The sequence below is a fragment of the Molothrus aeneus genome, chromosome 3 (genome assembly GCF_037042795.1).
Source record: "Molothrus aeneus isolate 106 chromosome 3, BPBGC_Maene_1.0, whole genome shotgun sequence".
NCBI lineage: Eukaryota > Metazoa > Chordata > Aves > Passeriformes > Icteridae > Molothrus > Molothrus aeneus.
The window spans coordinates 64,676,526-64,737,473 of record NC_089648.1 but is presented as its reverse complement, the minus strand read 5'-3'; the positions used below and the strand labels follow the sequence as shown (position 1 = coordinate 64,737,473).

At 39.7% G+C, this 60,948-nt stretch overlaps 1 protein-coding gene across 1 annotated transcript; it reads left to right on the top strand.

Annotated features, from left to right (window-relative positions):
* The first annotated feature begins 1,329 nt into the window (after positions 1 to 1,329).
* On the top strand, positions 1,330 to 34,914 carry RFX6 (regulatory factor X6). Its single transcript, XM_066545791.1, has 19 exons — positions 1,330 to 1,498; positions 1,701 to 1,857; positions 3,406 to 3,529; positions 4,791 to 4,852; positions 11,617 to 11,694; positions 14,248 to 14,275; positions 17,770 to 17,877; positions 20,194 to 20,271; positions 20,355 to 20,468; positions 22,459 to 22,508; positions 22,928 to 23,087; positions 24,474 to 24,618; positions 25,859 to 25,968; positions 28,088 to 28,205; positions 29,294 to 29,416; positions 30,691 to 30,900; positions 31,422 to 31,931; positions 32,890 to 33,108; positions 33,857 to 34,914. The coding sequence occupies exons 1-19, from the start codon at positions 1,330 to 1,332 to the stop codon at positions 34,021 to 34,023; spliced, it is 2,730 nt and encodes a 909-aa protein (XP_066401888.1). The 3' UTR covers positions 34,024 to 34,914.
* The last annotated feature ends 26,034 nt before the right edge of the window (positions 34,915 to 60,948 follow it).

The following is a 60,948-nucleotide window of genomic DNA, read 5'->3' as shown; positions in this document are numbered from 1 at the left end:
AAGCAGAACAGCAGAAAGTTTGGGCTAAATGCCATTTTTGATTCTGGGACCCTCCCACGAGTCTGCCTTGGGTCTGAAGTCCATCATTTATTCTTGTGATGAGGTTTTTGTCCTTTCAGCAGATATGGGCACACCATATTTGTTAAATATGGATTTGATAGATGATAGCTGGTCTGACAATGCATCTCTGCAGGAGTGGAAGTGGTCATATTCTGCTGCTTTGTAGTGCTGGTGGTGTCAATGACTTGAGGTGCAACAGAAGACTGGAAGAGAGTAGAAAGGAAACAGCTGTTCACGAGCTTTGTGTTTGTGACAGCCCAGCAGTACTTGATGGCTCAAAGAATGCTTCACAATTCATCCAATATAACATTTCAGGGCTGCTTGCTACCACAAGTCATACTACAATTTCCCAGTCCTTATCTGCAACAGCACAACACCTAACGTTTTGTTTTAATGCGAATTTATTAAAACAGTAGATGTTGCAGAGATCAGACTAGATTTCCTCCTACTCACAATTTTGTTCTCTGGAAAAAGCAAAGACCACTTTCTGTGATTCTCTCCTGCCATCTCTCAGTCAGCATGCTGAAATGGAGCAAAGCAAAGCCACGTGTGCCAGATGAATGTACAAAATGAAGATGTTTTGCTCCATCACCCACAAAATTACACTGGGAATTAAGGAAATACGGACAGTGACAGATAGTGCCCAGAAGGGTCCCACCACTGGCCGTGCGGCTGTCAGAGGCAGCTGCGAAGCGCAGAGCGCCCGTCGGAGGGGAGAACAAGGAGAACCTTCTGCCCTGGTGGGACGAGGGGACCCGGCGGCCGCCCCCTGCCTCGGCCGCGGCGCGCCGGGAGCTGCTCCCGACACCGGCCGGAGCCACCGCCGCCGGGAGTTAATCATTAAATCCCGGCAGATCCGCTCCTGGCCGGCTCCCCCGAACCTCCTCGGCCTCCAGCCGTGCCCTGTCCCCTTCTGGCCTGACCGAGCGCGGCGGCGGGAGGGGAAGCGGAGGCAGGGACGGAGACACCTCCCCGCCGCCGCCGCCTGCGGGCCCGGTGCGAGGCGGAGCCCCGGGGCGGGCGGGCCGTCCCTGCCCGCTCGGAGCCGTGTCGCCTCCCTGGACGGCGCCCTAGGGCACACCTGTCCCCCGCCGCCGCCCCCGCATCGCCTCTCCTCCCCTTCACGGCGGCGCTTGGCCGACGCCGTCTACGGCCGCGGTGCAGAGCCCCGGCCCACGCCTCAGCCCCCGTCCGCCCGCTCCCGTCCCCTCCCGCCGCCCATGGGCGCCGCCCGCGCCGCGCCGGGGCAGAGCCGGCGCCACTGAGAGCATGGCCAAGGGACCCGAGCAGGGCGACGCCTTCCTGCGCCTCCCGGCCGCGCAGGCGGCGCCCGCCGAGGCGCAGGAGGAGCGCTACGCGGGGCTGCTGGGGCCAAGCTTGCTGCCCTGCGCCCGGGAGGCGCTGCCCGAGCCGCCGCTGCCCGCCGGCATCAAGGCAGGTAAAGGCGGGGAGCCGGCACCGCGCCCTGCTCGGCCCGGCCGCGGCGGGCAGCGGCAGCGCTGCTCGGGCTCCGGCGGGGACGCGGCTGTCGGGTCCATCCCTCAGCCCGCGGCGGGCAGGGCGGCGGGCGGGAGGGGGCGGCTTGTGGCGGGACCGTAACGATGCCCTTGGGCCTCTCTTCTTGTCCCCGCGGCGCTCAGAAACACGCCTCGACAGCGAAACCCTCTCCTCGGAAGAAGAGGATGCGGATGCTCGCGACGGCACGCTGACAGCCGCCGACCAAAGCCCGTGTTCGAAAAGGAGCATCACGCAGATCATGAAGGACAAGAAGAAGCAGACGCAGCTCACCCTGCAATGGTAGGACTCCAGAGAGACCCCGTTGCCCGCCCTGGGGGCTCCAGGACCGAGCCGGCGTGGCCGTCACACTCAGAGGGACCCTTCTCTAACAGCTGAGCCGGCGAGGAGGGCGACATCTCTTTTAGAGAGAATTTGGGTTTTTTTCTGTTTTTGTTTTGCGGGTTTCTTTTGGATGAGCCTCATCTACAAATAAGGACACTCATCCCCAAATTTCTGAGTTTTGAAATTATCAAAGGTTTGTCACTTAAGTCTTAGTCAGATTCTCACACTGCGTGGCTATCAATGAAATGCATCATCAAAATGTAGAAAGGAAACATTATTTAAGAATTGCATTTGTGAATGACTGCCTTAATTATCCTTTAAGGTTGTCACAGTTAGATTTTCACTGTCTTATAATGCATTTCTTTTACATTACGTTCTCCCACCCATTTAGGCTGTAACTTTGGTTTATTTTATCTGGGGAAAAAAGTTAACCAAATAAGAGGTCAAATTCTGCAGACATTAATTGATAAACATTTATATTAAAATACACTTGAAATTAGGGAGGAGGTCTGTTGAATTAAATGGGAACTTAATTACGAAATGCAGCCTGTCAATAGAGATATTTTTTCCTTCTAACTGAAAAATGAGACTAATCCAAATTATTCAGTTTCTTATTCTAGTTTACTTCTGAGTGTAAATAGTTAAGGATTTAAGTCTGGGAAGTCAGTGCAAAATTATTCAATATGCAGCATTTACTACACAGTATTTTCTTACAAATTTGTGTAATTTGAGAAACAAATTTATTGCACATCATCCAAGGAGTAGTGAACAATGTAAAATGATTAAAAAAAAAAAACAAACCAACAGGACAGAAGAATACCCAGCTCTTACCAAGGGTTCTCTTCAAGTGAAAACAGTCAGGTTTTTGCTTCAGTTGTAAAAATTTTACTTTAATGACCATCACTCAGCACTTGTATTCTGCAAACTGATTGGGAAGCTACACAGAAATTCACCTTCTTTAAAAAACACTTTTTTTTGGTTTTCCCACTGTGATCTGAAGCATTTCAAGGTCCAAAGTGGAAATTAAAAAGCAAAACAATGAAGAAAAGAGACATTAGCTCAGGTGTTGAGGATACAGAAGATGGGACAGAAGATGCAAGTCCAGGTCCCTGGTCTTAAATCCTTTCAAAGGACTGACTTAAACCCAGGTCTTTCATGTCTAGTTAGGGCTCTTCTTTTCAAACTAAGGCTGGCTTGTAGGTGATGATAATTTAGTAATTTAAATGAAGCAAAATTTGTCTTAATGAGTCTTGAAAAAGACTCATTAAGAACAGGAATCTGGCTCCAGGTTTTCCATATTCTGCATCTAGCCTAAGCATCAAGTGTGGAGTCAGTCTGTAGTGCCTGTCATGTTCAGGAGAAACTCATCTGTGTGCTCTGATGGAACTCTTCAGTAAAATTAAAAAAAGAAGAACAACCAAAAAAAAACCAGAGCAAAAACTGGAAAATGCAATCAGGAGAAATGGCATGCTTCTTCTTACTCTGGCAGTTTCTTTCTCTACACAGGCTGGAAGAAAACTACATTGTATGTGAAGGAGTTTGTTTACCAAGATGCATCCTTTATGCACATTATTTAGACTTCTGCAGAAAAGAGAAGCTGGAACCTGCCTGTGCTGCTACTTTTGGGAAGGTAATAAGCAAATGCCTTAATAATTTGTTAGATGAGTTGTTTGGAAGAGTCACAGTTTAGTACACCTGTGTAAGAATTCTTCTGAAATTCACATGCTTTCTACTGCTAATGTACATGGAATCAGACTAACTATAACTACACTGTCTCCTATGAAGGCATTTCTTAACATCACCTTTAGGAGATTGAAGCTGAAATTCCCTTTGATTTATTGTTGGTTTTTTTTTTTTAAAAAAAAAGGCATTTTCTCTGAGTACTTCTTTTCTTTCCCTTTTTGTTCATGACATTAATAGGTTCTTTCCACCAGATCTGACATGGAGGACACTTAATAATTATACTAAAGGCAGTGTAAGGTGAGATGTGACACAGGCAATACTACTAGAAGGGAAAAAGAAATTAATAACACAAAGGGCTTTCAAATGAAAAATTGTTGATTCATCCTCTTTTCTACCCTTCTCTACAATTAATCCTGAAGTAATTTAATGTAAGAGAGATGTGAACTCTCCAAATTAAATCCTGAGTATTTAGTGAAACAGGAAACCAAAAATGCTTCAAGGATCATCTTTTTTTAAGCACTACTGATCTAGTAATTGTTTATACATAGCAAAATGCATCAATTTAATTAAATAATGGATTTAATGGATTTTCTGGTTCATAAAATGTTAATTTCCTATTTTATTCCTCTTGAACTGGATATACAAAAAAAGTGGATATCTAATTTTCATATACAGTTTCAGTATAAATGAGAAAGACAATACGTTCCATTTAAACATTATTTTGACAGTGATCTGTCTATTAGATATATCTATTAGATCTACCTCTATTACTGAGTTAATTTTTCAGATCACACTTTCAAATAAAAAAAAATAAATTTCATTCTAGTTGTTTGTCTTTGAAAACAGAATAGCTAGAGGGCTGAGTTTCCCCTGATTTTGTTTAAATCTCTGAAGCAAAAAATACAGTTGTACTTAAGGAACTTGAACATAATAGGATTCTGGTGAAGACAACTAGATTTTAAAATGTAATAGTGAAAACAGACAGGGAAAACAGGTGGGAAGACTGGAAATAGACAGCAAGATGGACAAGGATGGAAGAAAGCCTACAGTGTGAAACATGGCCTAATCGTTTATGTTGTGCCATAAGTGTCAAAAATGCTAATTCATGAACTACCTTAGACCATATATTTACACTACGATTTTTCTGTGAACAGATTGCTAAGAAAGCTTGCTAGTATTAGAAACTAATGCAGTTATTTTCTCTTTAGACCATTCGCCAGAAATTCCCTCTCCTGACCACAAGGCGGCTCGGAACAAGGGGCCATTCAAAGTAAGGCACGATTACCTGTGTATCTGCTTGTAGAACACATTTTAGGATTCAGCTGTATTTCCATGTCTCCTTAATATGTACTAATTGGCAGAGGAGTTTATTCAGATGGTACACTGCAAGTGATAACTTTCATGTACATGTTGAAACTGATACTCAAACTCAAGCTTTTAAGTTTGAAAATACTGCTGCATAATTTTTAAAATTAAACTGATTAAGCTTCTAAATCTTGTCATTGCATTTATAGACCCATACATATGTTGCAAATATATGTCAAAATATTAGATATAAAAATCATTTATAATACATGTCTTTTTATAGCTTCTCATCTTTCCATAAATAGTGATTTTATTTCTCCTTTGCAAGCCTAACGACTTTCATTGTGATCTCTATGTAACAATAAGGGTTCACCTAAATAGACCACCAGAAACAGCATTGTTTTAAATTGAAGTTAAGGTATACTTCTGCTCTTTGTTGTGGGTATTTTATAAAACTTTGAAAAGTACACCATCTATAGTGCAGTCGTTTCATAAATAATGTATCCTATTAATTTGTATATTTGATCTGTAGAATATTAGATTGTAGGAATAGATCATAGACAACTCTATATCATCTGGTGCTAAAATTTTTATTAGTTCTGGTTCTGGAATTATGCTTTTGGCCATGAATAATTTAGTGTAAAACTGTTGTGAAGAGTTGTAATACACATTCCCTCACATCCATTTTGCTAATGAATAAAATAGAAAACCAGAATAATGATAGAAATAGGAGAAACTCAAAACATTCTGTTTGTTTGGGAAAACTCTTTATTTTAAGCTACTTAGCCCTGAAAGACAAAGTTGCTGTTGTCTTTCACTAGTTTATAAGCAAAAAAAAGGAGACTGAAAAGAAAAAAATCTACAAGTCTCATTTTCCTAAGTGCTTTGCAATATACTAGAAATGTCTGAAAGATGATTTTTTTATTTTCATAGTTTTGGGAGGTTATTAAATGTTGTTATACTTGGTTTTCTTCCTGCCTTAGAAATGCAAGAAAGAGCTAGTTATCTCACCTTAGTTTAGCTGAAGAATGAGATGTCATTTGTGAATTTTAGGTTTTGTTGCAGAAAAAATGAAGGTGGGGAAGAATTTCAATTCCAAATTTTTGCAAAGACACTCTATTTTTTGAGCATGTCTCAAGCATTTTAAATAACCACTAATAAAAAATAAAACCCAAAGGAAATAAAGTCTTCATAGAACATTATTCTTTTTTGTTTGGTTGGTTTTTTTTTGTTTTAACCGAGGATAGTTCTTGCATAGTGTCTCTCACCATCTTAAAAATTTGTAATCCATTCACCTCTTTTAGGAGACAGTACACAGTCTGCAATGTATAGAGGAAAACTGGACCTGATGTTCATATCTCTTTTTGTAGGTGATGCTGAGTAGAGGTGTTTTTAGGAGACCAACTATTAGAAAGGTTATTTATTAGGGAAAAGAGGGATTTTATGTATTGCCTGGTGTGGTGAACTTAGGCTGTGGTTACAGGCATAAGATGATGTAGACATAGCTTTGCTGCTGGTGTTCTGTTTAAGGTTTTAAGAGATCTGGCATTCACAATCTGTGCAGGAATATTTGACAATGTTCTAATTCATCAGTGCTGTGGTGAATTCTTAGTCAGGTACATAACCCAGCATATTTGGTGAACTACTTATTTACAATGAATGAGATAATGCAAGGGAGAAGTCTCCCTCATGCTCATTATATACTTGTTCTGACATAACTAACAGATTTGATAGACAGGATCCAATGAGGATCCAAACTTCCAAACATGTCCTGTGTCTGCATGATTTAAGCACAATAAGTCAACCTTTATTAAGTAAATGAGTATGTTCCAAATGTGTATATAGCTACAAAAGTGATTGTATTGGAACATGTGTCACTGTAGTCCCCTTTTCTCAAAGACATGAAACAATATTAATATAGAAATAATGCATGCCCAACATTTCTTTGGCAGATTCCATATCCCTGTTGACCTTGTTGATATTATGTGCCATATTTTCATATGGATTAACTGTTCTTGAACAATTTCCTCAAAGAACTGAGGCATCATCAGGTTTTGTTTGAACATCTGGCACTTGTTCTGTATTTTTTCATCAGTTTTCCTCAGAGGCTTTTCCTATTCAATTCTCGTTTCTGCTACAATGCACTTACCTTGATCTTGCTGTGCTAAAAAGGACCTCACAAAAGGCACAATTGACAGTATTTCCAGTTCAGAGACCAAATATAGCAGCAAGTAGTCATATAGAAGTGTAAGTATAATAGAATTGTAGAGGCATAGAATGATAGAATGGTTGGGGTTGGAAGGGGCCTTAAAGATCATCTAGTGTAACCCCTGTGCCACAGACAGGGGCACTTTCAACTCAGCCAAGTTTCTCAAAGCCCCATCCAATCCAGTCTTGAACACTTCCAGGGATGGGAGATCCACAGTTGCTCTGAGCAACATTTGCCAGCGCCTCAAGACCCCCACTGGAAAGAATTCTTTCTTAATATCTAATATTAAGATATTCTATCTTAATATCTAATCCAAATCTACCCTTTTTCCGTTAAATGATCTCTGATAATCAATTTTGCTATCTGTGGTGTTGTGGGCCAAGTCCCCCTCAGAACTACAAATTCACAGAGGAGTAAATGAATTTCTGATTTCACCAGGTAGCAGTTAGTCACACAAATGTTATTTACAGAAGTATTTCCATTAAATAAAGTTAAGGGACTGTTCATCAGTTTCAATAAATTACTATTCTTCTCTTTTTAGAAGAGAAGCATGGACTCTATCTAGCATGGTCTCTAAATGTTACAAACTATTTCTGAGTCACTGGGACTAGTAGGAGAGTTGTTACTAGCAATTAAGTCATATTTTTTAAAGCACAGTAGTGTAATGACATGATATTATTTCTGTCACTGCTATCTTTATTACCACATAATGCTAGCAGGAGCAGTATTAGCACTCACTATTCCTAGCAGTGATGTTTTATACAGCAATATTGCCCTGGAGCTCTGATCATTGTCCAGGACTCCAGATGCTGCAAAATCATAATAAGGAAGAAGACAATTCTTCTCCAATGGAATAATTGTTCTTAAATTTAGAGAAAAGTTAACACCCTGGGGAAAACAGTGCCTTCCTGGATGCTGCGAGCATACACAGTAATCTATTGGTAGGGCCTGTCTGTGATCAGAAGAAAGCAAAGAAAATAATTTCCTTTTCCCATCGTCTTCAAGGTGGTGGAAATTGTTTTTCTCCCACTCTGAAACAAGCTCTTTCTGACATCCTCATGAGCATGAATGGAATTTGAAGAAAAGCTCCTGCACTAACATAAGGAATACAGTTGCTGTTGTAAGGCGTGAGATACACAAATGTTAGTTTTTCCTCTGTTCCCAAAGAGCATTTGTCATCTCTAGTTCAGGGCAAAGGATAAACTTAAAACTGAGTCTGATGATCCCTAGCATTCAAGTCAGAATCTCTCTTTCTCTGTGTTTGCATCCAACAACCCATTAGTGCAAAAGTACTTAAATTCATTTAAACATTTGGCCAAGAAGGTCCAACACATTGGACACAATTTTGTTAACAAGATATGTTAGTCTCTCATGCCCATGCTAATCACTCTACATAGCTGAAAGTAAGGGAAATTTTTTGTTTTCACTCTGCTGAGCGAAAGAAGATGCAGCACTATAAATACTGCAAGCTGCTCTCTTAGATTAGTGTTTCATAAGAAACAGTTCTCTGTTCTGAAGCCACCTTTTTGCATTTTGAACATACCATGGTCAATGCTAGAACTCAGCTGTAACTTTCATAGTACACAAATCACCTGAAGCAGCAATTTGGGAAAATGTAGAAACTGCTCAGTCCAAACACACAGTAGGACTATTCGAGATCAAGTTACAATTTAATTTCATTGTAGACTTTGATCAATGATGAATCTTAGCTTTTATCCATCATGTCTGAAAACTATTATCTTATTTATTAGGAGTGATTTAGTGGGTTAATAAAACTGATATGGCAGCTGGCCCTGTGATAAGAAGTTATTGCAATTCCCTGAACAGCTTAAGCCTATCATTTCCTTATCAGCTATCATTTGTGTCAGTGTATGCTAAAATCAGAGCTACAAGTTGTGTAGGAACATATGTTACGACAAACCGCTGAAATTAAAAGAGGAAAGTAGTTCAGCTTGTTTCATAAAATGTTTGTTTCAAAAATTGAGAGTAAATTCCTTGTAGTAATTGATTACATTTTGTTAATTACACAATAGAAATAATAAATAGTAAAATACAAATATACTGAACATACACATAAAAATATGCACATAAAGAGATGGAAGGCATTTGAAGATGTATGTTAAAGATGTTGTCAATGTGTCTGGTATGGGTATACTACTCTCAACAGGGAGTCCAAAATAAGCTATTCAACTAACAGCTTGTAAGAGAATAATAATCTTTATACCCTATTACTCTATGGAGGGTGCCAAACAGAGCTTGAAAAGTAAAATAATATTATTTTTAATAGTTTCTCTGTTGTGAATGGAAAGCTCTGGTTTTTAGCAGTAAAAGTTCAACTACACATTAGTGAAGAAAAACAGAATGATTCCTGCTGTGCTTTTAATACACATGGAATATGTACTGAAAATATCTATTCTCTACATAACAAGCTGTCTCAGTGAACAATTCTGATAGCCTGGGACGTTCCAGCAGGAACAAGTATGTTGCATACCACTGGTTACTTGAGAATCTAAATCATACGACAGTTCCTGTTCCTTGCCCAAATATATTAATATTGAAATAGATGTGAAATATTCTAGATATTGAATCATAACTTTGTAAAGAAGTAATGCTTTTCCTTGCCTCTGGCCCACTCCAGCCTTAACTGGAGGGAATGCCAAATTTATGGTGAAAGTGTAAAGGTCTTTATTTTAGAATTTTAAAAATGGCATGTGATTGAAGCTAGGAGATTTAAACTGTTGGAATGAGACGTGGGCAGCTGCTTGCTCAAATGGCCAATGACAAATGGACAGATAACATTGTTAAAGAAGCAGTCACAACTCTATTCTGTTTTTCGTCCTGTTCAATGGACACCCTTTGCCATATGAAGAGTAAGTAAATGCTCTCATTTCAAAGAATCCGTACCTGTTTTTTTCAATACCTCTTGTGTCACTGTAAGGAAACAGGGGAGACACTTTTAGCTTTCCTAGGGGTTGACAGGTGCCACAGTGATCTAGCAGTGTTATGTAGACTCACCAGCTTCAGGAAAGCAGTAAAAGCAATGGTGCCATATTCTGTCATGTTTCTTGGCTATAAAATCCTGAATGCACACAACATACTGTCCAGAAACAGAAAAATTATTTCAGCTGAGATTGTTGCAGCTATTTAGGCTAGGCAAATATATCATCTTAATGAACATTTTCTTGGGCATAATTTGTATTTAATGCCTTTAACCAGCTTTGTAAATAAAAAGCACGTGAGGATTTTGTTCTTACCTGTGATAGTTCCATACAAGAACAAACAAATATTGTGGGTTTTTTTTTAATCGTCATCACCCGGAAGAGCAGATATGAGATGAGATTAACAGTTATGTTGATATGTTCTATGAACTATTTGCTGGGGCTTTGTGTCTTAAGAATGCATTTATTCAAGCTTTTGGGGAGTTTGAAAGAAATTGGTGCAATGTGTTGCAAAGTGGTACTTTGAAGCAGCTCAGTTAAACCAGCTGCCATGGTACTTTCAAGCTAATAATAGTAAAAAGCAAATGAACCTTTGTATTCTATCCATAACATTCTTAGACAAATTTGGTTTAACATAATCAGTTTTTAAATCTATTGAGTGGAATTTATAAGATAGGGCCTATCAACTTTGATAGATGAACTCAAGCAAACTTTGCTATGACTGGTAAGGAAAGAGCTGCCCCCAGCTTGCTCTCCTGCCCTTCTCTCAGAGGTCACTTATTTTGTAGCAAAATCTGTGGAAAGCAATAAGTAGCTACTGCACAGCCAGTTTTCTTAGCATCAACACAACATTTTTTGCATCTTTGGTGTCTTTGGTTAAGGTGTTGGGTGTGAGCACTGCAAAGCCTGAGCAATCGGCATGTTTCCTTTTTCAGTCTCTATTGGGGAGCAGTAATCTCCAGGAGAGCAACAAGGGAGACAAATGTGGATGCAAAGTGCCTAAATGGCTTAATAATCTAGAGTTAGTCAGCCTACGACCTGACAGAAGAATGAATGAATGACATATTATCATTATTAGTCATAGGTGACTGAACGCTAAGTTATAAGGTGCACTGGCAAGCTATTTTCAACTAAGAAAGGCTCTGAGGGACTGTAAATGTAACGGTGGCAAGCGAGATAAAATGAACCTGATAGATCAAACCCAGCACCCTTTCAAACAAATGAAGTAAAGTGTAACAGAAGGCAGGTTAGGGAAAAGAAATGTAACATGTTTCTGGGTTTTCTGTTCTAGCTACATTCTTCTCGTAAGAGAGAAAGTATATTAATTTTAACCCTTGAATTTGGATCAAATCATGACAGTACTCTTTTCTATGAGACTAGATTTTGTTCTGTGTCTATGAAAGGAATTGTTAGACCCTGTTTAGAAAAGTTTTCAGAAAGCGTTTAAAATCAGTCTGACAGCTTCCTTTACTTTCAATTTGGCAGCTTGGTTTACTTGACATGTCACTCATAAATGCTCCTCTTTTCTTTTTTTCTCTCTTTTTTTTTTTCTTTTTTTTTTTTTTTTTTTTTTTTCTGCAGATATCACTATTATGGAATTGGCATTAAAGAAAGCAGTGCATATTACCACTCTGTGTATTCTGGAAAGGGCTTAACCAGGTAAAATAACTTCTGAGACTTAATCAGTGAAGGTATAGCTATAATCTTCCCTTAGGAAGGTATATGTAGGACTCTAATTTTTGTTTCTACCAGAACTAGAATTGCTGGTTATCTCAGTGTTTAAAAGGTTGATCTCTATATTTTGATAGAGTCTTCCAGTTTGACCCCACCACGGTCTTTGTAGATCTGTCAGCTTTTAACAGCAGAACATTTGTTCAAGTCTATATGAGGGAGCAAAATCCCATTTCCAGAACACTTGTCTAATTTTGTTTGCCAGTGTGTCACCCTGTGAGTTCTTTCCCCAGGACAGCTTTCCATTGTGAAACGTTTAGGGAATGGTGTGAAGCTGGCACCTGTGGGGCAGGAGGGAGGGGTCAGTGTAGATTAATATTTACAGGTCCTTTAACTGGCTAATATCAGTTTAAACCTAACCCAGGAAGCTCTAATTATATTTATTTAAGGGACAGCTAGCAGGATCAATACGTTACGATAGCTGCCTGTTGGTTTGCCAAAGATTAATAGTTCGTAAAACAAATGTTTCTGTTCACATATGGCTTGAATGATGGCTTTCATTGTCTGTGGCAGTATACCTGGATAAGTGAGACTCTGAGAAAGGAAAGGAATAAATGAGTTTATAATCACACATAGAAAATTCGACTGGTGGCAGATTTAGCTCATATCCAAAGACACCTTTTCTAGGCAATAAGACAAGTGTACAAATTGAGGGTAATAATGCCAATAATGCTTAAAAAGGGAGGGTTCACTCCACAGCAGTACTTAGGGTGAAATAGATTAGAATATTCTATTTATTTGTCTGATATGTTTCCAGAGCTGTGGAGGTGTTGCTGGTACACAGTGTATTTTTCTTTCATAATACAGAATTATCTTAAACAAATTGTTCATTTTGTTGACTAAAAGACAGTTATTTTCATTTAAAAGGATATAATAATTCTTACTCCTCAGCTTTATGTCAGGCAGGTACAATCTAGTAGCAATGAGTGCAAAGAAAGTGGAGGATCTGCAAAATTCCCCACAGCCAGGTTTCTGAAGGAATACACTCACATGAAGATGGCATATATACTCTCTAAGATTTTCAGAACTACTCACTAGATTCACTAATTAGGAACCTTTTATTTCTGTTAGGACCTGTATGAGATGTGGAATTTTCAGGGTCCAGCAGTTCAGCTGCCTCCCTATCTGAATTAAAGCAGAAGATCAGATGCTCATTTTCTGGCCCATCACAGTAGCTGGGTTTTTCTGTGTGAAGAGAATGGTGCAGTTGCATGGGGTTAAGAACAAGCCTCTGATAATGAAAGAATCAGGCAGTGTAGGGATTCAAACTCCCAATTCCTAGCTGCTGCATATAGTGATCCATAAATCTGTCCTTTACGTCTCTTCTAGTCCTTGAGGCTCTGGAAGAGCAGTGCTAGCAGATGATGCCTCTCATTTTTGCTGTACATGCAGTACATTTTGCTGAACATGTGGAAATCCAGAGTCCAAAACAAATACATCTAGCCTTGAAGTTAATTAGATCCACATTGTAATCAGCTGAGTGATGCCTTCATTTATACTTAACTCTCAACGCAAGGGAACTGTCTAGGTAACATATGCTGGATTGTCATGTGGTGGGAACTGTCAGGCACCTGTGCCAGGCCTGGGCAGGAAGAATTCCACAACTGCTCAGCCTCTGGATTTTGAGAGCATCTCAGAGAGCAGGAAACAGCCAGGGAGCATCTCAACAGCAGGAAACAATGATATTGCCACTAATAATTATGAGACTTCATATTGCCCACAGTATCTTATCAGTTGGCAGCTAGTGGTACGGGAAATAACAATAATCAAACAACATTTATCATTATACTGATCCATTAGAATCGCTATTATTGCGCATTCTCTACTTTAATAGTTATAATTTAAAATGTTCTTTCTGGTTTCTGAAACAAAGGGTTGTCTGATAGTCCAATGACTTCATTGGCAATCTCTCAATTGGACTCCTAGCAGGACATTCACTATACAGCAACATATGTTTGCCAGTTAAGGAATCTTTTATCTCAGAAATGTATGTCATTAGATCAAAATAGTACTGTAGTGAAAAAGAATAGGAAATCATGATTTCTTAATTTTTCCAAGAAATGTAAATTTTTTATATATATATATATTTATATATACTTTTTCTACTCTGAATTTATTAAATTCTATTAAAAACTGCATGTATTTCTTTATAAAGGCGTTATGGACTTGCACCTATGCTACCCTTTTGCTGTTTGTGAAGTGGCAAAGATCCAAAAAACCCCATGAAACTGGATTTTATACCTTAGTGTTTAGTCAGTGGTCTTAACCTTCATGTTTTATAAGACATCAGTAGGTTTCCTGTTATTCCTAGTCATTTGAAAATCAGTGGAAGAAGTTAAGGAAAAAAAAAATTAAAAACCCATAAAAAACTGTAATTGAAGTTAGAAAAATGTGATAATTTTCTAATAGATCATACATCTATATAATCTCTACAAATGTTCTGCCTAGGAAAAAAATAATCAAATGTGTTTACTTTCAAAGGTTTTCTGGAAGCAAGCTAAAGAATGAGGTAAGTGCTGTAATCTGTTTCCTTTTACTTCTGTTACAATACAAGTATTATGTGACCTGTGGTTTCCTTCACATTTCTTTCTTTGAAAATTGCAACATTATTTTTCATTAAATTTTATACTGCATAACCTTTTTTAACAAAGCTGAGTATTTTTTCCCTCTAAATATTCAAAGAAAAATAAGATTGGAAAACACCTTTTAGGGCTCCCGTTGCAATCCAGTTACCCATAACTGTATTAAAGCAAAGGATCAAGCTCCAGCTTTATTTGTTTTACATGCTACTTTTGCAGGAGGGCTTTTTCAGAATCTTGTATGTCTGATTGGAAGCTGAAAAGATTTTTTTTTTTAATGAACAGAGATTTGTGTCTCCTAGTCAGTATTGCCTTCTTCTATTTTTTGCTCTTCATGACATTTTGTTCTTATGTCTTTTTGCTGCTTTTGCTTGCTGGATGGGACAAATAGCAGCTTTGAATAACTTCTTATCAGCCTTATAGCCTTCCACTGTACTTGTTCTGATTTTAATATCTTTAGAGTAAAATAAATCATAAAGTCTTGTTTGCAATTGCTATTGGAAATATCCCTTCTGATGAACCCTAGAAAGGGATCTGCTTTGTTGGTTCTTGTTCTCCAGCCCCCCTCAAGTAGTCTACATTTTTATTACTGTATACTATGATATAGTCACTGTCATTCTGGTCATATTAATAGTAGAAAATTATGGATTATTGTACATTAAAGGTCAAGGGTTGCTCACAGTATTTTTATTTGGGGCTGAGTTCAACTGGCATGGAATATCCTGCATCCATATTATTATCTCCTGAATCTGCATAAGGACATAGGGACATCTCTGCTACATTGCCACAAAGAAATGTCTCTAATGTGAGGTACATGTTGAAATATGACTGGAGGTGTTTGGGATACTGCTAATTGGCACAGGCCAAAAGAATGCCAGAGGCCATTCTGAGTGATACACTTCCAGTATTGCCTGGGAATGTTTCCTGACACCATTTAATTTACTAGACTAAATATACCTTCTGTGATCAACTGATACACAGCAAGCCTTTCACCTTTTTAATTTCCAGATAAGCAACTCCTAGCTGATAGCAGACATTTTTATTTGCCCCTGAGAGTGTAGTTTTGCTCTATTGATTTTCATCCCCCTTATTACCATTATCTCAAAGCCATCCATGTCTTTCTACATGACCTCTTGGTCTTTCTCTGTTGATGATTTCATTAGCTCATGTCAACCAATTTGATCTATGAAATGTTCAGTCAGATCAGCCCCAAGTCTGATCTTTGGGAATTTTCACTTCAATCCCTTTTCAACCCAGTAGTTTCCTTGTCAACAGAACTTGTTAGCATTTCAGCCAGAGTCAGTTTCTTAAATATTTTTTCATTCTTTTAACTAATCGCCACTCTCACCAGCATAACTGATCATTTCCCATGGTGACACCATGTCAAGTATTTCAGTGAGGTTCAGATAGATTAGATCTGTTGCATTTTCCCTGTTCAGATAATTGGCTATCTTATCAAAAAAAGATAGTGCTATGCCATGGGATATCCCCAACATACTCATGAAACTACTGAAGCATTCATTCGTTCAGGGTTTTGAGATGGAATATATTGGGTTCCTTTGGCATAAATGAATGCATATTTTCTTCCATCTCTGATATGGCATTGGCAGTCTGCCTTGGAATTGACAATCCCACAAATCTGTCTTGTAATCTGTCTTGTTTCTGACCCAGAGTTCCTCTGTTCTCCCAGAAAAAAAATGTTCACAGATAAGTTGGTGGAAATAAATGAGAAAGGGCACATCATTGTGAGTTCTTGATTGTCTAGCTTGATATCGTCTGAAATTATTCAGGCAGGTCTTAAGAGAAAAAAAGTCTTTAATGGTCAAAACTGAATTATAATAATCTCAATGCACTGAAATTTTGGCATTATATTTTCATTAGTGTGAACAGGTGATAGATACGTCCTTTTTCATTTGCTTGAAAGTACATGCAATTAGGGATTCCAAAAAGATTTACAACAATTGCATAAGGTGTAATTCTCAGTGGGAACTTAAAGACATTGAAAAGATGTTAAAGCACTGATTGTCTAAATATACTGAGTAAATGGCATTTGAATGAACACTTATTGAGTGCCAGGGACACTGTTTACTTCTGGTATGTTTTATCACATTTTCTAGTATTCTCTCTGTAGGGGGAGATATCAGCAAATTCTTTTATCTAAACCAGTTAGTGCACCATTAGAGTCTGTATGGTTAATTAGGCAGATAATATTACTGTCATTATCTTAATGTTAAATGGCCATTAGAAACAGATGGCATTAAATTGAAAGGGCAAGTGGCAGCAGGTTAAAATATTAAGCCTAGAACTGAGGCACAGTTAAACAAGTCCATTAGCAAGTTAAAAAACATTGCCAATTAGCTTCTCTTAAACCTCCCACCACAATCACTGCCTTTTTTTAAAATGAACAAATCCCTTTTAATCAGAGCTTTTAATATATTTCATGGGTAATTGCATAATAAAATCATTAGAATTACTCCTGTTAAAAATACCCTCCTTATTGCATGATAGGCAATTATAACACTATAGAAGTATTGACATGAAGAAGTACTAATGTTTCTAAATTTCTGCAATTTCTTTTACTTAGAGCTTTATGTGTGTTTGAATAGTAGATAGCACAGGCAAAATTAGTTTACATGATGTATGCTTTTGGTTTTTTGCTGTATGTTTTGTCAGACATATCACCCTATAAAAATAGGGCTATATTTATGTTGCATCAGTCAGTTACAGGTATGGTTTTCTGAATTTAGTATTTGAGAGAATTTCACTTGGAAATGGCCTCCAATTTATAAGTCAACATTTACAGAAAAATAGTCACATTTGCACACTTTTACACTATATGTTGCACTATATACCTACCATTCCCACTTCAGTGAAATCTACCTGTAGGTAAAGAGGCAGGAAAAGGTCACTTCAAGTTCCATTCAAATGCCTTATGCAAGATCATAAATTTCATGCATTAGTACAGAAGGAGTTTGCACAAAAGTAGTAAGATTTTTCACAGGACTTTCCACATTGACTTTACATAAGGACTGGTCAGGCTAAAATAGAACAAAGGGTTTAAGCCAAATCGTCTTTTGATTTGAATGCAGTCCTATGAGAACAACTACAATTCAGCCAGTAAGGGCAGAACCATAAGACAGATTGTATTTTCTTCTCTTGAGGGTGAGGGTTTCACCTTAATCATGGCATTTGAGACCTTAAGAGTGTTCTGTGGAGTTTAGATATAGACACACATTTAATAACCTTCCTGAGCTGGGGTCCAGATCTGGATAAGCATCAATATTTTTGAAGACTTAAATGAAGGCAAGTATTGTGGAACCTTGAAAGACTCATGAAGTAATATACAAGTTTAGCATGAATTTTTGGTTTCAGATGTAACAGTATTAGCTATTTCAATGTTCCTGTTTATTCCCTTCCATTTCAGGGTGGTTTTACTCGTAAATATTCTCTGAGTTCCAAAACTGGAACACTCCTCCCAGAGTTTCCAAGTGCTCAACACCTTTTGCTTCAAGGGTGCATTTCTAAAGACAAGGTAAAAAGTGAGCTCCTTCTCTTCTGTCTAAGAGATCAAAAATTTGCCACAGAATGTTTCTTCATATCTTAGCCTTTGAGGTATTGACTTGAAAGAGCCAGAAATGTCCATAATCAAACAGAGGTGACTGATTTATAGAGGGGGCAAACCTTTACTAACACCGATTAACCAGCTTTCCAATGGAAAGGTGGTTGAATTATTTACCTATTAACTGACCCAGTATTTTACAAACTGATGGTATGTAAGACAGGGAGAGCAAAACAAACAAATAACTGAGAGTTGTATTCTTTAAAAATGCCTTTGGATTTAAGGTAAATTTTGTTCTGATTAGAACAGAACAAATAATTCACAACAAATAGATGAATTTTACTGTCTTTCATTAATTACTTGAAAAGCAGCTGAAAATCTGAACATGTTTGGGGTTTTTTAAAATTACTTAAATCATTCCTCAAATCAATACTTGGTATTACTTACCCTAAGGATAACTCTTCAGTTGGAAATACCTCTCATGTTTTAGGTCTTTGACTCTTTTACTGTGTGTTACGTCTGTGTTGTTTCTTGTCCCCTTACAAGCTGCTACATTGTGCTAGAAATCCTCTGACAGACATTTTGAACTTTTCAATTTAGTCTTCAGTGCCGGTGATAATGGTGACTGGTTTGAGACATGTTATTTTGAGACCCCCTCCTCCTAAGCTTGTTCTGAGAAAGTAGTGAAGCCTAGCATTCCTGTAGGGAGAAGCTAAACAAAAGGAGCCATCTTAGCTAGAAACCTTACCATTCATAAAGAAAGCCCAAGAACTGGTATACTTAGCAGTGTGCACCACCTGCTGCTATAGTCTCCATCAGTGAAGTGACATCTCTCATATAGACAGCATTCTCATTGAATTTAAATCTGACAAATGTTTGAGGTTCCTTGGAGACCCAACACAGCAGTATAAACAAACTCATTTTTACTGCTCCAACAATGGAGAAAAACTGGCAATTCATTCTCCCTTCATTTTTGGCTCAGCAGCATTGTGCATGATTGCCTGGGGGCAGACTTGCTGAGTTATGAGGAGACTGTGGGAAAGATGAATTTCTGTGTATCCTGAATTCTCTTTCCTTGCTGCTCTTTTCTCATTTCTTGTTTTCTTATTTCCTGTTTTCTTTTCATACTGCCTTTTCCCTCCTTCAGCTTATCTGACCAAAGGTTATTGAAACTAAGATATTTAGGTACTCTTGTTGAAGACAGCCCATACATGAAGTTTGAGTCCTGCATTAAACTCTTAAGGAGTTGCTTGCAACTCAGATGTCTGGAGAGCCCATAAATACAGCAGTCTGCACTAAAATAGATGGATAATTCCTGCATTTAATATTTCTGGAGAGAACTTACCCAACCTTTATACTTCCATCAACTCCTTTCAAAAACAATTCTTTAAAATGTTCTTGAATCTCACACTTTGCTATTGCTTTTCAAAGATACATAATTAAAGAAGCTTCTGAAAGTCAGAAAGGTCTGGTTTCAAAGAAATCTGCATCCTGAACCTATTGCAATAAGATGCAACCCGGTTCATTTGAAATCTGATAGTGGTTTGCTGGAGAAGTTAATAAACTGTAACAAACCTTCTGTGACTCAGGACCAAAGAATGGTTTTGCCAGCCCTTTTCCTTCCTTAAATGAGTTTGCATATTTCTTGTCTTATAATTTGCTACAATTTTTAAAAATTGCTACTTTTTTTTTTAAAATAAGGAAACACTCCATTCAGATAAAGTAGCTTGATGAGATGAAAGGGAGTTCTGCTTTTAAAAGCTGAGTTCATGTGAGGCAGTGATTAAACTTTGACCAAATGACTGGCAGCTATTTTCTCATTTGTCCAGCTAGATGATGTTTCCGAACACTCATAGACGCCTATAGTAGCCTAATGATTAACTTGCACTGCTCTTTGGGATTAATCTTAGCTTCAGAAAGCTGAATTTACTTTACCATCTGACTGACTAATCTGGCTATTCCCTTACTTTATTATCCACATTTTCACAGTTTATACAGGTTCAGATGCTACATGTCTGACCACAGCATCAGTGCTTGACTTAAATAATGACCTAAATAATGCTTGAATAATAATGATATAAAGCTGTTGATAAAGCTATAGATGAGTGATGTCCTCATCACTTCTGGATATAGAGGCTGTCTATTTGTAAATATGCATTGCAATACAGTTTATATTATGTGTTTAAATACTAGCTACACAAAGCAGAAATTTAGATCACCGTAGCAGTAAAGATTTAAGAAACTCTGTTAAAGAAACTCTCTGTTTAATATTTCTTTCTTCCAAAACAGGTAGATACTCTTATCATGATGTACAAAACACACTGTCAGTGTGTCCTTGACAATGCAATTAATGGGAACTTTGAAGAGGTAAGGTTGTTTGAACACACACTCTTGGTACATATGCATGGGAAGCCAAGAAAGCATGATGAACCTGGTTCCTATTCCTTTAGATCCAGCATTTCCTATTACATTTTTGGCAAGGAATGCCTGACCATCTTCTTCCTCTGCTTGAAAATCCCATCATCATTGACATTTTCTGTGTCTGTGACTCAATACTGTATAAGGTAAGTTAATCATTTAGCTACATGAATAATCTCACCCACAGCACAGCTTCTGCATCTGTAAAAAGATAGATAGTGACAGGGTGACATGGCTGCTTTCTGCTGTAAATCAGCAAGGAAATAATTGAAATCAAGAAATAAAATGGGCACCTGTAAGAGCTGAACTCCAGTCTCAGCTCAGCTGAACACCTGGTGTGTGACCAAGGGCAGCACAGCAACAGTGAAACCTTGACATACTTGCTTGAGTGTAGCTAAAAGAAATGCTCATGTGCTCACTGACAAGGCTGACTAAGGTAATCCTGGATGAAAACTGAAGCCTTGTTGTCACTGAAAAGAATATTGCAATTTCTACCAGAAAAGAGAGTCTGTGGCACATCTGTAGGGTGATTCCACATGCCAGTCTGCTGCTCACAGGTTATGTCAGGCCATGGTTTCATGCTACCAAGCTGGAACAATGCATTCTTGCCCCTCCTGCCAGCTGCCTTTCATTTCTGTTCTCTTGCTGCAACATGTACCAGCAAAACTGCTACACTCTAAAGTGCTCTGGGTTTAAATAAAAAAAATCAAGGAATACTTGTTTTGTGGAGCTTTTGTACCATATGAATTCTTTGATCTAACTCATGGCATGACCACATAAAAAGTTGAAACTAAGTGACCCTTAGGAGTGTTGCAAAGTCAGGAGTAAGTTATAGAGTGCTGGGGAAAAAAAATTATTTATGCCACCAAAGTTTCCTGAGTTTTTCATTTGGAAAGTCGTATCAGATGATTATTTAGTAGATGTAAAGAACTTTATGTTTCTTTGATAGGGCATGCCATAGAAATAGGAAAGGATTCTCATGTAAGTGTCTTTCTAACAGATCTTATATCACATATTGATGAGAAGAAATAACTATTGGTTTAATAGTAAACACCAGCCAGTCAAAGCAAAAGACTTGAAGCTTTTTAGCTCTGATGTCTTATTGTAATCTTTCTTTACTGTACAAAAATATGGGGGGAAGATCCAGAAAAGATGAAAATATGTATTTCTTAGAAGCATAAAAAGCTGTAAAGTAAGAAGTGTTTTAGTTAGCATAGTAAAGCAAAGGTAATTAGCAGTAAGAATCATAATTACTACCCAGGAGATGGGTCATTAAGCCTCATTTACTTGTAGAGTTTATAATGTACCTTGAGTTTATGAGGTTTTTCCTGCTCTAAATGTGTTGTCTCAGTAGATTCAATATTAACTTTATTTATGATAGATTTAATGTGACAGAAGAAGAAATACTAGAGGAGCATTAAATTATAAATTGACTAAGACCGAATTTCTCTGAAGTTCATAAATTTACTATTTGCCTCTTCTTTGTCTCTCATTATTTCTTATCTATAATCATGTTAGATATTCTTGACATCTGACAGAAGGAATAAGGAATTACATTGGATTGTTATCAAACTATTTACATTAACAGAGAAAGGAGATTTCTGAAATTTTGTCTAACAACTTTGTCCTCCACAGTAATATTTCCTAGGGGGTATGCCAGATGTTTTTTTGCCAGAAGTGTTCCACACCACACTTAGCTACAGAGAACTCTATGGCTAAACTCTGAATGCCTGCAGTGCCATGTCCAGTTTGGTAGAAAGGAGAGTCAACAGCAGTCAAAGACTTGGGAGATCTTTGAGTATCTGCTTTACAGAGACGTGGTGATGCTAGAAAAGACAAAGTGGTTATGATCTCACTTCTGCTGGTTTCCCTTTAAGACATGGGGGATAGCATGTCTTGTTTGATTTCTTTCTCATTTTACTGCTATGAAGATACACAATAAGTATGTGAATGTCTCATATGTTCCTGTCTAAGAGTGATTGGAAAAATCCAGGCATATAAATATCTAGACAGTAGGTTGAATGGCTTTATTCTGTGTAAATTTTCTGCAATCTAAGTAGACAAGACAGACATGAATGAATGAATAAATGAATGGCCAGTAGAAGCATGATGTCATTTTCTGTTAACTTTTTGAAGGTTCTTACAGATGTACTCATCCCTGCAACAATGCAAGAAATGCCAGAAAGGTAGGTATTTGAAAATAATCACGGTACATTCTGATTTTTAGGCATATTCCAGATAAATACCAGTAATTCTATATTCTAGAGAAATTTTCTCACTGTATTTATGCTCATTTTTAGAGCACTAGAGTATGTATGGCAAAATATGTCAGCTCTGAGGGCAGCTATAGAGCAGCTTCAAATACTGGATAGCATTTTGTTGTCCCAATTGGCCCACAGTTTTTCCCAGAGGAGGTATGTATCAATATATAGTCAATATATAGATCAGTAATTGATCATTTCCTGTTTCTTTTGGTAACACCTCAGGAGGAATTTCCAGATATGTTCAGAAGTCTGTTAGCCCTAGATTGAAACCCAATTATTTAAGCTAATGACACACAATTTTTATAGGTGAGTCTCTAAATCACTTTTTGTTTCCCTTATAGTTTACTGGCAGATATAAGAAGTTTTGCAAAAAACTGGGAACAGTGGGTTGCTTCCTCTTTGGAAAATCTACCAGAAAGCCTGATAGATAAGAAATTGCCTATTGCACGAAGATTTGTTTCCTCCCTGAAACGACAGACGTCATTCCTACACCTAGCACAGGTAAACAGAAAAAGATTATACATTCAAAAATGTGTCAGTTGTAGTCATTGTACCTTTCTGGCTATGAGATACAATACATTATTTTTTCAAGGTTGACCTTCAGCCATGGAAGACTTAAATCTTGTAGTTTTAACCATGAAATTAGAAAGTGACCATAAATAGATCTGACCAGAACTTCAAACTTTTGTACCAGAAAAGAGAGCAAGGAGCATGGTTATAATGAACTGCCACCACGGGAACTATTTTCAATAAAACAATCAAGTGGAATATTTTTGTATTTTGTTTAGTACCTAATTGGAAAAATACTGGATGATCCTTCTTGCTTAGCAAAGATTCGCTGCCTTGTCCATGGCTATTTCTATTTGAGTTTTGAGTGGAAAGAAGAAATGGGAGTGACAGGTAGTTGGAGACTCCAAGGCTTTGTTGTCAGAATACAGGTATCTGCAATTAGGAGTCACCTCCATGTGATGGTTTTGTAGATTATCCAAAAGGATACAATGCCTTTCAAGAAACTTCCTTCCGTGCTGGCATCTTGGGCTTTGAGGTGGGAGTCCTCATGAATAACAGTAGGCACACCAGAGATTCATCTTGATCTGTTTTTCTCTTTCATAAATACAAAAGCAGTATATAGGTGATCTTGTGAAGATAATCTGATAGGAAGGCACATTAGAAGAGCATCAGGAGTCTAATGAAAGGGAAACATCTCATCTGACTTGTTATGATCCTGCCCAGCCATAACAATAAAATTAAACATAATACGATTCTTCTCTGAGCAGTTTTTTGGGTGCTCCCCAGGTTTTGGCTGGGATAGAGTTAATTTTGTTCATCATAGTATGGGTCTATATTTTGGATTTGTACTAGAAACTATTGATAATTCAGGGCTATTTTAGTTACTGTTGAGCAGTGTTTACACACAGCCAAGGTCTTTTCTGCTTCTTACACCACATTGCGAGCAGGTAAGTTGCAAGTAAGCTAGTAAGTTGGAGGTGCACAAGAATCTAGCAGGCGACATAGCTGGGACAAGGACAAGGATATTCCTTACCACAAATCAACAATAAAACTGGGGAGAAATTTGATAGGGGATCACTGCTCAGGGACCTGGCTGGGCATTGGTCAGTTGGTAGTGAGAAATTGTTTTAATTGTTGTTTTTTAGTGTTTCTTTTAAACTTTTCAATTATTATTGCTGTTGTTATTTTTATTATTTCTTTAAAAAAATATCAAACTGGTTTTAACATTACCAAAAAGTTTTCTTACTTTTATTCTTTAATTCTCTCCCCCATCCCTTGGCAGGGTATGGAGTGAGTGAGTGGCTGTGTGGTGCTGAGCTGCCAGCTGGGGCAAAACTACAGCAAGGTCTCAGCATTTTACCTTGCTTTCTCTTGCAGATTGCTCGGCCAGCTCTATTTGATCAGCACGTGGTGAATTCCATGGTGTCGGATATTGAAAAAGTTGATTTGAATAGTATTGGTTCTCAGGCCCTCCTTGCAGTTTCAGGGAGCACAGACTCTGATGGGGAAGTTTACAGTGAATGTAAGTCCATGGTGGTGTATTTTTACCATTAAAAGTACCTTCTTTCATTCCATGCCACACCAGTCTACTTGGGCTGACTGAGACAGGGCACTCATAGACTCTGCTTTCTCGAATCTAGTTCACCATAAACTTCAGTAGGTTAAGAAAACCAATTAGTTGCCCTAGCATGTCCTACAAGAACAGAAGCTTGTGCTGGAAAGTTATCTCAGCTAGATGACTTTGGGTGGTTGATGAAAAATTCATTTACATGTCAGTTGCAAACCTCTTTTGAAACTTGGCCCTATCCTATGTGGGGGTATTGAACAGATCAGTTATTGAAAGGTTTGTCTGAAATTCCATTTCATTTTGGCCTAATGTAATGGATATTTGAACTAGTTTACTTTTTTTTTATTTAATCATATTTTCTTCTGAAAGTTGAGCTTGAAAAATATAGTTAATTTTCTATTTAGTGTAGCAGCTATTTTCATACACAAAATAGAGAGAAGTATAAATTTTGAGGTAGTAATTTTTCATATACATTGTTGAAAAATAGATATAGTCATTTTCTCTGTTAAAAAGAGAACTTTGTCATAGGAGTCATGTTGATCAGGGCTTCAAGAGCTGAAAGGAATAGCAATGTGTTGTCCTGTAACTATTATTACTTTGATTATGAAAGGTTGTTCTCTTTAATGATTCACAATCCTATTCATATTTTCATTTGAGTTGCCCCTATCCCATGTTTTGTGTAGTTATTTTTTATTTTATTCTTTGTCTTCTTTCACATTGGTTAAAAAAGAAAATAAGAAGAGAAATAGCTGGTCGTTCAGGCACTTTTTTGAAAATGGGAATTTAGGAAAATAACTTTATATCCTATTGTGAGAAACTTGTAAAATATGAAAGAAACATAAAACACTGCAGATCTGTAATATTACAGAGAAAGCTTTATGCAAGTGTAGTACTAGAAAGGTTTGCAAGATTGAATCTTCAAAGGAATGAAAAATACAATAATCTTCTTTTGCTTTTATTTTCTTATAAAACCATATTGTCTTACAACCTGTATCATTGTAATGCTTAAGTAATTAAAATGCATATGTGTGATGGATGTATGTGTGCTTGCTTTGCTGGGGAATTACTTATTTCTTTACTGCTCTAATTCTTTGATTTTCCTTTCCATGCTACAATATTGTCATATGGCTGGTGAGTGGCTTTTTCTCATGTTCAGAATAGAGTGCAATGATATGTTCTCCTTTTTACATGGTAGATGACTCTATTACAGTGTTCCAAGAACTGAAGGACCTCCTAAAGAAGAATGCCACTGTGGAATCATTTATTGAATGGTTGGATACTGTGGTTGAGCAAAGGGTTATCAAGGTACCTTTCAAATGTTCTGCCTGACTCCAGACCAAATCTTACTCCCCTAACTCCTTATGCAGTCCCATTGATTTTCCACAAGGAATTTTCATCTTTGCTCCTATCTCCTTTACTGTGACAGGGAAGTTTGTAATTTGGTGTCAAAGGTTCCTGTGATATTAGTCCAAATTAATCATGCTGAGCAGTCTTACATGTGTGACAAACTAGGAGGTATTGTAGCTAAGACACTAAAGTCAGCCCTTTCACAAACTGTACATGACAGAAACCCTGTGACCTTATGTGTGCCTGCAGAGTCGCAGGGGGATTGCTCTGAGTAAGGTGAGCAAAACTTGTTTCTTAGAGAAGCAATTCTCTCTCCCATGGCATTTAAGTGGTTACTGCAGCAGGTGGATTCAGAAGTAGCTAGCCTCCTGAAGGATTTCTACATTTCAGGATGGAAGATACAGTTTTGTAGCTTTGTAAGGAGCTTAACTCAGTAATTGATGGTTTTTATGGGATTCCCCTTCCCATCTCCAATTACCAAGATGCATTTTCATCACAAGTATTTTAAATATATGTAGTTGTGTAGGGATTAATAAACTACAGCTCAGAACAAAAGAAAGGATTTTTTCTTATAGCTAAGTAAAATAAATTTACCCAATTTGTGTCTCTAATTACTGTAAACTAGTAGAATAAGGTGTTACATATTGTTGGCTAATAGCTGAACACTGGTCTTCTCATCAGACTTTTTTAAACTGAAAATGCAATAACTTATTCATCATTTTAGGTAGGATCTTGATATGGATGGGTGCAAAAGGATGAGATTATACAGTTAGCATCAACTGGCTGGCAGAAGAGAGACTGCCACTTACAGGAAAACCATAGGCATGCCCTTTTTCCTTTCTTTGCCTGTTTTCCCAAATTTCAGTGGAGGCAGTGATAATTTCTTTCTTTTTAAAGTACGCTGAGTTTCCTAACAATTGCTGACACATGAGCAGCACAGTGAGGAGCTTTGGATTACTCAGGGCAGCAGAGCCAAAGTCCTCACACAGAGAAATCTCCCCAGGCAAAAAAAATCCCATTGAAGCTGAGTAATCCCAATAATTTTAGACTGGAGTCTAAATTTCATTCCACAATTTAGAAGACAATTTCTGATAAGCAAAGCAGGCAGAAAAGGTGAAGCAATTTTCCATTCAGCATCTACTATGTGATACCATATTATTAAAGCTAATGATTATGCTTCCTAGCATTGCTTTCATGTACTTAAGGGAAGAAGTACCAACAAGTTTTGATATGAAGCTAGGTCAACTTGAGCAGAAGCTAATAATTTACAGAACACATAATCCTTCCACTGCTGTTTGCCTTCTGTTCATGCTAAAGTGTGGCTACTGTCAAACTCACACAACAGCTTCTTTCTGCCTGCTGTGTGAGAAAGTAACAGGACATTCATGTTGCCACACAAATCACTGCCAAAGCAAAGTATGAAATGAGCAGTATTAAAAGCATCACTTTGATCATCATGATGGTATCATACCATTCTGTAAGAGAAATTCTGACCAGTATTACACAGATTAAATTAGAGTTCAAAGACTAATTTCTATTCCCCTTTATTATGGAATAACAGTCCCAGAGGGTGGGACCTTCCTTCCTTCCTTCCTTCCTTCCTTCCTTCCTTCCTTCCTTCCTTCCTTCCTTCCTTCCTTCCTTCCTTCCTTCCTTCCTTCCTTCCTTCCTTCCTTCCTTCCTTCCTTCCTTCCTTCCTTCCTTCCTTCCTTCCTTCCTTCCTTCCTCCCTCCCTCCCTCCCTCCCTCCCTCACCTGCATAGTTACAGAACAACTTGGCACCTTTAGTACTAGACTATGGAGTAATTTATGTCCCATCAGGGCCCAAGCAGTAAGCAGTTTCCTTCATCTGACATTGACAGACAACATTCTGTGATTGCACTGGAAGGAGAGAATGGTGCTGTTTTACCAAGTTAGGTCACAGAGCAGGGAGATAATTTGAATCAGGCAGCTTGATTCACTCTGCCACATCAGCCTGAGTTAAGGAGTCCTTGATCTCTCAAGGATATTCAATTCTTCTCTCCTGTTGGCAGAAAGCAAGTGAGCATACCTAACAGTATTTTACTGTTCTCTTTCAGGCAAGCAAGCAAAATGGGAGGTCTTTAAAGAAGAGAGCTCAGGACTTCCTTCTGAAATGGAGCTTTTTTGGTGCTCGAGTCATGCATAACCTAACTCTAAACAATGCATCAAGTTTTGGTACCTGAGCTTTATAAAAACACTCATATTTTGTACATCTATTTTAAGCACTTACCAGCTTTCCACTGTTTCCTCTTCTGAGGAACACATCCTAATCTAAAAATTCTTTGATCAAAGCCACAAATACTGTTTGATGTATTTTTCAAACTAATATTTCACAGTAAATGCTAGCAATATTTTTTGCTGGCAACCTGTGTCATAAGGTTGTTTGTAAATGGTATTTTTCTTTTGACTTGCTGTTTTGATACTGCTTTGATACTTAAGTGCTAGAAGCTTTGTTTGTTTTAATATGACAATGATTGCATATCTCATTATAAGAGACAAAAGATTTAAATTATTGGTTTTTCCTGTGGATAAGTTTGGTAAAACAAATACTGTTGTATATAAGTTCTTGTGCATGATATGTTTTAATAAAAGCAAAAGAAATTTGGCAGTCACCACACACTTAATTCTGGAATCAGCAGATGATTGATTTAATAGTTTGTGGCTTTTAAAAATTAAGGGTCACATATGCATCTTTAGGAATGTTTACATTTTTGGGAACACTCAGAAACAACCTTATATAAGAGAGAAGATGGCAGAGCAAGTGAAACAAACTCTAGTACATAATGTCATATGTTTAGTCATAGGTACATTTTTATCTAAAATTCAGAGGGTATTTGAAATGACTGGATGGACACATACATTTTTTAATGTGATATATCCTTGCAATAAGGTCAAAGACTTTACCAGTTATTGTGTGATTATTTAACACAAGGCAAACAGAAATAGAGCAGAGGCATTCTAGCAGACTTCAGCCTTATCTAGTTCCACTGTGTGCTCTCTTCAAGTATAAAGCATGTCTCACTTTCATCAGTATTTTTCTTTGATGTAATTAGTGGTCAAATAGCCTACAGGACAGTAAACAATTGAGCTAGGTGGGCCAGTGCAAAGAGAGATTAGAGCTAGAAGTTAGGCACTATTCCTTGTTGGTCTTACCAGGTCATTTAAAGTCCACAATTATTTGTTTGTTTCACTGGCTTCTTGTGGAGTGGTGAGAGATGGTCACAAAGATAACTCAGCTACTCTCTCTCTTTCTCCTCCAAAAGGTTCTTTTCATTTGATCCGCATGTTACTGGATGAGTACATCCTGCTTGCCATGGAGACACAGTTCAATAATGACAAAGAACAAGAACTCCAGAATCTACTGGACAAATACATGAAGAATTTAGGTAACTAGAGCTTGCTTCTTTTGCATGTACTCTGGTATGTTTAGAAATTGATGTATTTGTTCAAGCAGAAGCAAGTTTACTGTGTTCTCCTGAAGGTGTGGTTATGTGCAACATTGTCAAATTCACCTGAAAAGTTTGTGATCATTCACTCAGCAATTCATTCCCACCTTCCTACCACAGTTCACTTAATAACATTCTGTTGGAATGTCAATACTAAGGATCACTGAAGTTATCTTGGATACAGCAAAGACTTACATTTGAAGGGCCATGAACTGAAGTGTGAAAAGAAGTATAAGTAGCAGAAAGGGCAGGAATTCCTAGTTCAGTTTTTCCCCAAAGCTTAAATATGTAATTACAACTTGAACCAGGGATCTATTAAATGTTACCAGAGTGCAAATATACTTTCAAAGTTGGAACACAAGTTTGGAGCCCTATTTACCATGTAGTTGAACTATTACTATATGGAAGAGAAATAAAATTATTTGAAAACAGTATCCTTAGCATTTTCCATCTACCAGGCTTCTTCAAAGTTAGGCACTTTGAAATTATATGTTCCAGGTCCTTTGCTATAAAAAGAATGAAGATTGATTTGAATCAAGTTTTGGTCCATTAATCATAATCCACCAATCAACTTTGGTCAAGTTAATCATTAAAAATCCAGTGAAACTTCAGAAACTTGCAGAATTATTTTTTATTGGCATTAGCACTGGCAGTCAATCCTTAACTTTTTGGTTGTTGATACTCTAAATCTGCACTTTGCTGCAGGAAACATGCATAGAATTTGTCTGACAGTAAGTGCTGCACTTCTTTCAATTCAGCCTCCAGAAGAAAAACTTGGCCTGTGTGACAGTTGCCTTATCCTTGTGTGTTTAGGTGAAGTACTTGAAACCATAAGGTAAAATCATGGTTTCCTCTGAAGAACAGCAAAACTGACTTTATCAATTGTCTGCAAAAAACTGAAGAACTCTTGAGTATAACAATTACTTTTCTCTAGATATCAATATGAAAAGAGAGTTCAGGCATTCTAAAGTTGCCATTGTTCATTCTTTAGGAAGAAATGCCGATCCTGATTCACCCTTAATGCACTTTATTTGACTTCATTGTTGACATTTACTTCAAGGGAATAAATCTGATTCATACTTTCAATATAATGGCTTCAGTAAGGAGCTGAAACTGTGTGATGTAGATCTGTGGTCAGGGAAAATGATACAAACGTAACTTGTGTGCAGTGAGGAAACATAACAGCCAACAAGGGTTTTCATTTACCCTTCTAGATGCAAGCAAAGCCACCTTCACTGCATCACCAAGCTCTTGCTTCCTAGCAAATCGCAACAAAGCCGCTCCTCTGCCCAGTGACACTTCAGTCAAAAATGAGTGCCTAGGAGAGCAAACCTACGTGTCCTTGTCAGCTGGCCAGCCCAGCAGTGCACCTTCTGGCCTCAACCCCTTCACCACAGGAGATGGGGAGAGTATGCAGCTGACAGGTGTGTATCAACTCTTCCAGCTTCTCCTTCCCTAATTTGATTGTTAGTCTTTCAGTTAGTGGTAACATGTTGCTGTAGGAGGAACAGTGACCACATGCATTTATGAAGACCTCCAGTAAACAACATTTCATGAACTCATCTTGTGTGGTGATTTACAGAAGTCAGCAATTGTAATTACCCTGCCAGTAATAGTTCCTCTTGGAAAAATGGTAAAACTATCTTAGAACTCTTGGCTTGGTGAGGTTCTTGTGAATAGAGAATGAACAGTAAACCTGGAGAACATAAGGAATGTAACTATTGGGAATTCCCACTGAATGTGACACCTCAAAGCTGGAAAATGAAAGGGAGAAGTTTTATACCCTGAAGCCATGAAATAAAAGCTGTGAATTATATAGGTGGGGGGCAGTGCATATCTTTTGTAAAGGTTTCAAATGATAATCTGCACTTCATGAGATGGTTTGTGTCTTAACAGCAGTACTGAGGTATGGACACTAATCACAGTTAATGTTTATTTATTCCAGATCAAATGGAGCTGTCTCAAAGCACTGGTCACCTCATGACTCCACCCATTTCACCAGCCATGGCCAGCCGAGGAAGTGTTATCAACCAGGGGCCAATGGCTGTGAGACCTCCCAGTGTAGATCCCATGTTATCGACACATTCACAGTGCTCTTCCTACTCAGAACCCCTTTATCAGACTCTGTCACAGACTAATCAGAATTACTATGGAAACAATTCCAATTACCAGGCTATGTTCAGGACACAGGCCCATTCCACTTCAGGAGTTTACGACCACAGAGCAGAGCCCAGCCGATTCAATGCCTTGAGTGAACAGCAGTTCTCCAGAGACTACTTCAGCAACAGTTGTGCTGTGTCTCCCTACAATGCCAGATCCCCTTCCAGCTATTGTCCCTCCAACATGTCTCAGGACACACACAATATGCAGTTTCTGAATAGCGGGAGTTTCAATTTCTTGAACAACTCAGTGTCTACATGTCCAGGAGCAGCTTATCCTGCTAACGCTTCCAATGGTATTAATACATATTTTCTTTTTCCTTTTGTTTTTCTTTCATTGATGAAGTAAAACACTTTTTCTCTGCCTTTTTTTTCTGTGGAAGATGCATTTCAGCTTTTATTTTTACATTCCTGTTTTCCACTTCTCTGATAACACACAGATATTGTAAAGCATCTTAATAAGCTACTTAAGGGTTTATTTTCCTCTGGTGAATCCTCAGTTGACCTCAAATGCATCTGCTGCCCTATGTAATCTTCCTTTGGTATCATCACCAAATCTTGCACAAAGGAAGCAAAACCAGGATGATCTTATGGTTTAACAATCTCTTGAAAAGCCCCCAAAACATTTGCTGTGAAACAGAGCAGACACAAGATAGCTTACCTCAGGGATCAGCATAATGGATCGTTTGAGTTGCAGGGTGGAAAGAAGTATAAAAATGTGCACTAGCAATAGTTTGGGACTTTGTCCCTCTCATTTCTCATACTTCAAATGTAAAATTACTGCTTCAGAGGTATAGTCAGCAAAACACCTCCCTCTTCTGGAGGAAAGGCACAGTGGAAATGTTACTTTCATATGGATTTGTCTATGCAGGGAGTACATATTACCCTGCAGATTTTCTTTCCATGTGTGCTTTCCTTCATCATAAGCTTCAGAAGGAATCACTGAACTGTGCTTATGACTCCCCGTGGTGTCTCTTAAGGCCAATGATTGCAAGCTATGTTTGATTCTGAACTTAGAAGGAAAGAAACTGAAGACATGACTGAACCCTTATCATATTTTGGTTTCCTTGTTACCACCTCTCTTTTGGGTCATCTTTACATATGCTGCTTATTTTCCTGAGCTGTGTGTGTATATAAATAATCTTATTGTGAAGAGCTTCATCCAGTAACAAGTACTGTTTTTCCAAGGTTATCACAGGCTCATACACTACCCAGTCATTCCATTCATCTTCTTTTTTTTTAATCTTCAATTAGGATATTATGGAAACAGCATAAACTATTCAGAATCTCACAGACTTGGAACAATGGTGGACCAACACGTTTCTGTAATCAGCAGTGTCAGCAGCATTCGGCCACTGCCATCCTACAGTGATGTACATGATCCACTGAATATCTTGGATGACAGCAGAAGAAAACAAACAGGCTCCTGCTACTCAGAGTCTTCACCTTCAATTGTCTGCCGGACCCCTATGCGTAAGTACAGCCAACAACTGAGGAGCAGATGTGACCTTTTAGTATCCTATCAAATGCTGAGTGTTTAATTGTAGCTCACATACACAATATATGAAATGCAACATAGAGATGAAGCAGCTAAGTACCAACTTAGGATGAGTTTTCCTTAAAACTGAGTTTAATAAATTTGCTTTGAGGTCTATAATCTGTTGTCCAGGAGCAGTGGAATGATTGGCCTGAGTTGCATAAAAATGTGTATTAGGAAGCACTTTCTGATTATTAAGTTAACTAATAATAGACTGGGTTTTCTAGGGTCTCTTGGAGATGCTCACTGTCAAATAGATCAAATGAATCCTGGGTCAGGGGTGTCTCAGTATATACTTCCTGTGCTCTGGTCCCCCATTCTATGCTTTAACAACTGTGTAATAGGCAAAGCTCCCAATGACAGTGAATTTTAGGCAGAAATACCCAATCCCGAAGGGTTTATTTTGGTATATGTCTTAAACAAATAGCAGCCAAGTTTGGTCTCACATTCCAAAACGGGTTGCATGGAAGACATGAACTATAGCATTTTATTTCTAGACAAGATTACATCTACCTACTGCTTACCTGTTAATCCTGCACAGAACATCAGATATTTTTGTCTGTCAGGTGATGTACCTCGTAGATAGGCATTTCCATCAAACGAAATTGGATTGTGATGATTGTGATTTCTGTTGAATTCAATAAATTGAAAACTTGCAGTGATGGTAACCTTTTCTCCTCACAGCTTCAAACTTGCAAACCACATCTTCATCACAGTGTATGTATGGAACATCTGGTCAGTTCCCTTCCCAGGAAAATCTGGAGGTCCATGCCCCACCAAGCAGAGATATGGTGCCATCTTTACCACCAATCAACACTGTCTTCATGGGAGCAGCTGCTGGAGGAACCTAACTGAGAGAGACATGTCTGTGCCCTAAGCTTTCTTTCCAATCCCAGACATTAAGGCTATGATGATAATCCCCATCCAAGTTGGTGGAAGATAAAAGTAGTACATATAGTGTTAAAGAAGCCATTTTAGCAATGTTATCAGCCCTGCACACACAAAAAATAGCGATATTTAGATTGGGTCCTGCTTATGAATCTCTCAGGATTATTCTCACCACTACAGCTTTTCAGTCAGAAATTCAGGGTAAGCAGAAAGAGACAGTGATTCTTGCATGCAAGAATAAGTTGTAAAGAAATTATTACATCTATTCCTAATTTATTAAAAATGCTATTTTAGTCTTTCACTTATATCTTTTTTTATATATATAAAATGTTTATTTAATGTCTGTGTTGCTCATTATTTATTAGGACCACAGAGTAACTGTTTACTTTCTCATATTTGACAGATTGTCAAATGTATGTATCCTACCTCCTATGGAAATGTTTACAAGGTCAGTTTTACTGTTTTAAATGAAACTAAGCCAAACTCTAAAGTTTTTTTACTGTTGTGCTCTGGAAAGTCAATTTCAAATGTTTAGTGCCTACTTGTGTAAGTGAAAGTCCTCAGGAAATAAATAAAACATATTATGGAGATTTTATTTCTTTTCCTCTTAAAATAAAACCAACAAAACATGCAAATATCATAAGTTAAGTAACTGCAGTAGCCTGCTACTGTAGCTGGATAACTGAAGGAAATGAAACTATGCCACTAAATGTCATGAGATTTCAGAATTACCTCTGGTACGAGCCCAGATGTTTTTCTGATGGAAATCCATAAAAATAGGTTCATCAGCTTTCACTGATTTAGGGAAACTGTGTAAACTGAGACTGAAAGTAATAAAGATTATTAAAAAATTTTTCAACCCTTCAATAGCTATTTTAATTTTTAGAAGTGTTTTACAGATGCCATGATAATCCGTGCACAAACACACATTTGTTTATGGTTCTGGAGAAGCCGAGAATATTCTCTAGTGGTGTTAGAGAGGACAGAGAAGAGAACACACAAAACAAACTTCTTGCTATGCATTCATGAAATAGCAGGTGTTATTTTATACTCAGATTATCCCAACACCAGATTCGGGTTTGGATTTAAATCCATGACCCATTCAGTCCATTAAATATATGCTGAATATTGTGGAATTGAAGAAAAGTGCATTTTTGGTGAAGGAAAATGGATGATACCAGGATGCAGTTTTTCTTTCTAATTCTGTAAAACTTCCTTCAGTATCTCTCTATCATGAGAAATCTGCAGAAAAGCAATCAAAAACATTGACTGGACTAGGTTGTGAATAATTCTGGATATGAAACACTTTATGTAGAAAAAAGACACCATAGTTCAGTAATTGAGAAGTGGAAGACTTCAGCTCAATTGCTTCCTAATTCAGGATGAAGACTTAGGCTGTGACCAAAAGTACCATAACAGTGCAAGAAAAAAATCATGATGAGATGTAATGGTAACACATATTGTTCAATATTTACTGGACAAAGCTTTGTAGCAAATGAAGTACTGCAAAAGAGTTCTTTCTTCATGACTGTTTGGGATGTATTTTGTCCTAAAATTAGTCCTGTAAAAGTCAGGTTCCCTCCCTATGTATGCAGGTGACCTCCATAGTCAGTGACAGGAGAGGAGATACCTCCTGTTCCAAGGAGTTAAGATGGGGAGTACAAAGGTAAGGGATATGCCACTAAAGCAAGGGATATGCCACTATCCTGAGGTCCTTGGCTCCCTCAGCTAACCAGTGACATGGCACAAATAAGTAATTTAAGGTCAAAACTTCCAGGCTGTTGAATGTATGTGAGGGGAATATGTAGAATTTAGAGAAAGTAGGCAATCACTAGCAAACAGGGTCTTAGTCCATTAGGCTCTACATAAAAAGAACTCTGTGTACATAATTTCTCAAATGGGGTATGGAATTTATATGCATAATTTCCAGTAATTTTCTTGTTGTTATGTGAACCATTTTGCACTGGCATTTGTTGGATTTTTTTGGGCTCCCCCCCAATAAATTACTGTGTCTGCACATCATCTGAGATAAGATATGATCATATGTCATTACATGTGCAGATTCTCCAGAAGTCTGTAGAACACAAAGTTGCATAAAGTATCACACTGTTGGAAATTGCAGTTCATTGTCAAGAGCAAAGAGCAATAAAAATATTGTAATATTCAAATATCCAGTTGAGAGAATTCTCTCAGTGCTGCAGAACAAAACAAACCCATCATAATTGTAACTAGCAAAACCAAATGAGAAATTTCTATTTTATGACCCATTAGTTCAATCAAATAAATGGTTTGATGAATTCAGTACATTTGTCTGTATAAAATAAAATAACTCATAGCTTTGTGTATAGCCCATGGGAAGATTTTTATCTTTTGTGTTGTAACAGCATTACAGTAAATTATATGAAGAATTAATGGAGTCACTGTTCAGTGGTTTCGTATTAGTAAGTTCAGTTGCATTTCTGTGGATCGATTAATACATTGGTTTTAATATATACATGCCTGGAAATCTCTGTTAAAGATTTTACTTATTGAGTACAATCAGTGTCAAATGAATCTTGCCTAAAGGAAAAAACAAAACCTTTTTTTTTTTTTTTGAGAAAGAAACATGACAAATCCTTTTGATCTATTTGTCGGTATCAATTACTCTGAACTAGTGCTAGGAAAGGCAAAAGAGGTGGGTGAGCAAGTCAATTTTGCTTCCACTTCTAAAGTAAAAGTAATTTGTAATAGAAATTACAAATTACAATTTGTATTTTTAGAAATTGTAATTACAATTGTATCAAATTGTATTACAAATTGTGTCAACCAAATGAAGCAATATTGGAGATGAACTAATTGTCTTGTGTGCCATGAGCCCATGCCCTCATTGTGCAGAATTTGTGCTGGAAGAGGGGTGCAGTTCTTTGACCCTGAAGGTAATTAGGACCATGGGAATATTGCTCCAAACTCAGAATTAGCGAGAAAGTTGGCTTTTACCTTTAAATGTGCAGTGAAAGCACTGTGAAATAACTTGCAAAAGGTGAACCTGTGTATTGTTCTGTCATACCACACGCCAAATCACTGGTCAGATCAGCATCCTGTCTCCATCTTGTATGTAAGTGATTGTTGGTCACTGGGAGGAGGGGAGTCTTTGGTGCAGAGCCATTTAGCAGAACCTCATGCCTGCTGCACACTATTGGAAGGGGTAGGAACAGATGTTTTGTATGATGCAGCGCAGTATTTTTTCCCTCAGTATGGGGTCAGGACTGAGGGAACTTTAGGCTTATGGATCAATAAACAGTGGCACAAACAAATCCCCACTCTTAGATCACTTGGAGAAAACCTGTAGAGATGTTATCAGTCTTAGAAAAGCAGATATTTGACACTAAAGAAACAATACAGGTTATTAATGCCATACCTGTAGACAGTACATATTGTAGTGCTACAGGCAGGGCATTCCATACCACCAGCATTACTATGCTATAAGTAAAACTGGCCATCAAGCAAAACATAAAAGGGTTGAGGCTGCATGCTAGTGATTAGATCAGCATAGTTCAGGAGGCTGAACCTGCTTTTAAAAACTGAGGGTAGATTAGAATATGTTTTCAGTTCAATATGCTCCAGGTTATAAGTAACAGGCTTTTGTACGAATAGTTTTGGGCTATGGTTTAACTGAAATCACTAACCTAACTTTAAAGTTTGGATTAAATTCTATATTAGCCAAGGAATGTAGTCTGGGCAAGGATGGGCTTGTTGATATGGGCCTTAGGACTGCTGCAAATAAGGGCTGGTAAAGCTTTGGTAAATTGCCTGTCTGAAACAGGTTGTAGGTTTAGTTTTTATTATGAACTCTGTAGGATTTGGGAATATCTATGACTGGGTTTATGGATTTGGATTCAGGCTACCATGTTGGATGAGCCTGCATAATGTCTGAACTTGGATTGTGTCTTTTACCATAAAGGTTTGCATGGTGTGTTTAACTTAATATAGTTAATTCTTGAACATTTGATGCTTTCTTCCTAGTGATGTACTCAGGACAGAGCTTAAATCTGATTTATCTTTGCCATAAAGGTTAACTTCAGAGGGTCAACATGAAGCTGAGACCACAAATTATTGTTGGATTTAGTAGTGTCCATCAAGCTTGACTTAATGCTGCTGCTTAGAGGGACCCACAAGTTATGCTTAGTTCTATAAAAAAACCCAGAATTTAGAGACAACAAATAGACAACTTTCATCATGATTGACTTAGATCAGGCAAAAGTGAGGTGTTTCTGCACGTTTCTGCATTTTTAGCAGGGGTCTTTGAGCTTAAACAAAGCTTACTGTCAGACCAGATATCTAGTTATAATTTCTTCAAGGTCTAGCCTTAAGACTAGACTTAGAACTGATTTGAAATTTACATATGGAAGTGAAAGAAGATTGGCTATTTAGGATAAAGCCAGATCTAGAAGAAACAAGTGAGACTAATTTGGAGTTTTAGTTGATGGAGATCACATTATCAATCATATTTCTGAGACTGGCATAGTGAAATCTGAAGTTATGGCTGGGGTTCAAGCCAACATGAAGCAATGAATCTGAACTAATTATGGGTTTAAAACCTTCAAGGGTTTATGGTCATTATTGACATTAATAACAGTCTTTAGTTCCAGATAAAAGTTGAAGTAAAATCTAGAACTAGGTCAGTAACTGTGTAATGTAGGATCAATGCATGTCTAAGTAGTCATGAGCTGAAACTTCTTTGATGGAAATGAGATGCATCTTCCACAGCCTAAGATGAGAATGATTTCTTTAATGGAAGGACTGTAGGACCTGCAGCCTCAAGAGAGATTCTGCAACATTACTAATGGTTAGACCTCAAGTAACCAACACTACTGGAATCTCAGAGGTCAGCAAAGCAGGAGATCTTATTGCAAACTATGCTGCTTCCATAGTCACCAGACATTTACAACTACAAGTCTCAGCAGAATTCCCTCCTTCAAGGACCTGAGGCCTTATGCCAATGAAGGCATAAGCAGGCAAAACAGGAGGAAAGCAGGGCTGGGATCTGAAATATCATGCACATTGCAAAATGAGAGTGACATCAAATACCATTTCTCTACATTTGGATTCTTTGCTATTTGCACAGTTTTTTCCATTTAACAATGGCTGCATGTTACAATGCTGCACGGAGCAGCGGTTACACAACTGGGAACACGTAAAAGATTATATTAGCAACTGAACTAGGAAAATCTGCTTCCCTTCCTTTTGACTTAGTTGATTATTATCCCTGATCAAATAAAGGACCACATGTTCCTACTGCCCTTGTGCCCTGGTTGCTGCAGTAAAAAGAGACATACAGTGAAATTTATAGTACTATATGCCGTTTTGATTTCTGTCAAGTTTTCCCATACAATTCAGTTTTGTACAGACTTCATTGTTTAGTCACCTGCTTTGAATCAAAATACGTAGAGATCACTCTAAGTTTAACTAAAATGACATGTTTTTGAAAATCTCCATTACAGTAAAGATACCAACAGTGCGTAATACAGTAACAGGCCTTCCTCTCTTTCTATTATGGTTTATACCAAGCTTCATCTTCAAAGTATGATCAGCCTTCAAACACTAAGCCAAATGTGTATAATCCTCTAACAGCATCATTCCCTTGTCTCTAAATGTTTTTTCCTATGTACCAATGACTGACCTGCTGGGTTTGTGCTCCTCCACACCCAATCCACAACAGCTGTGATTTTCTGACAGTCCCCACATTTCAGTTCTTGGTGAACACTTGCATTTTAGAGATCACATGGCCAATTTCCAGGCATGCTTCAGAGAGCAGTGAGCAGCTTCTGGCTCCTGAGAAAGAACTGATGAAACACTTTCAGTGCCCTGGATGTGACAATTCTCTTCCACTTCTATTTCTGAAACTAACAAAATATGTGTCATTGTATGATTGATAGTGTGGGCAAATGTAGTCTAAAGATTTTTTGAAGAGAATATAAAAAGTTTCCTACTACTAAGTTTCTTTTAGAATTGAAAAGTGAGTTTCATTCCAAGTAAAAGCTATGTGGAAAATTCTTGGGAAATTAATTTTTAAATGAGTGAAATATTGAGTATGAAACTTAAATGGACTCAGTCCATTGTACTGGGGAGATAACACTTCACTTAAATAAATAAATACTAACTAAGCCATCGATTGTTTGATATTAAACTATTCCAGATGATCATGGTTTTTGCTCATTTGGAAGAAAATCAGATCTCTGATCCTGCTCCAAAGTTTACATGTAGTGGAATGGTCTGTCAGAAGAAACTAAAAACATATCTATATAGTTAGCTTGGTTTTCTCCTCTGTTTGCAGAGTGATCTTTATCTCCTGACTGTACAGTCAATCCTGTACAGTCATGCTCATGCTTCAGCCTTTAGCCAAGCTGTTCCCTTTGCAGAAAAATAGTGAGAAAAACAATATTTTGTCCACTGCAGGGTCGACATCTACTCTAGATCATCAATGTAATCTCCACCCCTTCACAGTCTTTCAAGAGGAGCCTCCCAGATCTCCTGCTCCATCCAAAGAGTTGGGAATGAGATTCACACTACTTCTGCCAGCAGTCAAGACATGATGTATCACTGATAAAGGAGATGCCTCTGAGGACAACTCAGATGCAAGCAAAAGTGTACAATTTAGGCCTAAAACTTTGTCCCTTTCTCATCTACCTCCAGGCAAAATAGTGCTTGGCGGGTGGCTGTCCCTAAGGAATACTTTTGCTCAGCAAATCCTTTTCCTTAGCCCTTTCTGCTCTTAGACATTCTTAGAATTGTGGCTCACATGATTTCCATGAGCTTCTCCATGTATCCTGTGGGAATCTTAGATGCCTCAGCTGAGACTGAGATGTCTGGTTGGCAACAGGTCATGTAATTGTCATGCAGTTAGTACATGACAAGCTTTAAGCCCCTTCATGGCTGGCTTTCCATGACCCTGGAAGGTCTCACTGGAGTCTGCAATGTCAGGGTGAGATGTTTTTCCAGCAGCTTGGATTACTTGGTGAGCCCCAGCCCCAGGCTGGCTGCAGCCCTGCAACAATGCAAATGTAAGAGCTAATTCTGACCTCCAAGAAATGCTGGTCACATGGCAGACCAGACTGAACTGGACAGCACACAGCCTCTAGGATGAAACCAGATGTTTCAGAGAGTGTGCAGTGGAAAAGATCTGTATAATCAACATCTGGCTATGTGCTGTATGTCCTTGTGGGTAAGCTGAGAGGTGAGCAGAGAGATAAGATAACAAGTGCTTAGGCATTTTTGGGTGGCATTTGGACTTCAGCTTTGTTTACACTGATGGGTACAGAGAGCTTTTGATATGAGGAATCCAGTTCTTTATCCTGTAAGTAATAGAAAATATCTTCCAAAAATGTCCAGACATAGTTTATATAGATATCTTTATATAGATAATTAATATAGATATCTTGCTCCTGTAGCAGAATTTATCTATCTTTAAAGAAATTCATCTTCACCTTTGCAGTGCTAAGCAGAAAAACACAGGAAAACATGTAAAGCCCCCCTGAGACTGCTGGTCTCACATTTGAAAATGCTATCCTCTGTTCTTTCATCTTCTTGACAATTCTAAAGGTAAGGCAAGGCTTCCACATCTGCATTCAGTTTCTCAAGTAAGCAAACAGTTCTTCTGAAGTGTTGCACACTCAGCAGCTCCTGCTGGCTGGCATTAATGAAATGGCTTTACCAGGAAAGTGCATGCTGGAGAGCCATGGAGATAAAAACATAACTCAGAGTGGGGATGAGTGGGGGTGGGCACTGCTCTCACTTCATGCCACTGGCCTACAGCAGCACTGGGTCAAATACTACAGTTTTCCACAACTACAACATGGCACAAGGGTCCTGACTTAGGAAAAGAAATAGTTACAGTGGGATTGAAATTCGTGAAACCCAGTGTAATTGATAACAATGGCTACTGCTGTCAGATGGGGTTGAAGTAAATGGAATTTCTTGGCTACCTTCAATCACACTGCACTCACCAGTTTTCTGTCAGCCTTCAGGAGTTTTGGTGAATTAGTAATTTCCCTGTGAGAGGTTCATGAAGCGAGTCAGTGGGACAGGCAGTCTGAGACACACCAAAGGATGGCCAGCCCTCTATCAGCTTCAGGAGTCCTGGAGTGCTGACACTATTTAAACAGCAAAAATCTGCCTCTCTCAAGTTCTGTTTTATCTGTTTTGTCCCTCAAGAAGAGGTTAAAAAGCTATAGTGCCAAACAAAATTAGGCTGAGATCAAAGCACAGGTCTATGCAACCTGTGATGGACATGATATGTGGGAGAACATTTGGGTCAGAGATTTAGGTATATTGAACATTTGCTGTCTGATTTAGCAGTTTGATCTGTCCTGAAAGAAAACTATTCTTTGGCATATTAGAACAAGAGAAAAAAAAAAGTGAATTTTGATGAATACAGCTGGGAAGGTCCCCCGCCAACTCTCTCCCTTTTTTTTTCAATAACTCAGGTTTATGCAACAAGATGTGACAGTGCGTGTGTCTCTCTCACATGGGCAAAAGAGCTCTGCCAAGCTGACTGCCAGGGACAGAATGCAGGTGAATACACAAAACTGCTACAGGATTAAACAAAACTAAAAAACATATTTAACCAAGGGGTGCACAGAATTGCCTGACCTAGTGATTTAAATTCAGAGCAGCAAAGCAGGAAGCACGAATCCAGCAAAAGCCCTGCTTCATCTCAACACACATTCAGCATGCATTTGGATCTGCTGAAATTGTAGACCAGAACAACTCATAGAAACAAAACAAAAGAATCCCACACAGCTGGGAGAAAGGAAATTGTTTTACCAAGGCAGAGAAAGATAGCCCAGGTTTTAATATCTGTCATTATTACTGTCATAACTATTTCAACTAAGATCATCTTCTTTGCAATGACTTAGTTGCACTGGTGAAGGCCCAGAATTCAGGGTTGCCAAGTGCTGATGCTCGTTTTGATGGGAATGCCAGATTATTTTACCCCTGGAACAATTTGCTATGGCTTACTCCATACTAATTAATGCTACTTGCAGGAATAGGCAAATCCTGAGGTATTTGTGCAAAATTATACTGTGCTACTGTTTGAGCAGCATTAAGAACTTTAGCTACAAGGTGTTGGATTTCCTGGTCAGCAGGGAACATGCTCAGGCAGGCCAACAGACACAAATGGCTTCTCTAAATCTTCTTCTCCCTCTTCTGCTTTAACCTTCTCTTCTTTTTTATTTCCCTAAGCCCAAAGAGCTCGGTGGTTCTCCACAGAAATAACCTCTCTTGCCAGACTCTGCCCTGTTTGACCTGGGACTCCATTCCCTTTTCTTACTTCTCCTAGTGGAAGTTCCTGGCAAGGGTTGAGAAGTCAGTCAGAAAAGGGAGGTGCCCACTCTGAAGCCCTCTGCTTTGCTCCTGGGACAGGAGGAGCCAGCAGTGGAAGTTCTATGTGCATGTCCTCTCTCAAGGAGAGCAAATTCCGTGCACTTTTGCAAGTTGTCTTAGAAAAAGGAAATTATCCTCATTTTCCCCTCTATCCCCATCCTGAGGGGGGCTTTGCAATTAAAAATATGATTGAGTTTTGTACCCAGAGAGGAGGAGCAGAGTGGGGGGTGGGGAAATTGCCATGTACCGTAACAGATGGTTTAAGTGTGGTGATTACAAAATCCTGAAGTTAAAATAGTTTAATTACAAAGTCAATACTGCCTCCAAGCTCTGCTAAGCCCCCAGTGTAAAAACAACAGACGGTATAGTGCAAACGGTAGGACAATATTTAACCAGAACTTTGCATTAGCTACTGCAGTACAGCTCTCCATCAGGCCTTCAGCAAACTGAAGATTAACTGATTTTCCCAGCCTCTATTTGTTAACCATCTCTGCCTCAGTATCAATGGGCAGCTATGAGAGAGCCACAAACAACCCCAAGGAAACAAACTGCAATACTATACTGCACACAGAGGCTCAGCAGGGTTGTATGTAAAGTCCAGTATTTCAAGGGTACCTAAGAGAGTTATTAGCACCTTGTCAGGAATGAATACAGAGGTAAAAAACATGAGAAGGTAGAGGTATTTCTACATAAAATGAAAATAAAATTCAGTGAAATAATTTTTTTATACCCTGGATTTTATTAAAAAAAAAAATGCTTGGGCAGGCACAGGAAAAAAAAAAAAGCTGGGAAGGATCTGAAATAGGCCAGACTTGATCTTTTCACATACACAAGGAAAGCAGCAGCTCTATAGAGCAAGTTGTAAGGAAATGTCACTAAGCTGTGCTCTTGCATCTGAGAGCCTTGGGGCTGGTCTTAGCCCAGTGTGTACATATGCTGCATGTTCTTTAACAGTGACAAACCCTCCCTCTGTTGGCCTGTGTCCCTTATAAACACCCAGTCAAGCATGGGGCCAGGAGAGTCAGAGGAAGCCTGGCTCCACTCTGTTAGCAATCTGCTAAAATCCAGTCCCATCTGCCTCCATCATGACACAGCATGAGGTGTCCACCACCCCTGCTGCACCCTGAAGCACTGTGAGGAGCTGCTCACCCCCCTCTTTGGGTGGGTAAATCAGGGACTAGACAAGATGGAGACAAGAGATACAGACCCATGAAAGTAAAAGCCAAAAGAGACACGTGGGAGATCATCTTCAACAATTTTTCTTATCACTTATGACCCCCAGGCAAAATCAAAAAGTAAAGCAAGAGGGAAAATGGCCTCCAAAAGTGATACTACAACATGGAGAAGATCTCATAACTGTGATCCCCCTTTGTAATTTTTATTGCAGTTTTTGAGAGATGAAGTCTAACTTTGGGTGTTGGGGATCATAACTGCAAAGTCAAATAAGAGTTTCTAGTGGCTGATTTGTTTCTCTGGGGTTCTTCATAAGTAACAGCATTTGGTTCAGAGAGCTGCACTGGCTAAAATGAGGGGAAAGGAGACACTGCTGTATCTAAGAGAAGATCCTCTGTAATGATAAGGTGAAAAGAGGAAACATTCCTAGGACCTGATCCTTCAGGTTGCTGTATATTCCAGTCCAGCTTTTAGGAAGTTAACTTTATATATATGAGTAGATTCATTGACTTTCAATTAAGACTAAGTGCATGTTGAAGTGCTTCTTCTCATTAGAGTGGAAACAATCCTCTTTAATAACAGAAAAAAGCCCCATAAACGAATGTTCTGGTGGAAATCACAGCATGAATGGCATAGCAGTGACAACACAAAACCAGCTTGAATTATTTTTATACATGAATAGAAAATGCCTTTTTCTTTTCCTAGAATATGATAACAAATGGTTTTGTTATTAACTGTAATAGCAAATAGCACTTTAAAGTATGTTGGAGAGGACTTGTGAATGTCTAGTAATTTCTTTAATTTTCAGCTTTGCCTCTTTTTTTACCCTAAGCAGGTACTTGTAATGAGGAAATCAAATAAATAAGGCATGGTCACAGCCTTATTTTAAAGATTTTCTAAAAATCTTAGCTTGGGGCAGCACCCATGAGTTTGTATCTGAGCTCAGCCTCTCCCAACAGTGTGTGCTGGACACAGTTGCCATGACTGTTCTCAGGATAATCCTGTTTTTAAACCAGTAGCTCTTTAGTGACTGCTCTCACCTCTCACCCAGAACCACAGGGACTGATGCTCAGTGCCCAGTTCTGGGAGCAAGACTCTTCTCTGTCAGGAGATAAAGTACACCTTGAACACCCTTTCCTGAACAGATTCCTTGAGGGAAAAGCTGTGAAGTGAAAACATATCCTCTGTCTCCTCCTGAACCCCAACAGGAGCTAAGGATGGAGGCTGTCTTCTCTGAGGAGCTGATTCTTACAGGTGTACATTATTTAGACCCAATAGATAAAAATCCATAGGAGCTGGGATACCAATAGTCCAGCTGGAGTTTGGTACCTAGGAGCTCCTCATCTCTCCTGCACTGGCAGGGAGACAACAGACACTGTTTCTTTGTCCCAGTGACACACCAAATAGCCACTTTTTGGAAAGGGCCTGGTATCCTGAGGAGGGCACAAGAAAATAGGTCACTTTGAGTGATTTCAGCTTAGGTACTGCTAATCAGAGACATGCTGGGAATACTGCAGTATTCGGCTGGGAATTTTGGCTGTTGTCATTGTTGGACAAGCACAGCCCCAGGAAAAGCATGCCAACATCACAGTTATGATGTGTTTCAAGAAACACAACTCTTTGGGAGAAAGTGTGTCTGGTGGTGGATTATAAGAGTGCTGCTAAACCAGGCTGTCCAATGGTGGCTGTTTCACACAATGAACATTCAGGATATGCCACATTAAATGTTGCTTTCAGGAGGAATTTTGTGAGTAAATTAGACAGAATTCAGTCCTGATGACTGGAGTTTTGAGTTCACACACTCACAGAAGAGGGGAGTGAGCAGCTCCTCACAGTGCTCCAGGGTGCAGCAGGGGTGGTGGACACCTCATGCTGTGTCATGATGGAGGCAGATGGGACTGGATTTTAGCAGGCTACACCTGCAGATTTCCATTCTTTGTGGGATCTCTGTGCTCTGAAGACAGCTGATTTCACTCCAAATTCTTTGGCAAGACTTTGGACACAAAGTGCTGGTGCAGGGGCTATTGGGGCTGCCACTGCTGTTATTGGTGCTCTCAGAGTGCTTGGTGACACTTGGGGATTACAGCCCTGCTGTTCTGGCAGCACCTGTGGCACAGGGACCAGGAGGAGGAGGAGAAAGACACTGAAGTGGTCAACACTCTAAGCTCGCCCTCTGAAAGTCTGGAGGTGAAATGGCAGTGCCTGAAGCCTGAAATCTATCTGTGCAGCACGCAGAGGAAGACACATTTTAAAAAACTAAGCAGGAGGAATGCTGTTGTTGTAGACTGACCTTTTTTCCTCCCAACAAACATTTACCCACGGTTGTCTCATGACTGGTCAACTTTTGTAATCCATTAGAAGGTGATGCTGTTGCATGACATGATCAAACACCAAACACAGGAGAAAGGCCATAACTATATCTAAAAAGCCTTTGCTTTGTCAAAGCCTTTCACTAATGCTAGCAACAAAATTATTGAGGTCTGTAATGAGCTGATCTCTTGTTAAATAAGCCTCCTTATGAGAGTGTTAAGCTTTATATCTGCTTTCAAATGAAACACTTTGGATTTATTAATGTTTCCTTTCCTCTCCAAATTTCTTTGTTGAGAAGAGGTGCCAGAGGAAATGTACTGGCAACAGTAGGATGTGAAGTATAGTTTAAAATACATTAAACATATGTTGATGGGGCCATTAGCAGAGTTTATAGATACCACCACCTGTCTCTTATTCTACTTGCCATTACTTTAGTGACAGAAATCATACTGTAAGAGAGGTGGTGTGCTACCATTAAATCTTTACTCCTGTGTCAGAAGGAACATAGCAGTAAATTCCTGCCTTATTGCTAATAAGCATTTTCAATAATGGTTCACTTATTGAGCCATATACTTTTATTTATAAATAAACCTGAATAAATGAGAAAAGCAGGGGCTAAAGAATAAATACACCTCTGAGTTTGGATGCAAAAGAGTCTCTGAATATCTGATAGGGAAACCCTTTGCCACTATAAATACTCGGCGGGGCACTAAATGCTTTCCTTGTTCCTTTCAAGCCAGCAAGTGTGGTCTTGGAGCATCACTACCAAGGATATTCTTGGACCCACCATATGAAGGGTTTATTGCCTTCGTGTAAAGCAAAAAAAAAAAAGAAAACTATTAAGGAAATACAAACAAATCCACTCAAAAAAAAAAAAAGAAAAAGAAAAAAACCCCAAGTAATAAAATAAAACTGAGACAAAGTAAAGTAAAATGAGTTAAATAAAGTAAGGGAAGGGGAAGGAGGGCTGACACCGCCTCGGCCCTGGGGTGCCCCCTGGCGGGCACGGCGCGGCACTGCCGGCCCTCGCAGGGCGCGGAGCGAGCGCGGGGCGAGCGCGGTGCCTGCGTGGGCGGGATGTGGTGCGGAGTGTGGGGCGGGCGCGGTGCAGAGTGCAGAGCACTGTGTGGGGCGCGGTGCGGGACGCGGTGCGCAGGGTGATTGGGCGCGGTGCGGGACGCGGTGTGCAGTGAGAGATGGTCACGGTGCGGGACGCGGTGTGCAGGGTGATTGGGCGCGGTGCGGGACGCGGTGTGCAGTGAGAGATGGGCGCGGTGCGGGACGCGGTGTGCAGGGTGATTGAGCGCGGTGCGGGACGCGGTGTGCAGTGAGAGATGGGCGCGGTGCGGGACGCGGTGTGCAGGGTGATTGGGCGCGGTGCGGGGCGTGCGCACGGGGCAGGCGCGGTGCGGAGTGGGCGCGGTGCGGGAGGAGCGCGGAGCCGTCATTCTGGAGGTGGTTCGGAGTGCGGGTCACGGCCCGCAGCACTGCTTCTAAACCCACGGTGAGAACCGCGCCCTGCCTGCCGAGGCGCGTCAATTGCCCCCGGGTGCCGGCGTTTGCCGTCTTCCCGAGGGGACCACCCAGTGTTTGTGCGGCAGGGGAAGTCACAAAAGTGTCCTTCGCCTCATGGTTAAAAGGGACGCAGCAAGGCAGTCACCCCACAGGAAGAAAAGAGGGGCACGAGTGGCAGGAAGGAAGGAGGCTGGTGCAGCCTCATGAAGCCTCAGGGAAAAGAGAACGATGTCAAGTCTCAATGCTGAGGTGGGGAGAGGGGAAGAGACCGGGCAAAGACCTGTAGGTGTTGAAGTTGTATCTGCTAGGCAGACTGAGGAGAACCCTTCTCAAGAGCAGCTCTGGTCCTCCTCTGAACCCAGCTTCAGTGCCACTGCCCGGGGGTGTCCGCTGCACAAGCACTCATGGCAAACAGAGCAGGGGTGAGGAAAGGGATGGGGTCCCTTGCACAGCACAAGTCCTACACAGAGCAGCCAAGGGAGCTGGGGTTATATACCCTGGAGAAAAAAAGGCTTGGGGCGACCTTATGTGTCTCTACAATTACCAAATGAGGTTGTAGTGAGGTAGGTGTTGGTCTCTTCTCCCAAGTAACAAGCAATAGAACAAATTTAGTGGTTTAGTGGTGAAGCCGGTGGTGCTGTGTTCAAAGCTGGATTCAATGATCTTAGAAGTTTTTTTTCAATCTAAATGACTCTCTGATTCTACTGTCCTTTCTGGAAAGAGAAGGGAAAATGTTGCTAGCTTTTGTTCCAGTAGGCTTTCATTAGGGGAAGCCTCGCGTTTGAACGGCAGATGGCAGCACAGTTCTGGAAAGCTCGAAAACGCTCCCACCAGCTCTCCCTGTTAGCAAAACCTCAGGACTCTCAGGGAAGAAAAGCATCCTTCTGCCCACTAGAAGAAGAATTTAAAAGGGAAACCCATGCATATGCTCTGTAAGTACTTGAACTGAACTACTAAGAACCCAGTTAAAGATCTAAACAGAAATTGATACTGTCCATCAGAGTTCCTAAGCATGGTGAGGCACACATCTCACTCCAAAATGTTGCAAACTTTCAGGAGAGAAAAAAAACCTCCCTCAAGACGAAGTGGCAAAGATAACACTGGAGACTTCATTGTTTCAGTCCTTTTAAGAGTTTATATGGAAGTGTCCACGTGTCACCAACACCAACAGAAAGAAAACTTGAAATGCCTCTGTCCTGTTTTCCAGCATAAGCCTTAAATGGGTATAAAAAGATGATTTAAAAATTTGTTAGAGTGATAAGCAGGGCTTTATGTCAGACCCACAAAGAATCTGCTGCTTGATGCAAACCCAGAAACAAACCTGTAGAAAACATGAGGTAGCTGAAAAGTCAAACAAACCTGAGCAAAACAAATATTGCTGCAAGTGAACTATTTCTGACTTATTCCTAGATGAGCATTCACTCAGGAGATGCAGGCAAAGGTGTTAATATCAAACCACATATTCTGCTTCTCTCTGGCCTCAGACTCAGGCTTGTTCAATCTGAGGAATTGAGGAATTCCCACTGACCTGCAGGTGTTGCCAGGAAAAAAATTTGTAATTCATTAAGTGGTGCTGAAAGTTTTTGCTGGAAGTGCCATCATGTTGACTGTGTCAGCATTTTCTAGAGCTGCTCTACCTGAGGCCTTACAAGGGGAGATGCTATTGAAAAAGCTGTTTGGAGTTAGTTTGGCACCATCTCTTTCACCTATGCCAGATTCAAGACCTTCTGGTATTCACTGAATATACAAACCAGTGCATGTAACCCCTCTTTCTGCACTCCAACGCAGTCGTGGATCCATTTAATTTTTGACACTTTATTTAGTATTGGAAACATTCAAGGAACATAACAAATGGAAATTTAAGGTTTAGCCAGAATGTATCAAATGTTGGTATTGGAACATCAGTGAAGCTCAAACAAGTTTCATTTGGCAGGACAATTGCACAAAAGCATTTGAAGTTGAATCACAAGCTATTTTCAAGGCTCATACACACAAAAGGGTTGAAATATAAGCAAATTAAAGCCCCAGTATTAATGAAAAATGTTCTCCTTTCCTTCCCACTTGCCAACTATTTAACCCAGTCAGGAGACAAATTCACGTGGGATTAATTCTATGGAGCCAACGTCGGGTACCTCCTGAGTTTCCTTGAAATAAGGTATCCTTTGCTTCCCTTCCTGCATGGTTTGGTAATGCAGCTGCACATTGTTGAAAAATTGCCACAATTCATGGCGGGATGGCTGCGCTTCAGCAATGAGAGAAGTTATCTGGAATACATATGTCTATGTTTGCATGCTTGTGAAGCTTACATGTCTGGCTTGTTAAGCTCCAGGAAGCTCCCTGATGGACAACAAGCCATGAACCTGAATTAAAAGGGGCTGATCCTCAGCTCTGTGAGCTCCAAAGGAACTTTTGGATACTTTTGTAATTCAAAAGGCTAAAATGTCCTGTAGAGTAGAAAACCATGTAGAAGATGAAGCAGAAGAGGTGAAAAATCCTCTTCACAGCCAGTGACCCCTGTGTTCATGTGGTGTGGGGATCACGCCTTGGAGCCTGTAGAGAGCACCAGCAAGAGATGTGACCATGAGGAGCTGGCCAGAGGCAGCTCCTTCCACCACTCTTGCCCCCTGTCCCTGGCTGTGCCTCGGCCAGACTGGGCACTGGTGGGCACAGGGGGCAGCATGCACAACTGCTGTTACAGACATTCTTCTGAGGTTTGAGACTCACTGCCTCCTCCTTTCTCCTGCCATGTGATCGGGGGGAATGTTGGGCCTTCTGTTTTGGAGTAAGATTAGAAATGGGAGGGAAAAGCAGAGATTTTGGCTGTAATCTCAGTGCTCCAGTATTTCTTGGGCATGAAGGCACATCCCTGCACAAGTATAACACAGAAAAGCAGAGGGCTCAACAGGGCCTGAATGGCACTGCTGCACATAAAGATGTGGTGACTGGGACAGGGAAGTGCTGGGGCTCATTCAGATCCACAGTGTATTAGCTAAACCTGTGTAAGCCAAACTCAAACTTATGTAGGCTACAGCCCAGGAACATGATCGGCACATTTGCTCAGCAGCCGTCTAATTGCAAACTGAAAAAAATCTCTCCTTACAATGTGTAGTGGCTGGCACTGACACAGAATGTGTTTGTGCTGGTTTCATTTGGCCCTGAAAGAAATGTGTCTGCCTCTCAGGTGCACCCGTTCTGTGAGCACTCTTGGAGCCCTTATGCGTGAAGGCCATGAGAATATCATGCAGCAGAAGTCTGCTCTTTCTCCATCTTTTTATTTAAACACAAATGATGGGTCCAGGAGCATTTTTAAACTGATACAATAAAGGCCTGCTGCAAGAGCCCAGATGAAGGTGGGCACAAAATGCTCCTGATCATTAATCCTCCCCACAATGCTGAATTTGTCCCCAGTGCAGCGGCAGGGCTGCGTAGCACCTCTAGCCATCGGCACGGAAGCTGGGAATGGAAAACAATTTTGACATTGGCAGCCTGGAGTCCTGCCCTTCTCAAACACATTTGATGTTCATACATGGTCTTTTGGCTGCTGCTGCTGGGGACCATCTGTTGGGATGGCTTCGTGCCTGATCAAATGGTGGTATGCCAGTTTCACTGGGACATGAAATACATGCCAAACAAAATGCGTCTGGTTTTACTTCTATTACTCTGAATTCAAAGCACATGCTAATACTAATCCCCATTTTAACACCATTGTGGTGCCAGTTAAAGCTTCATTTTTTCCCAGTGTCTGCCAGGTTTCTACAACTTAGGAACTTAACAAAATCCAGCAGAAATTGTTACTGCCTATTTCACATGAACAAGGGCACTGTTTGCAGGAATTTGGTGAGATGTGTTAGCCCTAACAGCAGAAGTGAATGCATGAGTTTCCTACCTATATAATACAGGATTCTTTAAGGAGTTGAACTAGGACATTTCTTTGAAAATTGTCTCTAAAACCCCATCCAACTCTCATAAAATTTTCTGCCCAATGGAAATGTGACTTATCAATTTAAAAGCTTCCCTGAAAACAAAGCATAGTAAAAAAAAAAAGAGAAAAAAAAAAGCCTCTGACAACTGTGTGAAGGCTTTGAACAGTATGTGAGTACTGAGATGCTCTAAGCACATTTTCTTTTCAAAGTGTTGTGAGTTCACTGTAGCTCCAAGCCTGATACACAGTAAAGTCTTCTGTGCTGCGGCTGGCTTTGCTGTCTGGGTTTGTATGACTAACTCCCTGTGAATGTTCCACATACAGAGAAGTGTGTTCCTGACCTCAGCCAAGATGAGTATTATTGTCAAAGCTGCCATCATTGCAGCTACTGTGGGTTTTCAGATTCTTCCGGTGTTTGTGGGGAAAATCCATCTGCTACAGATGTTCCCTTGGAGGGTGGATTTTCTCCTCTAGTCCCATAATGGGTCAGGAAAACCTAAGGAAACATGCCCTGATGGAATTCCCTTTGCTCCTCATCCTCCTTCTACAGTGCTGTGCTAGGAGCTGGAGATCTTGGGCACATTCTTCCCCATCCTTTTCCTCCATCTGTCCCTGCAGGGGAAGATGATAAAGACTCAGTCCTGGCCTCCTCAGACCAGATCCCACTCTGTGCAGGATTCAGATGTGCCAATTGAGGTTCCCAGTTTTAGGAAGTGCTGGGACTTATTCAAGGGTTTATTTCCTCTGTTCCTGGATTCATTATGATTTAAAGCACTTAATTTTGTTAATAAGGTAACAAATTTCTGAGTTATTACAACTTAATAACCTTGATTAACTTCTTAACCACCTTCCTTACGTTGTCATCTTGTGTATGCCTGAAATAAAAGTTATTATAGAAATGTGAAAAAGATTGCCATAAACAGTTAGGGAAGTTGGAGAATGTGCAAGTTTATGAATGTCATTTAGCATTGTACTACCAGAAAGAAAAAGTATTCTTTGAAATGCTGAAGTAATATGGCAGGACTGGGAGCATAGGCCAACGAGTGGCATTTGGACCGGCCATAAAATTAAAAATAAACTTAAGAGTAAATGTGCAGCTAAATGCAGACTGTGAGGATAGGATGTGAACTTCAGCTATTTCCTGGAGCTAGTGTGGTTCCAAAGTTTAACAGCTTTAGCCTTTGGAGACCTGGAGGCGTGCATACTTGTGTTCAGTTTCTCCTCCTTTCATCTCCCCCCACTCGGAGCCCTACCACCTCCCAGCTGCCCTGCTCGTTCCATCTCTCCCTGCAGAAGGACACTCCTCCTGCCCTCTAACCAACATCCCACGTGGCTCTTGGCACTCAGCATCTCCTTGCAGCAGCAGGGCCTCCCTTCCCATCCTGGTGTCGTTCAGCGCCGAGGCCCAGATTCCCATTTGCCCTCAAGGCTATTGGATTGCAAAGGATTCACTGCTACCTGTGAGGACAATCCAGAGATAGCAGCAGGTACCTGGCCCAGCAGAGCCAGCTGTTTTTTGAACCCTAAAACAGCTGGCTAATGCCTGATAGTGAAGATTTTTATTCTGTGCAGTTGTGATGTTTGGGCGCTCTTCTTTCACACATAAATTGTCATCATACTGTTGTTTTTCCTAAACAAATGTTTCTCTGTGTCAAAATTTTGGTGCTACATATTTGTAATTTATTGAAAATATATTGGTCATTGCAATAGGCTGAGTTCTGGGAAGCAACAAGCTCCCAGGGCTGAGACCTCAGTGGACACATTTTTTTTTTCCATGGAAAAAAAAGAGGCAAAACAAATCTTAATATGCTCTTAGGTCTCTGTTTTCCTTGACCATAGAGCCTTAAGGTCTTGGTAAGAATTGGGATGATAGAGGAAAAAAAATTGTGTCCGCTTTATGTGCTACACAGTCCACCTTTACACTAATTTTCTAAACACACTATCCTCCAATATTATTTTATTCCAAATGTGGTGAATAACATAGTGTTGCATATTAAAAAAACCCCAAGATGAATAAACATATACAGTATTTGTAAATGTTTCTAAGAATTTTACTTGTATGAAGGATTTTCAAGTTCCCCCAAAATAATTTCCTCTTTGTGCTGTAAGTCAGAAAAGACAGAGAAATTAGAGGCCCACACAAGGAACAGTACCAGATTTTGGGCTCTCCTTTCCTTTTTATCTGATAATTAACTCAATGAAGACTTAATTACAGACTGGTTTTTGTGTGTAATGCCTTAATGTTTGTGGATCATTATCATGCAACTACACTACCACTGACCCCTTCAGGCTTCACCACTGCTCTCAGCTTACAAAATTCTCAATCCTGCAAATGATCTACCAAACTAGTGCCCCTGAGGGGAAAATCCCACTAGTGGCCCTGTGGTAATAAGTGAAGCAGTTCTCAAAACAAAGGGGCAAGAAGTAATCCTGTATTTGGATTACTGATTGGAGTTTCATCTCTTGAAGTAGTCTTCATCTGTACATTCAATACTCACAATGTTTCAACAACTGGGGCTAGCTGTCACTTCCTGAAGAACATTATCACCTGTGAAGGAAATGGGACACCTGGGGACAACTTCACCTGCAGTTTGGGGAGAGCTTTCTACCATGAACTGAAGGGTGGGAGGAGGGAAACCAGAGACTTTTTTTTTTTAACTATATGATTCAGTGTGCAAAATCTTAAAAAAGAAAGTATTTTGTAGATTAATTGTTTGAGGAAGTGTTTTGTAAGTGAATTGTTCCTCTGAGGTGACCTTTTCTTTTACAGTGCTTTCATGAAATGTTGGTGAAAATAGCAGCTTTGCTGAGCATGTTAATAACACCACTTTGTATCCTGCAAACCATTTCATGGGTCACCAGCTAAGATGGAGTTCATTAAAAGACAATTTAAGTTCTTCTGCAGTCTAAGCAATACCGGGGGAAATCCAAGGTAAGCCACTTATTTCATGTTATCAATTAAAACAAAATTGCCCGAACAATCTTAACTCTGCTTTATTGTGCATACACATTGTGGCATAGCCTTGAAGTACATCCCCATGTGCTGCTTCAATCCCACACCAGCAGAGTTTTCAGCTTATTCTCATGGGATGATGAAGGGCCATTCAAAATGTTCAGTTTTTTACATAGCCTTCAATGCCTGGCCTTTTTCATAGTGCACTGCAAACTACAGTTCCCCAGCACAGGATTCATCTCATTAACTTTAAAAGTCATAAGCCCTAATTATGTAGCCTCTGTAGGCACTCTAAACTCCTTTCTCCAGAGGGTGATTCATCTGACCTATTTTAGACAATCACTTATGGTGAGATATGTCTCTTGATTTACACAGTTGTGTTTCCTGTGAAATGATTGAACCCTCAGCTTCAAATCAAACACTAACATGATCTAGGATGATCAAATTGGTTTTTTGTCAAAATTTTCTGAGTTCCTTGTCTAAAACAGTGAATTAATTCCTTGTCTCCTGAAAACTAGTGAGAGTTTAAGACAACCTATAAAGTTATTAGGTTAATTAAAAAGGTAAGTGAGTGTAAAGAAGACATCAGGCTTCAATAAGAGAGCTGATGAAATGATGCAGAGAGGTCTTCTGAACACCAGTTGTTGCTGTCATTTTTCAAACCTGGATCACTTGCCATAGCTTTCTTCTTCAGTAAAAAATGCTCAGTTCTTTCATCCAACAGACTTGCCCCCAAGATTTAGCCCAGCCTGCAGCAGACTGGCTGTCATTTTTAGGCTGCCCCTCTCAAACTGTGCATGACTCAGCTGCCCATGGATCCTACCCTTTCAGTTAGCCTTGGAAGTTCACTGTTGCAAAGACCTTCTTTTACTGTCAGTTTTATTCTTTGCATGTGTAACAGGTCTGTTCTTCATACATCTGTGTTATAGTACTTGTTGGTTTTGCATTATACAGAGTTATCAACACTGTCTGTTGGCACTGGCATTAAAAGGTTTGTGCAACATTTTGCCATTTCACTCGTTTATCCTTTACACACAGAAATAAATAGCACAGCTTTATTTCACATATTCATCCTTCATCTAATCTATTTTTCAAGCAATATGAGCTAAAAACTGTGGAGAAATACTAGGTGATTCAGCAGAGAAAGTGTATTTTGATCTATATGCTGGCTGGTGTATCATAAACCCCTGTCTCCAGCACACGCCTCTCAACCTGAGCAGGGCTGTGGGTGCTGGAGTGGTGTAAGCCAACTCCACCATCAGGCATTACAGGCATTTCTTTCATTGGTGGGAAATATCTGGAAAATCTCTCTGCATTTTTGGCACTGTGCATCTTGTGCTTAGCCACAAGTTAGAGATAAATTATAGTACATTCAGCTGCCATTAATTTTGAATTAGAAGGGTCATTTATATTTCTCTCTTTTTTGTTTGTTTCATATAAATATCATTAAAGCTACAGATTACAAAAGTTAGGATATATATTAACAGAGTATGCTTACTAATCCCAGGAAGATCATGCCTCCTGTTCCATGGGATTTAAGCTTGTATCCGATTCAAACAGATTTGTGATGTGAAATGCTAAACAGTGCTGCTGGTGACTGCTTTTACACAAAGGCCAGTGCTGGTACCTCATTTTTCTTGCCCTCACACACTCTCCATTGCACTGGAAACTGCAAAAAAATTGCACTGGAAACAAACAAGTGAAAAAAGCCACGGTGTTTTCTTCCATGGTTGGATGCCAGTAGTTGGCAAAATGAAAGCCTGGATTGAGAACTGAAGGCTTTTTCCATTCTCACTCCCTGCCATACCAAAGGGGACTCATGACCTGCAGCATGCATGGGTGGAATCAGGTCTGACCCAGCTCTTTGTGTCCTTGACCCTGGGCTGCTCGCTGCAGCCTGTGACACCAGGCTAGACCAGAGCCCAGTGACAGGATGCTGACACTGTTTTCTGGTGGCCACTGTCAAAAAGTGTTTAATTTATATGCTTTGCCATATGTGTGGAGCAAGTTCCCTTGGCCTCGTCAAGACACTGGCAGGGAGAGCCAAGTCATGCCCCTTGGCTTGGCTCATCTTTGGCAATTGTTCAAGCTTTCATCTTGCCTTGGAGTAGATGACATTCACTCACAGCAATCCTTTGTAAATGTTCACCCTTCAGAAGGCAGTGAGTGGTCTCTGTTAGTTTATATGGGTCCAGTTTGAAGCTACATTTGAGGCCTGAGCACCTTCCATCCTTAAGGAAAGTATCATGGGACAAATGGGGAGGTCTACAGGTTCTGCAGAGCATTGGATTGAATGGAAAGCTTTTTCACCATTCTAATAGTTTTCTGAATTACTTCCTAATTTTCCTAAAAATGAGAGAGACAGCCTTGTATCTTTGAAGAGAATTAATAATGTTGTTTTGTGCTGGAGAAAATCCTCCTTCAAGGTGTAAACAATCAGACAATGAGAATAATTCGTCTCAGAGACCGAACCAGCCAGATAAAAGACAGCAGACATATCCCTGTTAGTGTCAAGCTGAGACTGAGGCAGCAGATGCTACCTCTCAACAGAGCTTATTAGACCATGCCCAACAGCATGTTGACATAGTTAGATGGTATCCCAACTAATGGTATCTGGCCTGCAACAGCTTAACTCATTGCAAAATCAAAGGAGCAGGCAACCACACAGGACCTGGCAGACACAGCTAGACTCCAGGACTCTGGGTTTGTGGAGGGCATTTAAAAGCAGCAGGGTGAGCTGAAAGCTCTGCTGTCCTTTGCACTTTGGAAAAGTCTCCCCCTTGACTGGCACACCCAGTTCCCTGGGCTGTGGCTCTCTGCATAGCACAGCATTTATTTGTACTGCAGATGGGCTGTTGTTGTTACATTCATGCACTGACCATGGCCCAAGTGCATGCACTGGACATCAGGAGATCTCTTACACAGAGGGGCAGTCAGACCATTCAGCTATCAGAAGTCAATTGAACAAAAACTGCAGTTTTAACCACTTTGTCCCTTCCTGCTGCCCCGTCTGTGTCCCAGACCTGTGTGCCACTTTATGTCGGTGCGTACACCAGCACTGCTTTTCCTATGAGACATGCCTTGTAGGTACCTGCTGAGACTTTCAATGTACCAATGGTAAATTATTGTTTAACTTTTTAATCCCAAATATTTTTTAATATTTATTATTGTAGCCAGGTCTCATCTTGCAGCGGTCGCTATCCAAAGATCTGTCATGCATCAAACTGTTCAATAATACCGTGACATGCAAAATCTAAAACTAAAATAAGGATGTTATGCATGTTTTACCTAGTAATGATTGATAATTTAAACTAATGTCTTCAGCATTTTATGGAAGGGTATTTAAATAGTACAGAGAAGATAACCCCAGTACACTTTTGGAGATTTAATCATATTAAACAATTTATATATAAAAAGTCTCGATTTTTTGGCTTCAGAAAAAGATTTTCTAAGTACATATCAGTGTTCTTTTGTTTAAAATGACATCCACAAGCCAAAAGTACAAGTACCAAGTGACTAGTCTTATGGGAAACTAACTCCAAGATGCAAGTGGTAGCAGTGTAATGGTGACTGCCATTGCAACTGCCTCAGGTGGCATGGCCTATAAACAGGGCTAGATAAGATGAAAACAAAAATTACTTAAAATTATTTATCTTCTTCCAGCCATTTCTGTTCTTGACCAGTGACTGGCTCTGTTTGAAGTACACCCTTTGCAGAGTCTGCCTGTGAAGACTGTTCCAGAGACTAACAGATGCACTTTTCCATACAGATTATTTTTTCCAGTCTAGTCTTTCCCCTGTATTTTTTTTTTGTTGTTACTTCAAGGTTCTAGTAACCTGCCAGAGAAAATAACAGCAGAAGTTCTGCAAGATGGAGAATGGAGAACTAGCAAAAAACACACAGAGAGAGCTACTGCTTGTAGCAGAACTAGGTAAAGGAAAGATTTTTTTTGGTGAAAACAGCAGTCAAGTGTGCCCTACTTATCATTCTGTCACCTTTTCTCTGTGAGTCACAAATTGTTTTCTTTCTGGAGCTTCACTTCCTTTACCTCAACAGTGAGAACAAGCAGAAGGCCTAGGACAGTTTGACTCACAGAGCAATGAGATCGTTTCACACAAGGGATTCCCTGTGTCAGTGGGCATCAAGGAAAGCAACGCCCAGCTGCAGTTCACTACCAAGTCAAGTTTTTGGACAAAAATCACCACTCTGCCCTACCATGGGCTGTCTCTACAGGGACAAGTAGCCAAGAACTGGACCTCATTGTGACTTGTTTTCCTGAACATAAGTCCCAGAAATCAGTTTATTATTATCTCCAACTCATTCTTTCCAAGTTTATATCTTCCCTAGGCACATGTAATTTCAAAATACTTTGTTCATTTTTGAGGCATTGAACTTTTACAAGACTAATACAATAGTAGTTGGAAAGGCATGAAAAGAGCTGGTTTATATACTGCAATATCACAAATCACCTGGATGAACTTGACACAGAACAAGATGTTCTTACTCCTACGGGTTATTTAAAGGCACATCTTTACAGGCCTAGTCTTTGATACACATTTTTTTTGATGGCTTTTATGACACATATGATGCCTTCCAAAATGGTCTGCCTTGATGCAGAACAAGATGTTCTTACTCCTATGGGTTATTTAAAGGCACATCTTTACAGGCCCAGTCTTTGATACACTTTTTGTTTGATACACTTTTATGACACATATGATGCCTTCCAAAATGAGCAGTCAGGGTGAAAACGTAGCTGTTGAGATAGTGAATGTAGCATTCACTCCTCAAAGCTATGAAAACATTGTGTCAAAAGGCAGATGAAATGACAGTGACCTGAAATAACAGGAAGCTGGCCTCAGTTGTAAATCTGGCAGGGGCAGAGGGTGATGGTGATGGAAGCTTGTGAGCTGTATCCAAAGCCATTAAATATAGCCCTGCCACTGAATAAACTGGAAGACATATTTCAGTCTACAGCAAGTCAGAGTTCAAGCATCAGTGGCCTTCGGAACCTCTGTTCAGACCTTGTTCAGATCCAAGTACAGAAGCTTTGGAGTGATCTTTTTACTCTACTGTTAAATTTCATTGGCACCTATGTGCAGCTGTGGGCTTTCCCCAACAGAGTCACTAGCGTTCATATTTCCCTTGTGGAAAATGGATATGAGAGAGTAAACTCTTGCATTAACTTTAGCCTTCTCCTGGTAGTCTGGAGGAGAGTGCTCGAGAATCCAAACTTTGGCAATTCTTTTTTCTTTGCCTTAGAATATGCACAGTTTTGTGAAATCTGTTCTGTAAAATGGCTGGCAAAAGGTGAAAGAAAATCATGAGGAAAAGCAAAGAAATGCGAGACGTAAAACCAGAGTCATATAAGAAAGAATTTACTTGAACCTGGGAATCTGATTTATTCCATTAGAGAAGAAAAAGAGAATGAGTGCTCTGTATGGTAAAATTGCATGCCCTTTACAGGGCACAAGCATTTCAGAGATTCACAGATGTCTGCATCCAGCTCAGACCAAATGGCAGCAGTAATGGGGATTAATGTCCCTTTGCCCAGTACCTGCTACTCATTTCCTTAGTGGAGAAGGACTTTCTGGAAGGATCACCAAGGGAGACAGTATGCTACACAGGTCTTTTCCTTTTCATAATCAATATGAT

Excerpts from the sequence above, each read along its gene's own strand:
- RFX6 (XM_066545791.1), top strand. The coding sequence starts at position 1,330 with ATGGCCAAGGGACCCGAGCAGGGCGACGCCTTCCTGCGCCTCCCGGCC. Across the intron at positions 4,853-11,616 it reads GGAACAAGGGGCCATTCAAA|ATATCACTATTATGGAATTG; the intron begins GTAAGGCACGAT and ends TTTTTTCTGCAG. Across the intron at positions 24,619-25,858 it reads TGGGGAAGTTTACAGTGAAT|ATGACTCTATTACAGTGTTC; the intron begins GTAAGTCCATGG and ends TTTACATGGTAG.